This window comes from Scyliorhinus torazame, chromosome 2 (genome assembly GCF_047496885.1).
Source record: "Scyliorhinus torazame isolate Kashiwa2021f chromosome 2, sScyTor2.1, whole genome shotgun sequence".
Taxonomy (NCBI): Eukaryota; Metazoa; Chordata; class Chondrichthyes; order Carcharhiniformes; family Scyliorhinidae; genus Scyliorhinus; species Scyliorhinus torazame.
Genome location: NC_092708.1, coordinates 50852080 through 50924168, shown reverse-complemented (window position 1 = coordinate 50924168; position 72089 = coordinate 50852080). Strand labels below are relative to the sequence as shown.

At 50.5% G+C, this 72089-nt stretch overlaps 1 long non-coding RNA gene across 1 annotated transcript; it reads left to right on the top strand.

Annotated features, from left to right (window-relative positions):
- The first annotated feature begins 12885 nt into the window (after window positions 1–12885).
- LOC140407770 (uncharacterized) lies at window positions 12886–26743 on the top strand. The gene is made up of 3 exons (XR_011939790.1): window positions 12886–13066; window positions 23915–24065; window positions 26406–26743. It is a non-coding gene; the product is annotated as an uncharacterized lncRNA (long non-coding RNA).
- The last annotated feature ends 45346 nt before the right edge of the window (window positions 26744–72089 follow it).

The window sequence follows — 72089 nt, the reverse complement described above, 5'->3', positions numbered from 1 at the left end:
TCCTCCTAAGCAGGAGAGGTCATTCATATTGTATCTTTCACAGCATCACAATAAACAATGGAATGGGAATAAAATACGAGGAGGTGTAGGGGTGGTTTAGCTCAGTGGGCTAGACAGCTGGTTTGTGATGCAGAACAAGGCCAGCAGGTTCCATTCCCATACCAGCTTACCCGAACAGGTGCTGGGGGGGAGATTTGTTAGTGCTCTTTGGGGGGGTTTAAACTAATGCAGCAGGGGCATGGGAACCTGGATTGTAGTTTTAGGGTAAGGGAGAATGAGAGTATAGAGGTCAGGAGCACAGATTTGACGTCGCAGGAGGGGGCCAGTGTTCAGGTAGGTGGTTTGAAGTGTGTCTACTTCAATGCCAGGAGTATACGAAACAAGGTAGGGGAACTGGCAGCATGGGTTGGTACCTGGGACTTCGATGTTGTGGCCATTTCGGAGACATGGATAGAGCAGGGACAGGAATGGATGTTGCAGGTTCCGGGGTTTAGGTGTTTTAGTAAGCTCAGAGAAGGAAGCAAAAGAGGGGGAGGTGTGGCGCTGCTAGTCAAGAGCAGTATTACGGTGGCGGAGAGGATGCTAGATGGGGACTCATCTTCCGAGGTAGTATGGGCTGAGGTTAGAAACATGAAAGGAGAGGTCACACTGTTGGGAGTCTTCTATAGGCCTCCAAATAGTTCTAGGGATGTAGAGGAAAGGATGGCGAGGATGATCCTGGATAAGAGCGAAAGTAACAGGGTAGTTATTATGGGAGACTTTAACTTTCCAAATATTGACTGGAAAAGATATAGTTCGAGTACATTAGATGGGTCGTTTTTTGTACAGTGTGTGCAGGAGGGTTTCCTGACACAATATGTTGACAGGCCAACAAGAGGCGAGGCCACGTTGGATTTGGTTTTGGGTAATGAACCAGGCCAGGTGTTGGATTTTGAGGTAGGAGAGCACTTTGGGGACAGTGACCACAATTCGGTGACGTTTACGTTAATGATGGAAAGGGATAAGTATACACCGCAGGGCAAGAGTTATAGCTGGGGGAAGGGCAATTATGATGCCATTAGACGTGACTTGGGGGGGATAAGGTGGAGAAGGCTGCAAGTGTTGGGCACACTGGATAAGTGGAGCTTGTTCAAGGATCAGCTACTGCGTGTTCTTGATAAGTATGTACCGGTCAAGCAGGGAGGAAGGCGTCGAGCGAGGGAACCGTGGTTTACCAAAGAAGTGGAATCTCTTGTTAAGAGGAAGAAGGAGGCCTATGTGAAGATGAGGTGAGAAGTTTCAGTTGGGGCGATGGATAGTTACAAGGTAGCGAGGAAGGATCTAAAGAGAGAGCTAAGACGAGCAAGGAGGGGACATGAGAAGTATTTGGCAGGTAGGATCAAGGAAAACCCAAAAGCTTTCTATAGGTATGTCAGGAATAAGCGAATGACGAGGGAAAGAGTAGGACCAGTCAAGGACAGGGATGGGAAGTTGAGTGTGGAGTCTGAAGAGATAGGCGAGATACTAAATGAATATTTTTCGTCAGTATTCACTCAGGAAAAAGATAATGTTGTGGAGGAGAATGCTGAGACCCAGGCTAATAGAATAGATGGCATTGAGGTACGTAGGGAAGAGGTGTTGGCAATTCTGGACATGCTGAAAATAGATAAGTCCCCGGATCCTGATGGGATTTATCCTCGGATTCTCTGGGAGGCCAGGGAAGAGATTGCTGGACCTTTGGCGTTGATTTGTATGTCATCATTGGCTACAGGAATAGTGCCAGAGGACTGGAGGACAGCAAATGTGGTCCCTTTGTTCAAAAAGGGGAGCAGAGACAACCCCGGCAACTATAGACCGGAGAGCCTCACGTCTGTAGTGGGTAAAGTCTTGGAGGGGATTATAAGAGACAAGATTTATAATCATCTAGATAGGAATAATATGATCAGGGATAGTCAGCATGGCTTTGTGAAGGGTAGGTCATGCCTCACAAACCTTATCGAGTTCTTTGAGAAGGTGACTGAACAGGTAGACGAGGGTAGAGCAGTTGATGTGGTGTATATGGATTTCAGCAAAGCGTTTGATAAGGTTCCCGACGGTAGGCTATTGCAGAAAATATGGAGGCTGGGGATTGAGGGTGATTTAGAGATGTGGATCAGAAATTGGCTAGCTGAAAGAAGACAGAGGGTGGTGGTTGATGGGAAATGTTCAGAATGGAGTTCAGTTACAAGTGGAGTACCACAAGGATCTGTTCTGGGGCTGTTGCTGTTTGTCGTTTTTATCAATGACCTAGAGGAAGGCGCAGAAGGGTGGGTGAGTAAATTTGCAGACGATACTAAAGTCGGTGGTGTTGTCGATAGTGTGGAAGGATGTATCAGGTTACAGAGGGATATAGATAAGCTGCAGAGCTGGGCTGAGAGGTGGCAAATGGAGTTTAATGTAGAGAAGTGTGAGGTGATTCACTTTGGAAGGAATAACAGGAATGCGGAATATTTGGCTAATGGTAAAGTTCTTGGAAGTGTGGATGAGCAGAGGGATCTAGGTGTCCATGTACATAGATCCCTGAAAGTTGCCACCCAGGTTGATAGGGTTGTGAAGAAGGCCTATGGAGTTTTGGCCTTTATTGGTAGAGGGATTGAGTTCCGGAGTCAGGAGGTCATGTTGCAGCTGTACAGAACTCTGGTACGGCCGCATTTGGAGTATTGCGTACAGTTCTGGTCACCGCATTATAGGAAGGACGTGGAGGCTTTGGAGCGGGTGCAGAGGAGATTTACCAGGATGTTGCCTGGTATGGAGGGAAAATCTTATGAGGAAAGGCTGATGGACTTGAGGTTGTTTTCGTTGGAGAGAAGAAGGTTAAGAGGAGACTTAATAGAGGCATACAAAATGATCATGGGGTTAGATAGGGTGGACAGTGAGAGCCTTCTCCCGCGGATGGAAATGGCTGGCACGAGGGGACATAGCTTTAAACTGAGGGGTAATAGATATAGGACAGAGGTCAGAGGTAGGTTCTTTATGCAAAGAGTAGTGAGGCCGTGGAATGCCCTACCTGCTACAGTAGTGAACTCGCCAACATTGAGGGCATTTAAAAGTTTATTGGATAAACATATGGATGATAATGGCATAGTGTAGGTTAGATGGCTTTTGTTTCGGTGCAACATCGTGGGCCGAAGGGCCTGTCCTGTGCTGTATCGTTCTATGTTCTATGTTCTATGTTCTATGAATGTGGTGACAAGGGCTTTTCACAGTAACTTCATAGTTTTGACAATAAACAGCTATTATTGTTGTTATGAACACAGTGTGGAGGATGCTGAGGAACATGCAACATAACTTCATGGAGGTCAGTTATCAGAAGGTTCTTCCTTGACAATTGCAAGGGAAATAATTGGACTGGATTGGTTTATTGTCACGTGTACCGAGGTACAGTGAAAAGTATTTTTCTGTGAGCAACTCAAACAGATCATTTAGTACATGGAAAGAAAAGAAAAAGAAAATACATAATAGGGCAACACAAGGTACACAATGTAAATACGTAGACACCGGCATTGGGTGAAGCATACAGGAGTGTAGTATTAATCAAGTCAGTCCATGAGAGGGTCGTTTCGGAGTCTGCTAACAACGGGGAAGAAACTGTTTTTGAATCTGTTGGTGCGTGTCCTGCCTGATAGAAGGAGTTGAAAGAATGAGTAAGCCATGTGGGAGGGGTCTTTGATTATGCTGTCCGCTTTCCCAAGGCAGTGGGAGGTGTAGATAGAGTCGGTGGATGGGAGGCGGGTTCATGTGATGAACTGGGCTGTGTTCACGAGTCTCTGAAGTTTCTTGTGGTCTTGGGCCGAGCAGTTGCCATCCCCGGCTACTTTCTATGGTGCACCTGTAAAAGTTGGTAAGAGTCAGTGTGGACATGCCGAAATTCCTTAATTGCCTGAGGAACCAGAGTCACTACTGTGCTATACATATAAATAAGGAGATAAATTAATCATAGTTTCACATTTGATTCAAGTAGTCACCTTGGAAACTTTCCATCACTGCATCTCTTCAGGACTTTTATCGATCCAAGCTTCTTATTCTTAAGTATCTGACTTTCTGACCCCTACCCTCACAATCAGCAAATATGCCAAGTCATTGCATCCAGAACTGACGATACCTCAGCTTCTCTTCAAGCAAGAGAGATAAATCAAAGTGAAACTTCATATTTGTTTAAAACTAAGTGATCAAACCTACTCCTCATTGTGCTTTACCTGAGTGTCTAGACCTAATCTGATGCTACGTCGAGGTCCCACTTGAGCACCAGTGTCATGGGAGGCATTTGGTTGCTTTATTGATCCAAGAGGTTTGTAGATCTTTCCTCGTGACAGTTGAGTCGTGGAAATGGTTCACGACAGACTCCATCTTGTGCAGCTACCTGGGAGGCTGACACTACATCCTTTATGCTCTTTCCGTAATTCTCTGAGAGGCTAGAAAGGTGACCTGGCCACACTCTTGATCAGATGATTCCAGTTGTCCCATATCAAAGTAAAACCTCATGTTTTTTTTAATGCTCGGTAATCAAACATACTTTAGATCATTGCTGTCTGAGAAGACATCTGTATTACCCAATCTGGTGCTGCATCTAGGGACTTGATTCAAGATGGCGATTGGCCAAATCAAATGATCTTGAAAGCCCCAGTACAGTTTTTCTGGAAACTAGACTAAAAAGCCAGAAAACATGACTCTCTCAAGCCTGTGCCCCTCAAATCTCATGGGATTCAAGAGCCTTTTGGCTCTGCTAACCATTGTCCTAAGATGGACCAGTCATAGAGTGTATCTCCAAATTCAAACAATGGTAATCGGCAGCTGCTATTGAAATCTTTAGTTCCGTGAGAGCCATTTGTAATCAGGAATCTACTGGGATCAATTCTGTTCATATTAGGTCACCTTCAAGCCTCACCTTCTAAAATCAAACAAGTCGAACGTCCCTAAATGTTCCTTAAAATTCAAATTTTTGATCCTGGAATCACTTCGAGGGCGGCACGGTAGCACAGTGGTTAGCACAGTTTCTTCACAGCTCCAGGGTCCCAGATTCGATTCCCGGCTTGTGTGAAGTTTGCACGTTCTCCCCGTGTCTGCGTGGGTTTCCTCCGGCTGCTCGGCTCTCCTCCCACAAGTCCAAAGATGTGCAGGTTAAATGGATGGCCATGCTAAATTGCCCTTAGTGTCCAAAAAAGGTTAGGTGGGGTTACTGGGTTATGGGGATAGGGTGGAGGTAGGGCTTTGGTAGAGTGCCCTTTCCAAAAGCCGGTGCAGAATCGATGGGCCGAATGGCCTCCTTCTGCACTGTAAATTCTATGACTCTATGATTTGTCACCTCTATGCAACTCTATGTGACCAATGATTTGGTGGCCAGAGCTTTATGCAGCGCTGTACATGAGGCACGTTTTAAAGCCACAGTGTAAACTAATTTGATTTGTAATCTATCCCTCTGCTATTGCACTCGTCTTACTAAATTCTGAAAGCTGAAAAATTATATTGGAACATTTTAAAATTACAGAAAGTTCAATCTGATGCAGTTCAAACTGTTCCCCAGATGCTATCACAGTGAAGCTTTCAGCACATTTTGTTCCTGGCTGATGAAGAAACTGAGCTTGCCTGAAAAATTCAGCATGAAAACAAGCCTGTTTTATGAAACAGATTTCAATGGGTTTTTCACCATCTGTGATCCGACCCAACTGGATAATTGCATTCATTTGGGGCAGAGAAAAAAAATGCTAAACCATTTAAGCTGCAGTGACATAACTAAATTTTGAACTATGTCTGATTTAATTCAGGGAAGAAAGTAATGTGGGATTCTCAAGTTGTAAGAATATCAATGGGCAAAGTATTACAACTGGTAACATATAATTGGAAAATGAAACAGCATGGGCGGCGCAGTAGCACAGTGGTTAGCTCTGTTGCTTCACAGCTCCAGGGTCCCAGGTTCGATTCCCGGCTTGGGTCACTGTCTGTGCGGAGTCTGCACATCCTCCCCGTGTGTGCATGGGTTTCCTCTAGGTGCCCCGGTTTCCTCCCACAAGTCCCGAAAGACGTGCTGTTAGATAATTCGGACATTCTGAATTCTCCCTCTGTGCTCCCTCTGTGTACCCGAACGCGCACCGAAATATGGTGATTAGGGGCTTTTCACAGTAACTTCAATGCAGTGTTAATGTAAGCCTACTTGTGACAATAAAGATTATTATTATTCATTAAAAATACCTTTGCTTCCCACCTTACTTACCCCCTTGCGTTTCTGTCCTATGAAAATCATAAACAGGCTGACCATTACACTGCCGAAACTCACCTTTTAAACTCATTCCCTTTTGTGAGACCATGGGCGTCATTCTCCGCCGGCGGGAGTCTCCGTTTTGCCGGCGCCCGGGGGTTTCCCGACGGCGTGGGGCTGCCCCACAATGGGAAACCCCATTGACCGGCCGGTGTTACGGAGACTCCCGCCGGCCGGTCGGGGCAGAAATGTGGCGGGGCGGGTAGGAGAATTTTGCCCCATGTCTGTCCTTCTCACCATCTCAAGATTTTGACATATTCAATGCATGTTCTTTCCTATTTCAAACAACAAGTTAATTCTGGAAATCTACCTGTGAAGACAGGATCCAGTTCAGGCATGCTCCTGACCCTAGACACCCAGCATTGCTACTGTTCCCAATCAAACTCTCATCTTGTCTAATCCCACCCCTGACATCTATTATCCCAACTCTCCAGCTTTTGGTCTGTCTCTCCTTCCGCATCCATACCCAACATCCTGCCCTCCAAATTACTAGCAATAAATGAGGAACAAATTGACAGGTAACACTTTTGAGATGCAGCCTGTCTCGATAGTTCATATTAACTTTCACAACGTTATTAGGAGCTCAAACCTCATTTTGAAATATTACCATGGACAGTCTTCTGAAATCCTCTCCCCTCTGAAGAGCTTGAGCAAGAGAAACAAATGAAGTGGAATCATCAAGGGAGGTCTCCTGCATCCGGGATGCATTACTCTGACATGTCACTCACCAAATATCTAGGACCTTAGACCACAGCTTCCTAGGCACATCTCCTCTGCCCCACCTTTCTCCAGGTTATGTTTTGTGTTGTGAAATTGTCATGTTCGTCACATCCCAAGGCTGACTTAATGAATCCATGGTTTCATCATGGAGCCTTGTTTACCCGGTCTATCACAGGCCAGAAATTTGGGAGAGATCCAGCCAAGCCCTGATCACCGCAGATATCCCTGCCCACTCATCGCCCCTGGTCCACCTTCAGCGCTGCCATTCCTGGTCCCAAAGCAACTCCTGATCTTAGTCTCTCCCATCACCGAACCCCATTTTCCCATCCTTGTCACATAACATGCTGGCACCTGCCCTGCGTTTTCCCACCCCCTACCCCTACAATCACTGTCCCTAGCATGTCTCTCCTGACTCCCCCTTCCCACACCCCCTCCCGAAACCCCCAACCACCAACCCACATCTCTGCCTCAACTTCCCAATACCTGGAAGTTGGGCAAGTGGCATGTAACACCTTTTGGCATTCATACCTTGTGCCATTTGGTTTTTACCCGGCCATGTTCATCAAAGTCCTACAAAATTACAGCAGCGTGCAGCCTGGCCATTACTAGTTACCAGCATGGTTTTCTGCAGTGCTATGGGAAAGGTGCTCTGGTTGTCAAACAGGACAGGTTGCCTCACACCCATTTCATCTCATATATATGCACTACTTACCTTTGAAATTATAGAGAAATTACAGCACAGAAACAGGTTATTGAGCCCAACTATCCAATGCCGGCGCTTAATGCTCCACATAAGCAGCCTCTCACCCTCCATTATCGAACCATATTGGCATTTTAATGTCATACATTGCTAATATGGGACAGGGATTTGCTCGCTGAACTCCTCAGTTATTGTCAGATAGCATGTTAAATGTTTCTTTAATTTCATTTTCGGTCTAAAATTTCATTTTTCTTCTCTTGCTTCAGCCATGGCATAATGAGCCAAAGAGCTGAAATGTGTTATGAGCCTTTGCAAAGGCTTTACAAATCTTTGCTTCCCTCCAAGTCACTGCTTATCTTTAATTGGCCTCCTCTGTTTAAATGTCATCTAACCAGTGATTTTTCTGATCCTGCCAATGAGAACAGCTCCTTGCACAATGCCAAGACTGCACAGGCAGCTCAGAATAATTATGCAACTAGTCTGACCCTACAAATTGCGAGCAGTTAGTTCAAGACACAGCCAGCTGGCTTTGTGCGAACAGATAAGCCTTCAAGCCGGAACTTAGTCAGATGGTAAAAGTGGCCTTAAGGGATACAGAAATTATTTCTTCATTGTGAGAAAGGAAATAAGGTTGCAAGAAAGAGACCTACATAATGAATAAAACAATGCGAGAGCGATGAGTTTTCTAATTTGTAAACATACGGCCACGTGAAGCAGGAACGGAGGTTGAATCTCATGAGGTAGCTCTTTTCCCAAGGAATAGTGGCCGATGAGATAGGTTGCCAACTTATTTGGTGAATGCTGATTCACTTAATTCAACTGTTCTAGCTGAGATAAACATAAACTTGTCCGAGAGGTAGATCCTGTTTGATGTTAATCAAGACCACAGAATCAGCAAATTGTTCGAGGACAGGAGGAGGCTATTTGACCCACCGTACCTGCACTGGCTCCCCGAATGGGCAATTCAGCGAGTGCTATTCCCCCACCTTGTCCACACAGGAATGCAAATTCTTCCTTTTCAGATCACGATCCAATTTCCTCTTGAATGCCTCGGTTGAAGATGCCTCAAGCACACTCTCAGGCGACTCATTTCAGATCCCAACCACTCACTGCATGAAAGCGTCTTTCTTCTTATGTCACCGTTGATTCTTCAGCCAATTACCTTAAATCTGTGCCCTCCTATTCTTGATTCTTCCCTGTGTGGTAAAGGTTTTTCTCCATCTTCCCTGTCCAGCCCCTCATGATTTTGGATACCTCAATCAAGTCTTCCCTCAGCCTTCTCTCCTCCAAGGAAAACAGTCCAAAATTCTCTAATATATATGCATAGCTGAAGTAAGTAAGTAAATAAATAAGACCAGAATGGCCTCCTGGACTAGAGTTGATCACCCAAGGAGCCAGAAATGAATATTTCTGATCTCTCCCTCGCAGACACCCCCCCGGACCTGAACCCCCCCCCGCCCCAAACCCCCTCCCCCGCACCCCACCCTCCCTCCCCGCCCCCACCTGCCTATGCCCACCCCCGGCACCACTCCAATTGGCCATGTCCTAAACTGGGAATTTTAAAACATTTTATATTGGTTTTAATATAATGGTAGGACCTTAGGGAGTATCATGGAACAGAGGGTCCTTGGAATTCAGGTTCTCTAAAGGTGAAGTCACAGGTAGATAGGCAGTGAAGAAGGCTTTTGGCATGCTGACCTTCATCAGTCAGAGCATTGAGTATAGAAGTTGGGAAGATACGTTGCAGTCGTACAAGACGCCACACCTGGAGTATTTTGTTCAGTTTTGGTCACCTTGCTATAGGAAAGATGGAGAGAATGCAGAAGAGTTTTACAAGGATGTTGCCAGGACTCAAGCGACTGAGTTATAGGGAGAGTTTGGACAGGCTGGGACTTTTTTCTTTGGAACGTAGGAGACTGAGGGGTGATCTTATGGAGGTGTATAAGATCATGAGAGGTATGGATAGGGTGAATGCACTCAGTCTTTTTCCCAGAGTTGGGAAATCAAGAACTAGACGGCATAGGTTTAAGTTAAGAGGGGAAAGAATTAAAGGGAAACTGAGGAGCAACTTTTTTACACAGAGGGGGTACGTATGTGGAATGAGCTGCCGGAGAAGTGGTTGAGACAGGGACATTGACAACATTTAAAAGGCACTTGGATAGATACATGGAGAGGAAAGGTTTCGAGGGATATGGGCCAAATGCAAGCAAATGGGTTTAGTTTAGATTTGCCGAAGGGCCTGTCTCCATGCCGTAGATTCTATGTTCTATGATTTACGAAGAGGCCCATCTCGGAAGTCTGGGGAAACGCACTCTGGCATTGGGTAAGCAAATAGGAGAGGAGTGAGAATCCAACAATGATTCCCACTCCTCAGAAGATTCGTCACAACATATTTTTAACATCTTGCTACTCAGATCACCCATTGAAATCTTCGTGGGAGTGGATGATGTAAAGACTGGACATATCTAAATGTACATTTATTTTAAAGAGCAACAAATCAGAGCAAAGCAAGTCTCCATTTGTTTTGTTAGGAAATGCTGAAATCAAGAAGATACTTGTACAAAACTGTGCATTATGAATTTGTCTGAAGAAAGCATTGATGTAAACATTACATAATACATTAAGCATTCTCTTATCATTGATTGTTTTTGGCTATCCCCAGTTGTGGGTTTTCATAATTTGCTTCTTTGTAGCCAGGAGAGCTATGAAATTATACAAATTAGCTGAATTTAGCTCTTTGTGATGCAGCTATCCACAGGGTCCAAGCAACAGTTTACTTTTATAGCCCACGCATATAACAATGATAGCTGACAAATCTTTACATTTAAAAAAGGCAAGAAACAAAGCAGCATCACACTTATTCCACTTTAGTGTATACCCTACGATCAATAAATGTCAATTAATCTAAAACAGAAGGTTTTTTTGTGTAATTTTAATCTGAAATGTTATCCTTGTCCCTCCTTGTTGAGGCCTTACCGGACTGTGATTCAACAAGTAACATCTGGCTCCTTGCCCAAGCATCCATTAGTCAGGGGTGAGCCTTGGCAATGAGCTTGGCAATGATTCTAGTCTTTCGTGAGGCTGAACCTGAATATTCAGGGCGTTGGTTATGAGGAAAGATTGGAAAGCCAGTCGTCTTCTGCCTTAAATGGAGGACTCTGAGTTCAGGTATTAAAGCAAGTGGCGGGAATGGAGAAGTAAATTCAGAATACTACATTATATTATACTGTGAGGACATGGCCAAGGGCCACAGGCTCAAACTAGTAAAATGGACTGTTGCAGCATCGAATCATAGGATGGTTATAGCGTGAAAGGAGGCCATTTGACCCATCAGGCGGGATTCTCCGATTGCCGATGGCGGAATCGCATTCACCGATTGGGCGGAGAATCCCTTTTGACGCCAAAATCGGGGGCGGTGCCTGGTTTCAGATGCTCCGGCCCCTCCAAAACGGCGCCATCAGTGAGTACGCTGCATGCCTTTGGGACCGCCTCAGGACGTCACCTGAAGGCCCTCCCCCGATGCTCCGACTTCCCGACGGTGTGGACCACTTGTGGTCTGAGGTTTCCTCAATCTTGCGTGGCGGCTGCGGACTGTGTCCAGCGTTGCCACAGTCGGGGGGGGCGGGGGGGCGAGAGCCGTTCCGCTGGCCGGGGTGGCTTCGGCGGGGGTTGGGGGGACCGCTGGGGGGTGGTCCGGGGATGCCCTGTTGTATGGCGCGACCACTGCAGGTCACCGTTGTGTGCACGCTCGGTCACGGACCCAGCAATTATCCGGCAGTTTCTGTCGGGAGCGCCGGGGGTTTTTACGTGGCATGGCTGCTAGCCCTCACCGGGCGGAGCATCAATGTGGGGGCGGCACCAACTGTTTCATCGTAAGACTAGACACATGCTCCAGACATAGCCTCAAAATCGGAGAATCCAGCCCATCATGTCTGTGCTGGCTCTCTTCAAGAACAACTCACCTGGTCCCATTCCCCCACTTTATCCCTGTCACCCTGCATTTTCTTTTCAGATAATTATCCATTTATCTTTTGAAAGCCATGGTTGAATCTGGCTGCACCCCATCCTTGGGCAGTGCATTCCAGATTCCAGCTTGGAAAACCTCTTCCTCAGGTCGTTGTTGCTTCATTTGCGAATCACCTTGGGCACGATTAATCCATCTCCTAGTACTGCCAGGCATCTCTTGGTAGATGCCAGGAGATCCATCTTCCGGGATCTATCCGGCTCTCCGCGCCTCGCAAGATCGAATGGGACCTCGCGAGATGTCGCAATATGAATCCCACCCATTGTGGGTGGGATCAGTATTTGGTAAATCTGCATATTAGAGTGAGACAGCTAGTCTCACTTTAATAAACGCTCGCCTGATCTACCAAAACCCTGGGGCCTAACCCCTCCGCCTTGGAGGCCTCAGGCGAGCACCATTCAGTGCTGGTTCCCACAAACGTGGAACAAGATGGAATGGCACTTGGGGGGTCTCACTGGAGAATGGAGGACCCCAGGTGGTTGCTCTCTGGGCAGGGTGGCAGTCTGGCACAGCTTGTACAATCGAGGCACTTCCAGCCTGGCAGTGCCACCTGGGTGCCAACCTGACACTGTGAAGGTTCCCAGGTGGCAGGGCCACTTTCAGGGTGCCAGGCTGGCATTTCTCCTGTGCTGAGGATTGGGCCTGGGGGTGCACTGCCCATGTGAGGTGGGGGGCCCGAGAACCTCCTTATAGGCGAGTTGGGGCTTAGTGGAGAGTCCGTGGGTTGCGTCGGGGGGGGTCAAGAGGATGAGACGCCAGTGCAGGAAACGTGACTAAGTGCAGCCTTGGCAGGGCATTCGCCACTGAGGCCCCGATTGCAACAAAGTCCCATTAGATCGCGTGGTGTTTCTAGGCACTGCAGCGCCGAGAAACACCCGATGAAACACGCTTGAAACCGGACTCTGTTGCTATTCGATCAGGCCCCTTATATCAGTTTCCTCGAGTTCTCAATTATTTCGTCAATGGGAAAGGTTTCTCCTTATCTATTCTGTCCTCCAGATCCCTGGGGCGGGATTCTCCAATAAAGGGGCTGAGCGTTGACGCGGTCGTAAACACCGGAACTTTTTCCGACGCTTCACGCAGCGCCAGCTGCTGATACGGGCCGCAGCACGGCTGGTGCGGGTCTGCGCATGGGCGTGGTTTGCTGTCTCCGCGCCGGCCCCCACGTAACATGGCGGAGACCTACAGGGGCCTGGCACGGAGGAACATAGGCCCCCCCCCCCCGGAATTAGCCTGCCCGCCGAGCGGTAGCCCCGAGCGCGGGTCTGGCAACTGTGGAGGCCCCGCCAGGAGTCGGATCCCCCCCCCCACCAGGATGGCCCCCGCAGTCAGAACGGCGAGGTGCTACCAGGTAGGACCACACGCGAATGACGCCGGCGGGATTCGACCGAACTCGGCGGGCACTCGGCCCGTCGAACACAGAGAATCGCCGGGGAGGGGGGGGGGGCATTCCGCAGCCCCCGACTGGCGCCGCAGTGACCATGCCGGCGCCATTGCCGCCGATTCTCCAGTCGCTGGACCACCTGCAGAATTGCTTCATGTTGCAGCAAAACATTTGGCAGCTCTTACACTTTTAAAAATGGATTGTTAGTGCCATGGCCCTGACATTCTATAAGAGCCCCACGTCAGTGCCTTCTATCTGTTCTCCTGGTATTATAATTATTGTACTTTCCTGGTTAGATTTTCCCCCATTGCAGACTTTGGGAAGTCCAGGTCATGTTGAAGTCCGGGCCTCTTTAGGATTCAACGAGCAAGCTGCACGCAGAAAATGAACGCCGTGGCATCTTGTCAACTCTTGGCCCCACAATGCCAGGCAGTTCTGGCTAGTTTTGTGAAGCCTGCAGGAGCCCTTATATATTTTTCATCTAAAATGTACCCTGGGATTCTTTTCAACCAGAACACCAGCTGATAATGCACAGCACACACTCCATCAAACATTATTCTAAAATGGGAATCATAGGGTGGCAATGCACATTACAGCACATATTACAAAGGCCTAATGTGTAGCTCAGGCTGACAGTTGGTCACCTAGATGTAGGCCTGGGGAAGAATGAGGTGGTCACAGTGACGGTAGGAACATTATAGTAAGTAATATTTTGGCACATCACATTTCATTTCAGGCACGAGCCCCTAAAATCTTTATTTGAGTTACTATGACTCCAGTATAGTATGCCATCGAATTAAGTGTAAAGTTGGAATAGAGTTTCGATAATGCACAGAAGGGCGCATATGAGCCCCACAGATGGGATTCAGGCCAGGTAGATGCCTAGCTAATTCCAACATCATGGATGGGATTCTGCGACCCTGCCCCATTGGAGAATCCCCGGGGGGATGGCGCGAATCCTGCCCCGCCGCCCCGACGCCAGCTTCCCTATTCTCTGGCGCATTTTCTGGGCGGCCATGGGATTCCCGCCGCACAGCTCGGGGACCGTTGACAGCGACCCCCACCCCCCGGCGATTCTCCGGGCCCCAATGGGTCGAGTGGCCGACGAGTTTGGCCTAGTCCCACCGGCGTGGATTACTCACCTCCCACACGGCGGGACCCGGAAGGTATGAGTGTGGGGGTCGTCCTGGAAGGGAGGCGGGGGGGAACCGACCGCGGGGAGGGCCCCCACGGTGCCTGGCCCGCGATCGGGGCCTACTGATCGGCGGGCGGGCTGGTTCCGTAGTGGCCTACTTTACTCCGCGCCGGGCCCCTGAAGGGCTCCGCCGTATTGCCCGGGGGCCGGCGTGGAGAAGGGAACGGTGGCGCATCTGCGGAAATATGCCAGCAGTTCCGCGCATGCGCGAACTCACGCGGGCCGTTCGCCGTCGGCTTGAGCTGCGGGAACCACTCCGGCAGCAACCTAGCCCCCTAGAAAGGGGAGAATTCCTCACTTTTGGGGGGCGTTGAAGCCGGAGTGGTTGGCGCCGGGTTTTCACACCGGCATGGGGACATAGCTCCATTATTGGAGAAACCCGCCCATGTCAGAGTTTGCTACTGAATTTGATGGCTGTGTTCATGTTTCATCCACTGCTGTACTGACAAAATTCTGCAGGAACAGAGCTGTTGAGTGACATTCTCAGTCGACCGCACCAAAATTGTGAAAGGCGATTGGGCGGAGAATTGGTCGCGAGGCCAAAACTTTGGTCGGCTAGAATGCTATTCTCCAGTGCCAAGACAGCAGCGTCAATGCGTTCTACTCCACTGTCCATATATAATTAGCTGGCCTGACCCGGTATTCTCCGGGGTCTCCGTGGTGTTCCGCCTCCACCGGGAGGAATTACTGACACTGGGTTTCACTTGTGGTTTCGAAAATTGAAAAACAGGCGCCGTGGCTTTGCACAAGTGAAGGAGACACATCCTAAGTGAGTGAGACACATCCAGAGTGGGAATTGGAACTTGGAAATTTGGTGCAATGAGGAAATTCGGTGCAGAGTGGGAGAAGGTGCTTTTTCCTTACCATTTTGTTCTCTTTCTTCTGGCCTGTAACTGTTAATCTGTAGGGAGAGAACCAGAGAGCATCCTGGGAAGGCAAGTGATTTTTATTTTTATTACCTTTTCAAATTGCGTGGGGGGGGGGAAACTTAAGTGACATCACAGTAAAGCTGTGACCTGATTGGCTGGTTGGGAATCTGTTAAGTTTGAAAAAAAAATTGCAAAACAAATCTAATTGATTAACTAGATAGTGGAGTAACTAAACCTGAGGGCAGTGATCGGTATTTAGCATTTAATTTTGCAGTAAATATCATCTAGCATCAGGGCAATATAGTTAATTGTAACTCAATCAAACAATAATTCAAGTGTTTATTTGAAATTAATTAATTAGTGCTTAAATGTCACTCAGCGGGGTGCAGTGCTCCAACTGTGAGATGTGGCAGATCTGTGATGCTTCCAGCATTCCGGTTGACTACATCTGCAGCAAGTGTAACCAATGGCAGGTCCTCACAGACCACGTGGTTCGGTGGGAGCAGCAATTGGATGCACTTAGGAGCATGCAGGTGGCGGAAAGTGTCAGAGATAGGAGTTATACAGATGTGGTCACACTCAAGGTGCAAGCTGAGAGATGGGTGACCACCAGAAGGGTCAGGCAGTCAGTGCAGGATTACCCTATAGTTGTCCCCCTCTCAAACAGGTATCCCGCTTTGGATACTGTTGGGGGGGAATAGCCTATCAGGGGATAACAGCAGTAGCCAGAGCAGTGGCCCCACAGCTGGCACTAATGTTCAGCAGGGAGGGTCAAAGTGCAGAAGGGCAATAGTCATAGGAGACTCTATAGTCAGGGGCACAGATAGGTGCTTCTGTGGATGTGAAAGAGACTCCAGGATAGTATGTTGCCTTCCTGGTGCCAGGGTCCAGGATGTCTCTGAACGGGTAGCGGGCATCCTGAAGGGGGAGGGCAAACAGGCAGAGGTCGCTGTACATATTGGTACTAACGACATTGGCAGGAAGGGGCATGAGGTCCTGCAGCAGGAGTTCAGGGAGCTAGGCAGAAAGTTAAAAGACAGGGCCTCTCGGGTTGTAATCTCGGGATTACTCCCTGTGCCTCTTGCCAGTGAGGCTAGAAATAGGAAGATAGAGCAGCTAAACACGTGGCTAAACAGCTGGTGTAGGAGGGAGGGTTTCCGTTATCTGGACCACGGGGAGCTCTTCCAGGGCAGGTGTCACCTGTATAAGAAGGACGGGTTGCATCTAAACTGGAGAGGCATAAATATCCTGGCCGTGAGGTTTGCTAGTGTCACACGGGAGGGTTTAAACTAGTATGGCAGGGGGGTGGGAACCGGAGCAATAGGTCAGAAGGTGAAAACATTGAGGGAGAACTAGGGAATAGGGCCAGTATGGCTCTGAGGAAGAGCAGACAGGGAGATGTTGCTGAAAACAGCGGGTCTGGTGGCCTGAAGTGCAGATGTTTTAATGCAAGAAGTATAACAGGTAAGGCAGATGAATTTAGAGCTTGGATTAGTACTTGGAACTATGGTATTGTTGCTATTACAGAGACCTGGTTGAGGGAAGAACAGGATTGGCAGCTAAACGTTCCAGGCTTTAGATGTTTCAGGCGGGATAGAGGGGATGTAAAAGGGGTGGCAGAGTTGTGCTACTGGTTAGGGAGAATATCACAGCTGTACTACGGGAGGACACCTCAGAGGGCAGCGAGGCCAGATAGGTAGAGATCAGGAATAAGAAGGGTGCAGTCACAATGTTCGGGGATTACTACAAGCCTCCCAACAACCAGCGGGAGATAGAGGAGCAGATAGGTAGACAGATATTGGAAAGGAGAAAAGCAACAGGGTTGTTGTGATGGGAGACTTCAACTTCCCCAATATTGACTGGGACTCACTTAGTGCTAGGGGCTTGGACGGGGCAGAATTTGAAAGGAGCATCCAGGAGGGCTTCTTAAAACAATATGTAGATAGCCCAACTAGGGAAGGGGCAGTACTGGACCTGGTATTGGGGAATGAGCACGGCCAGGTGGTAGAAGTTTCAGTAGGGGAGCATTTTGGATACAGTGACCACAATTCAGTAAGTTTTAAAGTGCTGGTGGACAAGGATAAGAGTGGTCTTAGGGAGAATGTGCTAAATTGGGGGAAGGCTAATTATAACAATGTTAGGGAATATTAGGGAACTGAAGAACCTAGATTGGGGGCGGATGTTTGAGGGTAAATCAACATCTGACATGTGGGGGGCTTTCAAATGTCAGTTGAAAGGAATTCAGGACTGGCATGTTCCTGTGCGGGAGAAGGATAAATACGGCAAATTTTGGGAACCTCGGATAACGAGAGATATTGTAGGCCGCGTCAAAAAGAAAAAGGAGGCATTTGTCAGGGCTAGAAGACTGGGAACAGACGAAGCCTGTGTGGAATATAAGGAAAGTAGGAAGGTACTTAAGCAAGGAGTCAGGAGGTCTAAAAGGGGTCACGGAAATTCATAAGGTTAAGGAAAATCCCAAGGCTTTTTACATAAAAAGCAAGAGGATAGCCAGGGCAAGGGTTGGCCCACTGAAGGATAGGCAAGGGAATCTATGTGTGGAGCCAGAGGAAATGGGCGAGGTACTAAATGAATACTTTGCATCAGTATTCACCAAAGAGAAGGAATTGGTGGATGTTGAGTCTGGAGAAGGGTGTGTCGATAGCCTGGGTCACATTGAGATCAAAAAAGACGAGGTGTTGGGCATCTTGAAAAATATTAAGGTAGATAAGTCCCCAGGGCCTGATGGGATCTACCCCAGAATACTGAAGGAGGCGAGAGAAGAAATTGCTGAGGCCTTGGCAGAATTCTTTGGATCCTCACTGTCTTCAGGTGATGTCCCGGAGCTCTGGAGAATAGCCAATGTTGTTCCTTTGTTTAAGAAGTGCAGCAAGGATAATCCAGGGAACTACAGGCTGGTGAGCCTCACGTCAGTGGTAGGGAAATTACTGTAGAGAATTCTTCGAGACAGGATCTACTCCCATTTGGAAGCAAATGGACGTATTAGTGAGAGGCAGCACGGTTTTGTGAAGGGGAGATCGTGTCTCACTAACTTGATAGAGTTTTTCGAAGAGGTAACAAAGATGATCGATGCAGATAGTGCAGTGGATGTTGACTATATGGACTTCAGTAAGGCCTTTGACAAGGTCCCTCATGGCAGACTGGTACAAAAGGTGAAGACACACGGGATCAGGGGTGAGCTGGTAAGATGGATACAGAACTGGCTTGGTCACAGAAGGCAGAGAGTAGCAATGGAAGCCTGCTTTTCTGATTGGAGGGCTGTGACTAGTGGTGTTCCGCAGTGATCAGTGCTGGGACCTTTGCTGTTTGTAGTATATATAAATGATTTGGAGGAAAATGTAACTGGTCTGATTAGTAAGTTTGCAGACGACACAAAGGTTGGTGGAATTGCGGATAGCAATGTGGACTGTCAGAGGATACAACAGGATTTAGATCATTTGGAGACTTGGGCGGAGAGGTGGCAGATGGAAATTAATCCAGACAAATGTGAGGTAATGCATTTTGGAAGGTCTAATGCAGGTAGGGAATATACAGTGAATGGTAGAACCCTCAAGAGTATTGAAAGTCAGAGAGATCTAGGTATACAGGTCCACAGGTCACTGAAAGGGGCAACACAGGTAGAGAAGGTAGTCAAGACGGCAATCGGCATGCTTGCCTTCATTGGCCGGGGCATTGAGTATAAGTATTGGCATATCATGTTGCAGCTGTATAGAATCTTAGTTAGGCCACACTTGGAGTACAGTGTTCAATTCTGGTCGCCACACTACCAGAAGGATGTGGAGGCTTTAGAGAGGGTGCAGAAGACATTTACCAGGATGTTGCCTGGTATCGAGGGCATTAGCTATGAGGAACGGTTGAATAAACTTGGTTTGTTCTCACTGGAACGACGGAGGTTGAGGGGCGACCTGATAGAGGTCTACAAAATTATAAGTGGCATAGACAGAGTGGACAGTCAGAGGCATTTTCCCAGGGTAGAGGGGTCAATTACTAGGGGGCATAGGTTTAAGGTGCGAGGGGCAAGGTTTAGAGGAAATGTACGAGGCAAGTTTTTTACACAGAGGGTAGTGGGTGCCTGGAACTCGCTGCCGGAGGAGGTGGTGGAAGCAGGGACGATAGTGACATTTAAGGGGCATTTTGACAAATACATGAATAGGATGGGAATAGAGGGATACGGACCCAGGAAGTGGAAAAGAATTTAGTTTAGACGGGCAGCATGGTCGGCACAGGTTTGGAGGGCCGAAGGGCCTGTTCCTGTGCTGTACTTTTCTTTGTTCTTTGGCCGATGAGGAGAGCGAGGAGATAGAACATGCAGAGGTGTGACCATGTGCTGACAGACCTGCCACTGGCAGGGCTGGCTGCGATGGGAGGGGGGAGATACATCTGCCAGGCTCAGGACTTGCAGAAGGGGGTGGCTGGGGTGATCAGGGTGTGGAAGGGTGCAGCGGGCAGCGGTTGACTGGAGTGACCAGGGGATTGGCCGTGGGGACGGGGTGCCCACCCTACTGGACGGGGGCACCAGGCATGGATCGACATTGACATGGGCTGCAAGGCAACCATCTTGCTGTGTGCCCCACTGACTGCTGTAGTGGCCCATGGATGTGCAGAATGACACCGGCTGTATGGGTGCACCACCTCACCATCTCCACATTCCACCTCTCATGCTCCTCCCATCAACTCTCCCCCCTCCCCCAACCAGCGGCAGGGCAACACACGGTCCACCCAAGGCAACACCTACAGTAGTCTTTGCAGGAGGGCGCTGGTTGGGGGCCGCGCAGCGTAGCGCTGGCATGGGTAGCACCACCCAACAGTACCCCTGGCAGACGGGACGGTGCCAGGGTCAGGGGCCGCCAAGATGCCGGGCACCAACACGGCCAGGGGTGCGGAGGACAGAGTGCTGGCGGAATGTCTGGGGGTGGATGTGGGAACGAGGACATGCGGGAGCAGGATCTGCAGTGCAGATTGGAAATGGGTGGGCATGGGGTTAGCTCCATGCAAACATGTCTGCCTTTCACCCCCTGCAGCCAATGGACTTCAGAATCCAACCAGGAATGATGTCCTTCATCCTAGTCGCCACAGCCCTGGGGAATGCACCGAGGCTGTACGGGCAGGAGTTCCTTGGGGAGGTCCCAGCAGCAGTGGAGCTTACCCCAGAGGAACAGGAGGCAGCTGGTGAGGATGGAGAGCAAGCCACCCAACAGGCCGAGGAGGAGGTGGGAAGGAGGCATTGCACGAGGCTTTGTGTGTATCAGCAACACCTGTCATTCGAGGACCTGCTGGACAGAGCATGCCATCAAAAACTTCAGCTGAGCAGAGGGACAATGCAACATATCTGCCGGATCATGGTGCACCTGGCACCATGGGGGTGGCAGTGCCACCACCTTCTGAGTCTGTGCCACATCACCCTGTGACTGTGCCACTTCCCTCTGGGTCTGTGCCACATCGCCCTGTGACTGTGCCTCTTCCCTCTGGGTCTGTGCCACATCGGCCAGTGACTGTGCCACCTCCCTCGTGCCTGGCTCAGGTCAGCCAGTGCCTGGGGGTAGGTTGCAGAGCGGGTGGGTAGCTGACGGACAGTATGGCATGTCGGTCACCCTCCAAGGGGGATGTGGGGAGGTGGGGAGGGCTACAGGTGTGTGGGATGGGGGTTAGTGCCAGGGGCACAGTGCTGCCGACTCACCCTGGCTGCCCTGAGGAGGTTGTGCAGTTTTTCCTGCACTGCTGGCCGATCATGGCGGTGAGGTCCACGGGTCTCATGACCTTTGCCACCTGCGCTGAGGCCCAGTGCACGGCGGCGGGTGGCAACCTTCTTCCCACCCTGGGTTTACCGGGTGGCCCACCTCTCCTCCAAGCCGTCCATCAGGGTCTCGTGTTCAGCATAATTCCTGCTGCCATCTTGTTGACTGGGATGAGTGTGTGTGGGGAGTGGAGTGCTGAGTGTGTGTGTGGGGAGTGGAGTGCTGAGTGTGTGTGTGGGGAGTGGAGTGCTGAGTGTGTGTGTGGGGAGTGGAGTGCTGAGTGTGTGTGTGGGGAGTGGAGTGCTGAGTGTGTGTGTGGGGAGTGGAGTGCTGAGTGTGTGTGTGGGGAGTGGAGTGCTGAGTGTGTGTGTGGGGAGTGGAGTGCTGAGTGTGTGTGTGGGGAGTGGAGTGCTGAGTGTGTGTGTGGGGAGTGGAGTGCTGAGTGTGTGTGTGGGGAGTGGAGTGCTGAGTGTGTGTGTGGGGAGTGGAGTGCTGAGTGTGTGTGTGGGGAGTGGAGTGCTGAGTGTGTGTGTGGGGAGTGGAGTGGCAAAAATGTGGCTGCACCTTGTCAGCCTCTCAAGTGTGAATCCCGACTCCAGTGAAAGCAACACCGTTTCTCATTGGAATCACTCGTGTTCCACGTGACGCCGGTGCTAATCCATTAACGGTTGTTGAATTGCTCCAGGAGCAGCGTCAATTTTGCTGTTGTCCACCGATTCTGTCCCGGCATCAGCACTTTAGTCTCTGAAACGGAGAATCCCGCCCACTGTCTTTCAGATGTGAGGCTAGACCAAAATCCTGTGTCAGGCAAATGTAAAAGATTCCATGGCAATATTTCAAGGAGAAGAAATGACCTCTAATCCTTCAATCAACATCATTAAATCTGGTCAGTTTATCTTTACGAAAGTAACCATTGCAAATAAGTAAGCTATGTCTGATTAATTCAATAGCTAACTCTTTGTTTGTGTGCCCTTGTTGTGCACTAATTATTGTGCTACTACGTTGCCTAGACTACAACAGTGACTGTACTTCAAAAGTGCCTCATTGACTATTATTTTCCAAGCATTGTACTCTCTCTGGGCAGGATTCTCCTAACGGGAGTCTAAGTGCCGACGCCGGAGTAAAAACCAGAGTGTTTTACTCCGGCGTCAGCGCCCGTTCCCAGACCTCTCGTCTCACTCCTCCATGGGGCTAGCAGGTGCGTCGCGCGATTTACGGAGGCGGGACCTCGGCGCGGCGTCAGAGACCTCGGGGACCCGCGCATGCGCAGTTGGGCCGGCGCCAATTAGCGCATGCTCAGTGGCGTACCCCCCAGGCTGCCCCACACAAACATGGCGGATGGATCCAGGCATGCCGGCGGAAGAAAGGAGGCCCGCCGACAGAGAGGCCGGCCCGCCGATCAGTTGGTCCCGATCGCGTACCAGGCCACTCCGGAAGCCCCCCCCCGGGAACGGAACGCCCACCCCACAGGCCGCCCCCCCAAGCCTTCACGACGAGTACCTGCCGGCAGCGACCAGGCGTGGACGGCGCCAGCGGCACTAGGCTGTTTACGCGCGGCCGCTCGGCCCATCCGGGCCGGAGAAGCGCCGCTCGCTGTTTGCGGCGATTCTCCGAGCGGCCTGGCGCGATTCGCGCGGCACTGGTTTCGGGGCGGTGGGAGAATCGCGTGCGGGGCCGGGGCGGCATGGCCCGATTCGGGCGGTGCCCCGGTGATTCTCCCACCCGGCGGGGCGGGGGGAGAATACCGCCCTGTATCTTGCTATGTCATATTTGTTTGGTACATTATTTTACCCAAATAAAAGTAAATGGTTTCACCCTGTAAAATGGGTCAGACAGTAATATTTCCACCTTTTGATGGATGCCCCACTCACCTTGGACACTCGAAGAATGTAAAAATTAATTTTCAAAAACAGATTAGTTGCCTTGTTCACAGGAGTAACAGTGGAAATAGTGTAGGCATTGGACAGGCAAGGTGCCAGAGATCCACATGAAGTGGCACTCATGCCACTTGCCAATGCTAATGAGATGACCATTGGATGTCACCATAAAATACAAAAAAACTACTTCTGATTGTTGAACCATTGGAAAATATGTGGTGATGGTAAGATGTAAAGGACACATCCATGACAATCAGAGGGCGGTGGATCTGTGGAACTCTTTGTCGGAGAAGGCTTTGGAGACCTAATCACTGGGTGTCTTTAAGACAGAGATAGATAGGTTCTTGATTAATCAGGGGTTATGGGGAGAAGGCAGAAAAATGGAGATGAGAAAAATATCAGCCATGATTTAATGGAGGTGCAGGCTCAATTAGGCCGAGTGGCCTAATTCTGCTCCTATGTCTTGTGGTCTTATTCAGCATTCATGAAGCTCAACACCACCCAGGACAAAGCAGCCCACTTGATTAGCACCCCATCCATCACCTTAAACCTTCACTCCCCACACCACAGTAGCAGCCGTGTGTGCAATCTACAAGAAGCACGGCAGCAACTCTTCAAGACTCCTTTGACATCACCTTCCAAGCGTGCAACATCTAACACTAGAAAGGCCAGGGCAGCAGATACATGGGAACACCACCACTTGCAAAGTCCCCTCCAAGCCACACACCACCCTGAATAGGAACTAAATTACCGATCAGTCACTGTCACTGGGTAAAAGTCCTGGGAATCCTTCCCGAACAGCATGGTGGATAGCCCTCCAGGCCATGCACAAGGTCAGTTAGGGATGAGTAGAAAATGCCAGCCTAGCCCACAACACCGCAACCTGTAAAATAATTGTTAAAATGTATTACTGGATATGGTCAGTTATATTTATTGACTAATATTGCCACAAATACTACCCAGCCTTCAGAACAGCGACCACGACACCACACATGGCAATCTCTGCAAGACGTGTCAGATCATCGACATGGGTGCCCCATTACACATAAGAACACCACCCACCAGGTACGCGGTACATGCTCGTGCGACTCGGCCAACCTTGTCTACCTCTTACGCTACAGGAAAGGATATCCCGAGGCATGGTACATTGGCGGGACCATGCAGACGCGACAACGGATGAATGGACATCGAGCGACAATCGCCAGGCAGGAATGTTCCCTTCCAGTCGGGGAACACTTCAGCAGTCAAGGGCATTCAGCCTCTGATCTTCGGGTAAGCGTTCTCAAGGCGGCAATGCAGAATCGCCGAGCAGAAACTTATAGCCAAGTTCCACACACATGAGTCCAGCCTCAACCGGGACCCTGGATTCATGTCGCATTACATTCATCCCCCACCATCTGGCCTGGGCTTGCAAAATCCTACCAACTGTCCTGGTTTGAGACAATTCACACCTCTTTAACCTGTGATTATCCCTCTCTCTGGATCTGTAAAGTCTTAATTACCTGCAAATGCTCGCATTCAAAGTGTCGTCTTGCATCTTTGACTTTGTCTGTATATTTCTTTCTGGAACTTACCTCTTCATTCACCTGAGGAAGGAGCAGTGCCCCAAAAGTTAGTGATTTGAAACAAACCTGTTGGCCTTTAACCTGGTGTTGTAAGACTGTGCTCACCCCAGTCCAATGCCGGCAACTCCACATCATTGCCACAAATGCAATGGGTTTCTCTTGGGAAAGAAACCAACCTTTTTAAGTAGATTAAACTTTTCCTTTTTAAATACTCAGGATAAGATATTGGAATTTCATTATTTATCATCCGTCATCACGCTGAGATACTTTACATATCATGCTGGAGTGTAATCACAGTGAATGTTATTCAGTAAAAGTATTTCTTCAGCTGTTGCAGAGGCAAGACTTCCTACTGTAGCGTTGAAAACATCAGAATTTCTGATAAGCTATTTGCTTAAAGAAAAGTATTTGTTGGAAAACCATCATGTTCTGATACCTTGTCTGAAGGTGAATAATCAATTTTTGTACTATCCTGTTTGAGACCAATCCATTCATGGGGCGTCATTCTCCGCCGGTGGGAGTCTCCGTTTTGCCGGCGCCCGGGGGTTTCCCGACGGCGTGGGGCTGCCCCACAATGGGAAACCCCATTGACCGGCCGGTATAACGGAGCATCCCGCCGGCGGGTCGGGGCAGAAATGTGGCGGGGCGGGATGGAGAATTTCGCCCAATATTGTCTTTGTCAGTATCTGACATAAGGAAACTAAATTTTTATTTCAAGCACATATCAGAGATCTCGTGTGACTGGGTAAATTACAAGGACATAAAGATTACATTTTTAAAAAGCCTGCTCTGATTTATTACAATACCGTTTTCTTTTTAATACATTCTTTGGAGGTGGATGTCATTAGCAAGGCCAGGATTTACTGCCCATCCGAAGTTGCCCTTGACAAGGTGAAGGTTTGCCTTCTTAAATAGCTGCAATCCACGTATTGACAGTGCTCCCACGGCTTTGTTAGGTAGAGTTCCAGTACTTTGGCCCAACAAAATATCAAGAACATATGTGCAAAACATTCTGGAAATATTCACCCAGTAAGGCAACATCTGTTGGGAGCAAAGCAGAAATATTGAGCTGGATTTTGTGGTCAGCGATGAAACAATGACATTGGACACTGATGTGGATGGAAGCTGTCTGCAAAGATCAAGCAATTGGCAGCACGGTAGCATAGTGGTTAGCACAGTTGGTTCACAGCTGTTCAATTCCCGGCTTGGGTCACTGTCTGTGCGGAGTCTGCACATTCTCCCCGTGTCTGCGTGGGTTTCCTCCAGGTGCTCCGGTTTCCTCCCACAGTCCAAAGATGTGCGGGTTCAGTGAATTGGCCATGCTAAATAGCCCTTTGTGTCCAAAAAGGTTAAGTGGGGTTAGGGTAGATACGGGGGATAGGGTAGAGACATGGTTATGAGTAGGGTGCTCTTTGTAAGGGCCGGTGCTGACTTGATGGGCCGAATGGCCTCCTTCTGCACTGTAAATTCTATCAATCTCTATGGCATTGTTTGCTGCTTTTCAAATGGCAATTTAAATCTGCTGCCATGTCAAGGGGATCTCCAGGCATCCAGCAACAGTGACATCATCAAACAGGATAAGCAACCAAACATGTTGAAGTATTCTCATAGACAGCAAACCAGGAAGAGGATCATATCCTCATCTTTAGTTGTCATGAATGCTGAACTTTACAAGATATATATGTTTTAGAATGTCCCTTTAAATTAAAGAGAACATTCTGAACAAGGTTTGGTGAATCTCTTATAAACACATATTTCTCATAGAAATTCCCATGTGATGCACTTACCATGGGGAGGGATAGAAACTCACTGAAGCGTCCAGTGGCAGTTTTAGCACCTTTCACAGTATCTCACAGAATAGAACAAGCGCTGCTGAGACGCAGACAGGAGAAGCATTGGGACGCTCCCAGGAACAGGTCTTCACTGTTCTGTAAGAAGTGATGGCGAGCAGGCATAAAGTATTGTACTGATGAAACAATTTTACCCAGTGTTGGCTAATCTATTTAAGTGGTCCGACGGAGAAATTCCTTGGAATTCTGAATTATAGGACTGTTATGACCTGAGGAAGAGTGGGATTCACTGAGGTTTGCCTTACTGATATTTGTACCTGGGAAAACCTGAATGGAGTGGAACGATTTTCGAAGGACAACCAAAATTTCAACCGGGTATGGCGGAGAAAGGTGAACATCCCCTGGAGAACTGGAAGTGACTTTAATGCTATATATCTTCCAGAAGTGTGACGTAAAGTTAAAACATTTTGTAAGACTCATTTCAGTTGTGTTCCTTAGTTAATGCAAAACTTACAATTTCTTTAGTTTGATGTATCAGTTGCTGGTTAATTACTTTGTTTGTAACATTAAAAGTTAAAAAACTGTGAAATATTAACCATTGTTTTTTTTCCATTGGTCATTTGAGAAATTAATCTCTATTAAAAGATTTTCAGTCTCTCCAAGGATCATAAGAAGTTAGAATTTTCAGATAGGAAAACAAAAAATTTGGACTGAATTTGGATAAAAGTAAAATATTAATATATACACACTTTAAAAATATATATTATTTTAATAATATAATGATAATCTTTATTGTCACAAGTAGGCTTACATTAACACTGCAATGAAGTTACTGTGAAAAGCCCCCATTCACCACATTCCGGCGCCTGTTCAGGTACACGGAGGGAGAATTCAGAATGTCCAAATTACCTAACAGCATGTCTTTTGGGACTTGTGGGAGGAAACCGGAGCACCCGTAGGAAACCCACGCAGACACGGGGAGAACGTGCAGACTCCGCACAGACAGTGACCCAAGCCGAGAATCGAACCTGGGACCCTGGCGCTGTGAAGCAACAGTGCTAAACCCTGTGCCACCATGCTACTGTGTGAATCTTTTTGATGACAATGGAGAAATTTGAAATTTCACAAACATAAAATCAGCTTTTCAGGGCCAGTGAGGCTGTTCATCAATAATGATGAAGTTAGTAAGCTCTGCAGTTTATAGATTTGCAATTGATTGCAATCTGAGGTAGTTTCAATAATGCACCTTCTGAAGGAATACAGAATCACTGACAGCAGCGTTTGGATTTCCACATTAATATGTGCATGTGCAGACTCTCAAAGTTGCTGTGAATGCTGACAGTTTTGTCATTATCACCATCATAAAATCAGGGCCAATATATCAGTTTGGTGCCTATTTCTCTCTCCACAATTGTCAACTGACCTGCAGAGTATTTCCAGCATTTTCTGCTTATTTATTTTCCGATTTCCAGCATCCACACAAAGAGTTTTTCTTTAAATTACAGGGTATTCAAAATAACGTCCAAAATAAATTGAAGCTTTGGAAATGATGGGTGAAATTATCCCTTCCCCCAGCCATGTGTCTCTCGGCAGCCCGCTGTTCGCTGGAGGTGGGATTCTCTATTCCCACTGTTTGTCAGTGGGATTTCCCATTGAAGCCACCCTACGATGTCGGCAAACCCATGGGCAGGGGTGTGCTCCCAGTGGGAACAGAGGGATGGATTCTCCAATCCCGCGGCAGAGTGTCCATGCCATCGTAAACGCTGTCGCATTTTACGACGGCGTGAACGGGCCGCTCCCACGTCTAATACTAACCCCTACAGGGGCCCAGCACGGCGCTGGAGCGGTTCGCGCCGCTCCAGCTGCAGATCCTGGCCCGAACTGGGCACCGCGTGATCCGCGCATGTGCAGTTGCGCCGGCGCCAACGAGGACATGTTGGCGCCGGCGCCAATGCGCGCATGCGCAGTGGCTTCCTTCAACGCTCCAGCCCTGATGCAACATGGCGCAGGACTACAGGCGCCGGCGCATAGGAAAGGAGACCCCCAGTCACAGAGGCCGGCCCGCCGATCGGTGGGTCCCGATCGCGGACCACGCCACATCAGAGGCCCAACCGGGGTTGTACCCCCCTCCCCCCCCACAAGCGGCCACCCTACCCTTACACGCCGAGGTCCCGCCGGCTCAGAGCAGGTTAGAACGGCGCCAGCGGGACTCGGCTCTTTTCCTGCGGCCGGTCGGCCCATCCGGGCCAGAGAATCGGCTGGCCGGCCACGTAGAGTGGCCCGCGACCGGAGCCGCGTCAACCACGCCGGCGCCAATGGCGCTGATTCTCCGCAGTGTGCCGGCGTCGGGGCGGCGTGGCCCATTCGCGGGGATTCTCCGGCCCGGCGCAGGGATGGGAGAATTCCGCCCAGAGACTCCCAACAGCAGGAGAATTCCGGCCAATATTTAGTTGCACGTATGATGACAAAAAAAATCATGTTCATTAATTGCAAAGACCTGAATGTAAGCAATTCTTTACTTTTCTACAACTTGATCCTCTTTAACCACATTGCTTTGACTAGAATTATAAAAAATATGCAAATCTGTTCCTGAACAATCTCAGTTTCAGCTAGTTTAATCATCACGCCTTGCAAAGCAGAAATAACTGGTTGCATAGTATTTTGATCATTTCAGTTTTATTTAATAATCACAGAACTTCATCCTTGCAATTTCCTGGCACACACCTTGGGTACTACATCTTTAGCTTTCAAAGAGCTATCCCTTAATCTTCAGACAGCATGACTAATAATGTGTTTTGTTTTCTCAATGCTTCAAATAAGGTTGTGAAGGACATCACAGAGCTTGTGCTGGTACTAATAAACTCATCTATTTCTTGCTCCTTTATATTTATAGGATGTTCCTACATCATCCTCTATTAATACACGCTTGAACGGAGATCAAGTAATCTTACTATTCCATATGGATTAAGTTGGTACACTGATTATCCATTCTCCATGATGTTGTTAAACAGCCACATACAGGACTGCATACCAGTATTACTGAGTCATGATTGGGAATTATAAGAGACTCCAGAAATACTTCAAAGCATACAGCTCAGATATGATTGGTGGTGACAGGCGAACAATGAATCTTGGAATATATTTAGTGATTTCAGTAAACCATAAATTCTATCTTTGGACAGAGCTTTTCCATTGATCCACACTTTCAACAATTTGATCACTGCTGGTCATACTCTGAAGTATTTGCTCTTGATTGATCTTTCATTCAACGCTAAACCCCTGGGTTCCATCAGGATTCTCTGGATCGCCTTAAAATGTCTACTGACACACTTTCGCTACGTTTGCAGCTAAATTTTTGATTTTCGTAGAATCATAGAATTTACAGTGCAGAAGGAAGCCATTTGGCCCATTGAGTCTGCACCGGCCCTTACAAAGAGCACCCTCCTGAAGCCCACATATCTACCCTATCCCCGTAACCCAGTAACCCCCACTTAACATTTTTTTGACTCTAAGGGCAATTTAGCATGGCCAATCCACCTAACCCGCACATCTTTGGACTGTGGGAGGAAACCGGAGCTCCCGGAAGAAACCCACGCAGACACGGGGAGAACGTGCAGACTCCGCACAGACAGTGTCCCAGCCGGGAATCGAACTGGGACCCTGGAGCTGTGCAGTAACTGTGCTAACCACTATGCTACCGCGCTGCCCGGTTGTCACGAAGGGAGAGGGGAACAGCCCTGTGGAAACCTTGACCTAAAACTAACTTCATTACATAACAAGTTTCAAAACGTGCAATATGCCAAAATGTAAGATTTGCCCTAGCCAGTGCGGCAAAATAGGCAAGAGCCCATTGGCAGCCTCTTTTACATTCCACCTGATATCCTGTTCATAGAATCATAGAATGTACAGTGTAGAAGTAGGCCATTTGGCTCATTGAGGCTGCACCGGCCCTTAGAAAGAGCACTCCATTTAAGCCCACTCCTCCACTCTATCCCATAACCCAGTAACACCACTTTTTGGACACTAAGGGGTAATTCAGCATGGCCAGTCCAGCGAACCTGCACACCTTTGAACTGTGGGAGGAAACAGAAGCACCCGGAGGAAACCCATGCAGACACGGGCAGAACAAAGAACAAAGAACAAAGAAATGTACAACACAGGAACAGGCCCTTCGGCCCTCCAAGCCCGTGCCGACCATGCTGCCCGACTAAACTACAATCTTCTACACTTCCTGGGTCCGTATCCCTCTATTCCCATCCTATTCATATATTTGTCAAGATGCCCCTTAAATGTCCCTATCGTCCCTGCTTCCACTACCTCCTCCGGTAGCGAGTTCCAGGCACCCACTACCCTCTGCGTAAAGAACGTACAAACTCCACACAGACAGTCACCCAAGGCCGGAATTAAACCCGGGACCCTGGAGCTGTGAGGCGGCAGTGCTAACCACTGTGCCGCCGTGCCGCCCTTTGTTGCATTGATAAATTCCACCTGTGTGTAGTTTATATGAAATGAGAATGAATTTCTACTGGCCTTTGACTAATATCAATCAATTCAGTACCCATATATGTCAATTTAGAAAACCAGTAAAACCTGACCAATAATTTCAAAAAAAGATGAAACTGCTCCAAAATATTTGCAACTCAAGATAGACTAATGTGAAAATAAATAGTTATGCATTTTGTAAGTCAAGCAATATATATGTACAGCAGTTCTTCATTGGTACAAAGGATCAGAAATAGCCCATTAAGCCTCCCAGGCATGTTCAGCTATTTAAATAAATCATGGCCGGCAATATTTTAACACCATTAATTTCCATAACCATTAGTACACCTGCCTAATATACTTGCCTAAACAAGAATCTATCATCTCAGTTATGAAAATGTTAATTGTTGTCCAGCTTCAACAGATTTTGGGGGAAGGAGAGTTCCAGATTGCTACTAGCATTTGTGCAAGGAAGTGCTTCCAAATATCATCACTGAGCAACCCAGCTCGATTTTTAAGATTGTCCTGGCTTGATCTGACTCTTTCACCAGAGGAAATTGTTTCCATCTAGTCTTTAATCAGCTTAAACACTTCAATTAAATCAGCTTTTAATCTTTTATATTCAAGGGAATATGATCCTACTCTTGCAACTTATCATTTTCATTTAACCATTTTAGCCTAGCATCATTCTGCAAAATCAGTGCTGTACCGCCTCAAAAGCCAAGATATCCTTCCTGAGGTTCTGTGCCGAGAAACAAATAGTGCAATTTTAAAAATTATTTTATGAGATGTGAGCATCGCTGGCAGGTCTGTTGTTCATCCTTAACTGCCCTTGAGAATGTGGAGGTAAGCAGCCTTCTCAAACCATTGCATTACCTCTGGTGTTAGAAAAGGTGTTCCAGGTTTTTGACCGTGTAACAGTGAAGGGACAGTGATATAGTATCAGGTCTGGATGGTGGGTAGCTTGGATGGGAACTTGCAGGTAGTGGCATTCCCATGCTCCTGCTGCCCTTGGTCTTCTTGATGACAGAGGTTGAGGCTTTGTAAGGTGCAATGCATCTTGCACATGGTACACACCACAATCACGGTGTGTCAGTGAAGGGAGTGCATGTTTAAAGTAGTTCATGGGATTCCAATGAAACAGACTGGTTTGTGCTGGTTATGACCCCAACCAGCTGCAGAGCTTTCCCCGATTCTCATCTTTAGTTTTGTTAGGGTTTCTTGATGCCATACTCGGTCAAATGCTGCCTTGATGTCAACGGCAGTCACTCTCACCTCACCTCTTGAGTTCAGCTCTTTTGTCCATATTTGGACTGTAATAACCCCAAGGAAACTGTCAGAAACATAACTGGATTCATTTACATGTATAAAATTTACAAATTACCTTGTACCTCACTCCCAGCATAGACCCTACTGGGAGGATAGATCTGACAAGGTGCTGACTGGGGCCTGCTTTTATCCTATAGCCTGACGAGCCCCAGGTGGTGGGTCATGGCCCCCTTCTTGGGAGATCATATTCAATAAACCCCATTGGAAGATCAGGCTTTGTTGTCTCATGACCCTCATGGGGGTTGTAACATGGACCGAAGGGGTCCATTTGATTGCCGTCCAATCCACCATTTTAAAGTTTCACTCCGTCCATCACTGACATATTATGGCAGAAGTTTTTTGCCATCTACAGGATGCAATGAATAAATTTGCCAAGGCTCCTTCAAGAGCACTTTGAAAAAAACCATGACCTTTACCACCTGGAAGGACAAAAGGAGCAGGTGCATGGAAACACCGCCTCCTGCAAGTTCCCCTTTAAGCTGCACACCATCCTGATTTGGAACTTTATTGCTGTCAATGAGCCAATGAAACAATTTGTTAAGGATCTAGTTGGCTGAAAAGTGGCATCTGTGATACTGGGGAACTCAGAAGGAAGCCGAGATGGATCATTCACTCAGCGCCCCACCTCGTCTTTAATATGTTGGACTCCTACATCATTGAAGATGAGGATATTTGATAAGCCTCTTCCTGTTAGTTATTTAATTGTCTACCACATAGGGGCTGTTTAGCACAGGGCTATGTTGCTGGCTTTGAAAGCAGACCAGCAGCACGGTTCAATTCCTGTAACAGCCTCCCCGAACAGGTGCCGGAATGTGGCGACTAGGGGCTTCTCACAGTAACTTCATTTGAAGTCTACTTGTGGCAATAAGCGATTTTCATTTCATTTCATTTCATCCACCTCTGCAGAGCTTAAAACTGATCCGTTGGGTGTGGGTTACTTAGCTCTGTATGTCGGATGCTTCTTCCACTGTTGTGCATGCACATAGTCCTGTGATGTAGTTTCACTATCTTGGAACCTCATTTTGAGGTATTCCTGCTGCTGTTCCTGGCATGCTATCCTGTTCTCCTCATCTACTGGTTTGATATCAATGGTAAGAGTGAAGGTAAGCCAGTCCATACGGTTATCGATTGCAGTTGTATACAATCCTGCTGCTGCAGATGATCCATGGTGCCCCATGGAGTTTTGGATTGGTTGATCTGTTGTTAATTAAACCATTCAGCACAGTGGTGATGCACTGAAGAGAAAATACATGAATAGTTAAAATATCTGAGGGGAAATCCAAATGTTGAAGACATAAAATTGGCAAAAGAAAAAAAGAACTTTCGTTGTTTCTCACATGTTTCACAATCCCAGAAACATTCCAAGTATTTCAAAGCCAGCAAAATGCTTTTGAAGTATCAACCTTTTAGAAACAAGTGGCACCTGCTCACCAAAATCTGCTCTTCACATCCATTCAGACTTGGCTAGAAGCAATCATCACTAACCTCATCACATTCCTGATCCAGCAATAGACACAAGAACTGAATGCTAAAGGAGAGATGAAAGTTTCTCTGTCTGACAGAGGAGTAGGGGATGATTTTGAGCCCTCCCTCTCCGTCCGTGAGAAAGTCAGCACCGGCTCGAAATCCAGAGACAAGCGAAAAACGTGATTCTCTCCGCTGATTGGCTTTTGGAAGCTTACTATCTCCCTCCCCCAGCTTGTGGAGTAGTGTGAATTGTGCAGCGTGAGCCCAGGAACCTCATTTTAGTACATTAGCATGTCATCAGCGAGCATTCTCTCCAAACCTTCACCTCTCACGAAGTCCTGACCCTGCACTGACGCAACATCACGCCAGTGTCATTTACACCAAGTCTGGCCAGGCGTGAGGCAGTCTGGGAGCGCAGAGGTAAGTATAGCCCTGGGTGGGGATGGGTAGATGGAAATGCCTGGGCAGTGGCACTGCCCCCTGGCCAGGTTGGCACTGCCACGTGCCCAGGTGGGGATGGGGCGGGGGGAACTGCCAGCGATGCCTGTTGTGGGGGAGAGCCCCAATTCCTCCGAAATGTGGTCTGGGTGCCATTTTCCTGCACCGTTGGTTGGGGGCCTTTGAGAGTTGCCACCCTGATGTGTTTGAAGCTAATTTCTGGCTGTAAGAGTCCCCGCCTCGCCAGAGTGACGCCATTAATGACACCCACTCACTTTTTATCCTACGAGGCTCACGATTCCATGAGAAATCCTGCAGGTCACTCCTTTTTTCTCACCGAGACTGAAACATTGCCATTTTTTTTTAAGCTTCCGCCCGTAGTGTTCAACCCAAATGTAGCACTAAAGAGCCCAAACAAAATTGCGATCAATGGGGTCCAAGAGTGAAATTCCTTTTGTGGCTGTAGTTATAACCTAACACAAAGGAAGTTCTGATGAAAGGGGAAGTGTCTGCCTCTCTCTCTCTCTGTCTGGATGGAATTACTGCCTTCCCTCTTTGGTTTTAATAGCCCGCCTCCCTTTGTACATCCAATTGCCTCTCTTCTCCCTTGCTCTGATGTGAAGATGCCGGCGTTGGACTGGGGTGAGCACAGTAAGAAGTTTTACAACAGCAGGTTAAAGTCCAACAGGTATGTTTCGAATCACTAGCTTTCGGAGCGCTGCTCCTTCCTCAGGTGAATGAGGAAGGAGTGGCGCTCTGAAAGCTAGTGATTCGAAACAAACCTGTTGGACTTTAACCTGGTGTTGTAAGACTTCTTACCCTTACTCTGTGTTTAAATGGCTCCCTTTTCTGGATGCAACGTATCCCCTATCCACCTTCTAGATGCACGCGACCTCCTCCTCCAATATTGATTCTGAAGGAAGACGGTCATGGTTGTTGCTGGTTAATCGCTCCATTTCCTGAGCATCACTGTTGCCGGTCCTCAGCAGAGCAGTGGTCCAATCAATTAAAGCTGTTTTATCAATTGCTTCGCTGTTTCATAAGGTGGGGCTAGGGCTGTTCTCTGTTGAAAATACATTGTTCCATTCCATTCACAACGCCTGCTACATTGGAATGGTTTATGTCATCATGCAATAGGACCTGGACAACACCCAGAATTGACACTCATTATTAATATTTTTCTTTTGGGGGGGGTCTCCATTAAGCAGAAGCTTAACTAGATCAGCCATTTCAACAACACTGCAGCTATAAAAACAGGTCAGAGGCTGGATACTCTGCAATGACTGGCTCACACCCTGGCCCTTTAATGGTTCTGAACTAACTGCAAGGAACAGAGAAAATTGCCATTCAGTCTGATGGGCACAAAAGAAATATCCCTGGCCTCAAGACAGGATAGTGAAATCCATTTAATTGGTGAACCAGCCATTGTGCAGCATCACTACCCCATCCCATACCAATGTGACAAGTTTGCCTTAACAAGCCCTCCAAGACTTACAAACTCTACCGCTAAGGGTAGGCGTAGCCTGTTAATGCAATACTCCTCAGAGATATCCAGGAAACTGACAGTTAGTCTGTAGACCCTGTGGGCTGGATAAGACCTTCTATGATCCACATCTCACTTCCTAACCAGCTGACTCATTGGCTATGGTTGCTGCGGCGGCCACTGTTGCTCTGTTCATTCTGTCGCCCAAAGCGATGAAGCAAAAATACTGCAAGAGCTTAAACAGAATCAAATAATTGTGTTCATGAGGCACCCACCTACTTCTGACAACCTAAATACATTCAGGAGTTAAAGGGACAGTCAACTGAAAAGGGGCAATGGATCAAATCGTCTATTTTAATAGTCCTTGGCCCCACTTCCACTTGGTTGATGAGGTTACAATTAACCCAAAATTGTTTTTGAGCCTGACAACTGTGAAAGCCTGAAAAATGATTAATGGGAATAAAATCTTGAAGCAATTCTTTTTGACCCCTGGATGAGGAGGTTGCCCAGTAGTGAGAGGCCAGTTAAATTGGGATTATATTCTCCGGAGTTTCGAGGGATGAGAGGCGAAAAAGTTCTGACGGGGCTTGATAGGGTGGCTGCTGAGGAAATTTCTCCATCGATTGGGGAATCCAAAACACGGGCGCACAAACTCAGGATAAGGGGCCGATCATTTAGGCCAACGGCTGGAATTCTCTGCCAATTCACTGGTGGCGGGATTCTCTGGTCCCGCCGGCAATACACCCCCTCCCACGGGTTTCCCGGTGGCATGGGGTGGCTTCAATGGGAATTCCAACTGACAGTGGAGGGAGCAGAGAATCCCACCGCCAGCGAATGGCGCGCAGCCTCCCCCTGTTGAAAAACAGGTGGGCGGGGGGGTGGGGAGACTCCGGAGAATCCAGCCTGTGGAGAAATTCATTCATTCAAAGGGTTGTGAATCTTCTGAGTTCTCTGCTCCAGAGGGTTGTGGATGCCCCGCCATTGAATACATTTAAGGCTGCAATAGACAGATCTTTGAGCTCTCAGGGAATCAAGGGATATGGGGAATGGGCGGGAAAATGGAGGTCAAGCTCAAGACCAGTCATGATCATATTGAATGGAAGAGCAGGCTCGATGGGCCATGTGATCTTCTCGGGCTCCTATTTCTTTTGTTCTTCTGAGCTGAGACATGCTTCTGACTGACCACAAGTGTGCATAAACCCACCCACCAAGACAATTTAAATAGGAAAAGATTAACTAAAGTTTGTGTTGCAGAGAATGTGCCTGCAGAATTAAAATTGAAGAGCAATAAAATGATGGAGGTGTTGAACAGTCATTATGTGTCTGACCGCACTGTGGAAGATGCTGGGAAAAATCTTGAACCCGTACTCGCCGCCCGCAGGATCGATGGCGAGGAGGGAAAAACTTGCGCGAATCGGGAAATGTGATTCCCGCTGGAGAGATCGCGTTTCCTGATTTTCCCCACCCCCTACCAGTGAAGTCATGAGATTAACACCCACAAAAGGCATCAGCCTCATGTTTAAAAATGTTAATACACAGCGGAGGGGTAGAGAGACATGCTTGGGAAATGCCTTGGCACCTCCCCAGGCACAGGTTGGCTCTGCCGGGTTGAACTGGTAATGCCAACCTGCGCCAGGAGGACGTGCCAGGATGAACCCAAGTGGGAACTCCATGGAGGGAGGGGGTGCAGTGATGTTTGGTGGGCAGGAAGAGTAGAGGCTTAGTCAGGGATTTGCCAGCAATGAACATCAGGATCCGGAGTGGTTGCCAGTGATGAATGTTAGGGGGGGGGGGGGGGGGAGATGCTCCCGAGTCCTCCATGATGTGGGCTGGGGGCCGTTCAGCTGCAGCATTGGTCAGAGTGCCCTTGAAAGATGGCACCCCAACCAGTTTGGAGCCTGTTCCTGGCTCTAAGAGGCCCCTGCTCATCAAAGCGATGGTACAAATCACACCCACTCATCTTGATCAATTAGGCCAGTGGGCCGACGAATGGCAGATGGAGTTTAATTTAGATAAATGTGAGGTGATGCATTTTGGCAGATCGAATCAGGCCAGGACCTACTCAGTTAATGGTATGGCGTTGGGGAGAGTTATAGAACAAAGAGATCTAGGAGTACAGGTTCATAGCTCCTTGAAGGTGGAGTCGCAGGTGGACAGGGTGGTGAAGAAGGCATTCGGCATGCTTGGTTTCATTGGTCAGAACATTGAATATAGGAGTTGGGACGTCTTGTTGAAGTTGTACAAGACATTGGTACGGCCACACTTGGAATACTGTGTGCAGTTCTGGTCACCCTATTATAGAAAGGATATTATTAAACTAGAAAGAGTGCAGAAAAGAATTACTAGGATGTTGCCGGGACTTGATGGTTTGTGTTATAAGGAGAGGCTGGATAGACTGGGACTTTTTTCCCTGGAGCGTAGGAGGCTTAGGGGTGATCTTATAGAGGTCTATAAAATAATGAGGGGCATAGATAAGGTAGATAGTCAACATCTTTTCCCAAAGGTAGGGGAGTCTAAAACTAGAGGGCATAGGTTTAAGGTGAGAGGGGAGAGATTCAGAAGGGCCCAGAGGGGCAATTTCTTCACTCAGAGGGTAGTGAGTGTCTGGAATGGGCTGCCAGAGGTAGTAGTAGAAGCGGGTACAATTGTGTCTTTCAAAAAACATTTAGATGGTTACATGGGTAAGATGGGTATAGAGGGTTATGGGCCAAGTGCGGGCAACTGGGACTAGCTTAATGGTAAAAAACTGGGCGGCATGGACTGGTTGGGCCGAAGGGCCTGTTTCCATGCTGTAAACTTCTATGATTCTATGATTCTATAAGAGGATCAAGATCCCGTGAGAAATCTTATCTGTGCAATTGGAGAATTACAAGCCAGTTTTCCGACACTTTGCAAATTCTGATAAGATTCAACCCACAATAAACCTCCCAAAGATACATGAAAACCAGCTGTGAAAGGGTGAGAGGAACTTGAAATAATCACCATCACCAGGGACAAGGTGCTCGGAAAACTATTAGATCTAAACATTGACAAGTCTCCAGGGCCAGGTGGCCTGTTTCTCAGGGTCTTAAAATACGTGGTTGCAGAGATAGTTGAGGCATTGGTTATAATCTTTCAAAATCCCTTTGACTCTGGAAGGGTCTCAACATATTGGAAAATAGCAAATGTAATAACTTTATTCAAGAAATGAGGGAAGCAGAAAGCAAAAACCAGTTAGGTCAACATCTGTTACAGGAAAATTGCTGGAATTCATTATTTAAAGATAGGGCAGTATGCTTAGAAAATCAAATGGGATCAGGCAGAGTCAACGTGGTTGTGTGAAAGGGAAATTGCCTTTAGCTAATTTATGGGCGATTTTTGAGGAAGCAACAAACAAGGGAACCTCTAGGTGTTGTGCACTTGGATTTCCAAAAGGCATTTGATAAGGTACCACATCAAGTGTCACTACAAAATCTAAGAGTCCATGGTGTGGGGAGTGATGTATTAACATGGATAAAGAATTGATTAGCTAGCAGGAAACAAAGCAGTGATAAATGGTGTCAGGTTGGCAGGCTGCAACTAGTGGATTGCCACAGAGATCAGTGGTGGGGCCTCAACTATTTACAATCTCCATCAATGCCTTGGATGGACCAAATGTACAGTAACTAAATTTTCGGAAGGTATCGAGAAGGTAGGAAAGTATGTGATGAGGAAGGAAAATGGAATGTTGACATTTATAGCAATTGGAATGTAATTTACAAGTAGGGGAGTTTTACATCAGCTGTATGGGGCTTTGGTGAGACCACATCTGGAGGACTGTGTATAGTTTTCATCTGCTTATTTGAAAAAGGATACCATTGCATTAGAAAAAGTTCAGGGAAGGTTGATTTGACTCATTCCTGGGGTGAGGGGCTTAACCTATGATGAAAAGTTGAACGGGCTGGGCTTATAGCCATTGGAGTTTAGAAGAATGCGAGGTGATTTTATTGAAACATGTAAGATCCTGAGAGGACTTGATAAGGTGGATACCAGAGGGATGTTTCCTCTTATTGGGGAGACTAGAACTAGGGGACCCAGTTTAAGAGTAAGAGGCTTCCCTTTTAAGACAGCTGAGGAGAAATGTTTTCCCTCAGAGGGTCATTCGTCGGTGGAATTCTCTGCCCCATACAGCTATGGAGGCTGGATCATCGGAATTATGCAAGACTGAGTTGGATATGTTAGAAACAAGAGAGTCAAGCGTTATGGGGTGCAGAGAGGAAAGTGGATTTGAGACCACAATCAGGTCAGCTATGATCTTATCGATTCTAAGTCCTAAGTTCCTCTGTCCTGTATTCCTAGGAGACATTTTGGCAACAATCTCCTCTCTCCACCACCACCTTCCCACCGTGACGGCTTCTCAAGAATCGGCATGGCAACCCGTTATGTGCATATCTTAACATGTCATTACGTGGAGGAGGTGAAATATGAGAGGGCAGAGGAAAGGGGAGAGAGAGGGAGAGAGAAAAAATTGCATTTAGTAAGCACCTTCATGACCTCCGCCCTCCCAAAGTACTTTACAGCCAATCAAGTGCCTTGAAGTGTAATCACTGTTGTGAAGTGAAGAAATCAATATGATAATGGTCAGATAATCTGGGTAAATACCTCATAGAGTCATAGAATTTACAGTGCAGAAGGAGGCCATTCGGCCCATTGAGTCTGCACCGGCCCTTGAAAAGAGCACCCGACCCAAGCCCACACCTCCACCCTATCCCCATAAACCAGTAATCCCACCCAACCTTTTTGGACACTAAGGGCAATTGAGCATGGTCAATCCACCTAACCTGCATAAGATTGATGTGCGCCACCAGATATAAACACACAAAGATTTAATACGAAGGAGATGTGTATTCGAAGAACCCATTTCATCAAGATTAAGAGGTAGTATGTGCCACCTATAGTACGAAGAACTGCAGCTGTGGTTCTCTGCCTGCAATGCTCTGTGTGTGGCTTTGAAGCCAGTTCATCAGGGATGTACTGCAGGGATGCAGGGATGTACTTCTGAAGCTTTATAAAGCATTAGTTAGGCCCCATTTAGAATACTGTGAGACATTTTGGGCCCCACACCTCAGGAAGGACATACTGGCACTGGAGCGGGTCCAGCGGAGATTCACACGGATGATCCCAGGAATGGTAGGCCTAACATACGATGAACGTCTGAGGATCCTGGGATTATATTCATTGGAGTTTAGGAGGTTGAGGGGAGATCTAATAGAAACTTACAAGATAATGAATGGCTTAGATAGGGTGGACGTAGGGAAGTTGTTTCCATTAGCAGGGGAGACTAGGACCCGGGGGCACAGCCTTAGAATAAATGGGAGTCACTTTATAACAGAGATGAGGAGAAATTTCTTCAGCCAAAGAGTGGTGGGTTTGTGGAATTCATTGCCACAGGGGGCGGTGGAGGCCGGGACGTTGAGTGTCTTTGAGACAGAAGTTGATAAATTCTTGATTTCTCGAGGAATTAAGAGCAATGGAGAGAGAGCGGTTAAATGGAGTTGAAATCAACCATGATTGAATGGTGGAGTGGACTCGATGGGCCGAATGGCCTTACTTCCGCTCCTATGTCTTATGGTCTTATGGTCTTATCACAGTCAGCCCTGCAACAAGTGGACCTCTGTCATTTCAATAAAATTTGCAGTTGGGGAATTTATTCATTAGATGACTGACATACATTACAGGAGAGCAGAGAAATAATTCAAGTTTCCCTTAAGAGCAGGGCAGCAGTGAGATCAGGCATATGAACATAGGAATTCGGAGCGGGGGTAGGGCTATCGTCCCCTCAAACCTGCTGCACCGATCATGACTGACCTGCACAATTCCACCTACCCCCAATAACCTTTCAGCCCCCTTTTTTAAAATCAAGAATCTATCTACCACAACTGTAAAAATATTCAAAGAGTCTGCTTCCACTGCCTTTTGAGGAACAGAGTTACAAGACTTGTGATGCTCTGAAAGAAAAAAAATCCCCTCATCTCTTTTAAATGGGCAACCTTATATTATAAAAGAGTAATCCCTAATTTTGGATTTTCCCACAAAAAGAAACATCCCTCCCCCATCCAGTTTATATAGCTACTGGCTTTCCTACAAATCAAGGTTCAGTCAAAGACACCCAAATTCCTTTGTGACCTCTCTTACACTCAACTCCCCGAACCATCCTCAGCAACATATTCCCTCGGTAGCTCCATATTATCATGGACAGCATTTAAGTATTTCCTTTTTGTCCATGATAAAAGTGTTGTTAAGTGTGAGGTTTATGTGTTTTCTTACCTGGAGAGATTTGTCTCAATTTAAATGATACAGCAGCAGCAAGCATTTGTGATTTTAAAAATAAAGATGATTTATCACCAAGCACATGTTCCAGAGTTTAAACCACAACATTCCACACATGCACAATTACACTTACAAAGATAAGATACAGATGAAGAAGAAAAACAATCTGCAATTATAGATTTCATAGATTTCATAGAATTTACAGTGCAGAAGGAGGCCATTCAGCCCATCGAGTCTGCACCGGCTCTTGAAAAGAGCACCCTACCCAAGATCCACACCTCCACCCTATCCCCATAACCCAGTAACCCCACCCAACACTAAGGGCAATTTTGGACACTAAGGGCAATTTATCATGGCCAATCCACCTAACCTACACATCATTGGACTGTGGGAGGAAACCGGAGCACCCGGAGAAAACCCACGCACACACGGGGAGGATGTGCAGACTCCGCACAGACAGTGACCCAAGCCGGAATCGAACCTGGGACCTTGGAGCTGTTAAGCAATTGTGCTATCCACAATGCTACCGTGCTGCCCTTACTTCAGTCTCTTTCATTGTAGACTTGTAGCTTCTTTAGATGAATTAATGCTTTAGCTGGAGTGGAGGTCTTGGAAAAGCAGAGGATTTTCAGTCAGCTGCGAAGCTTCTGGAGGTTGAATTGCCAAGCAGTTGGATTTCAGGTGAACTTGAAGTTGGAACAGGTTTAGGGGGTGACCACCAACTTTCAAGGTACAGCTGTTTTACTTTGGTTGCATAGTTGTTTTTGAAGCTGGTTCAATGGCTTTTCAGATGTTGGTTCCTGACCCAGAACAGCTTCTGCTGTTATTTTTAAAAGCAGGTATCAAACATGGCTGCCTTACCCGTATGACCTGTTCCAAGTCCAAAGTCCAATGTTAAAAAGTTACAACATAGGGGCCAGGATTCTCTGAGCCCGCGCTGGGTTGGAGAATCGCCGGTGACGCGGGAAGTCCCACCATGCGCTCCGACGGCAGGACACGATTCTCCGGCGACCGGAGAATCGGCGCCAATCGCACCCGTGCGGTCAACACGCCGCTGGTCGGGGGCCACTGAAAGAGGCCCACGCGGCGATTCTCTGTGGTCGACCGGCCAAATTCCCGCCGAGTTCCGCTGAGTCCCACCGGCGTGGTTCCAACCTGGTACCACCTGGTGGGATCTCGGACCCGCGGCCGCAGTGGCTGTCCTGGTGGGGAGGGCGAGGGATCAGACTCCGGGGGGGGCCTCCACGGCATCCAGGCCCGTGACGATCGACGGGTGCTAGCGATCTACCTCCTTCCACACGGATCCGCTGTAGGGCTCTGCCATGTTGCGCTGAGGCGGTGCGGAAACAGCCACCACGTGCATGCGTCGGTGCAGAGACGGCCGTCGCGCGCATGCACTGGCGTGGAGACAGCCGTCACGCGCATGAGGTGGTGCAGAGACGGCCACCGCGCGCATACGCAGACCCACGCCAGCAGTGCAGGGCTGCGTATTGTCACCGGAGCAGCATACAGCACTCCGGCACCGTGCTGGCCCCCTGAGGGCCGCTGAATCGCTGGGCCAGAAGGCCCGTTGATGCCGGTGTGCACCACTCCAGTGTTTCCGCCTGCGTCAACACTTGGCCGGGATTTCGGAGAATCCTGGCCAGGGTGTTTCCTGGTCTAACTCGTCACATTATTTGGAAAAGGACTGAGTCCGCAACCGCCACACCGAGTTCCCGATGGGCGAGACCATGAGAGACCCACGCCGTCGGGAACTCGGCCGGTCGGGGGCGGAGCATCGGGAGACAGGCCTCAGGCAACGTCCTGAGGCCGTTGATACGTGGCACAGCATTCTCCTGGAGTGCTCCGCTTTGGAGGGGGCGGAGCATCGCGAAAGCGGCACCGCCCCCAATTTGAACGGAAACTTGGATTCTCCGGCCAGTCGCCGAATGCGATTTCGCCGTCGGCAACTGGAGAATCCAGCTCCCTGTGTTTGGAATGAGAAGCCATCACAATACAACAACCACGAGTCCAATTTAACATTCCACTGACACCCACTGAGTTTCGATGTCCGCATTGTCCAAGGTGAAGCAGAAAGACAAGTCAGCTGGCATGTTATGATCCTTTCCATTAATGTTGCATCCATAACAAAGGGATTTGGGAATTTCACAAGCGATAATAGTTGTCAGTATTTAATTAGGCATTTGCTTGAGTTTCAGCACTGTCTGGAGCTGAATATTACTGTAGTACCCTCAATAACGACGCAAGAGAGTAGAACGGTGAAGAAGGCTTTAATAAGCTGAGAACTAGCTTGATGCCGAGACAGGTGCTTACTGGGTGCCGCCTACAGAGCGGCGCCTTATATACGACTCCCTGGTGGGCGGAGCCAGAGGCGGAGTTCCCCAGGGTTCCAAGTCCGGTCTTAAAGGGGACATCACCTCACACGATGATAAGGGTACAGTAACACAGCAACCATTCATCACATTCACCCCCTGTTTAAAAAAAGTGCAAAGTCCGGCGGGGGTGAAGTGGAATCACAAGTCTATTCGTTTCGGCGGCCTGATCATCCTCGTTGACCTCCTCAGCTCGGGCGGTGGTGCGGCGGACACGGACGTCTTAGGTGAGGGTACATCCGGGAGCACGGTGGTCGGAGCTTTGGTTCGGGTCGGGGTAGGGAGCCGGGGTGCAGGGGGGATAGCTGGGGCTGAGGGTAGTGGTGCCGGCACCGGCTGGGAGTGTGGAGGGGGGGGCGCTAGGGGGCGGCGCAGTCGGTGTCCACCGACAGAGAGAGGAACCGGGTGCCTGTGGGTGCCAGGTCCTGGAGGGAAACCGTGCCTTGCCTGACGCTGCTTACTCAACGTAGGTGTATCGGGGGTTCGCATGAAGTAGTCGGACCCTTTCGACCAGGGGGTCTGTTTTATGGCTCCTCGCGTGCCTCCGGAGAAGAACAGGTCCCAGAGTCGTCAGCCAAGGTGGAAGCGAGACCCCGGAGGTGGATTTCCTGGGGAAGACAAACAAGCGGTTGTGAGGGGTCTCATTCGTGGCCGTGATGAGGAGCGACCTAATGGAGTGTAGGGCATCGGGTAGGACTCCTGCCAGCAAGGGGTCCGGAGACTTCTCGACCGTAGGGCCAGGAGGACAGCTTTCTAAACTGTCGCGTTCTCCCTCTCCACCTGCCCGTTTCCCTGCGGGTTATAACTGGTCGATCTGCTCGAGGCGATGCCCTTGCTGAGCAGATACTGATGCAGCTCATCACTCATGAACGATGTACCCCGGTCGCTGTGGATATAAGCGGGGAAACCAAACAGGGTGAAGATGCTGTGCAGTGCCTTAATCACGGTGGCCGAGGTCATGTCGGGACAGGGGACGGCGAATGGGAAGCGGGGGAACTCGCCGATGACGGTTAGGAAGCAGATATTGCGGTTGGTGGACGGGAGGGGACCTTTGAAGTCCACGCTTAGAAGCTCAAAGGGCCCCGAGGCCTTTACGAGGCGAGCCTTATCTGGCCGGTAGAAGTGCGGTTTCCACTCCGCGCAGATCTGGCAAGCCCTGGTCATGGCCTTGACCTCCTTGGTGGAGTAAGGTAGGTTGCGGGACTTGATAAAGTGGGCGAGCCGGGTAACCCCCGGGTGACAGGGGTCATTGTGGATGGCCCGCAGGCGATCCTCCTGCGCGTTGGCGTACGTGCCGTGGGACAGGGCATCTGGGAGTTCGTTGAGCTCCCCTGGACGATACTTGATATCGTACTTGATACTTGATATCATAGGTGGAGATTTCGATCCTCCACCTCAAGATTTTATCATTTAAAATGTTGCCCCATTGTGCGTTATCAAACATGAAGGCTACCGACCACGGGGTGAACCTCATTACGGCTAGGTCGTGCCTCCAGTGCCGCACGGCCTCCACAATGGCTTGTGCCTCCTTTTCGACTGCAGAGTGCCGAATCTCGGAGACGGTGAGGGTCCGGGAGAAGAAAGCTACCTGGTTGAGGGTAGCAGCCAGGGCGATGTCTGACACATCGCTCTCTACCTGGAAAGGATGATTTCGTCCACAGCGTGCATAGCGGCCTTGATGATGTTGGCCTTGATACGGCTGAAGGCTGACCGGGCCTCAGCCGTCAGGGGAATTGCCGTGGTCTTTATGAGTGGGCGGGCTTTGTCCGCATATTTGTGGACCCACTGGGCGTAATAGAGAAAAGCCCCAAGCACCATTTGGGGGCCTTGAGGCTATGGGGGAGGGGAAATTCCTTAAGGGGGCACATGCAGTCGGGGTCGGGACCTAGGACCTCGCTTTCCATGATGTAGCCGAGGATGGCTAGTCGGGTTGTGTGGAAAACGCATTTTTCCTTGTTATAGGTCAGGTTGAGGGCTCGGGCGGTCTGGAGGAACTTTTCAAGGTTCGCGTCATGGTCCTGCTGATCAAGGCCGCAGATGGTGACATTGTCCAAGTACGGGTATGTAGCCCGCAAACCGTACTGGTCCACCATTTGGTCCATCGCCCTCTGGAAGATGGAGACCCCATTTGTGACGCCGAAGGGGACCCTGAGGAAGTGGAAGAGCCGGCCGACTTCTTCGAAAATAGTATGTCTTACGGTCGTATAGGGAGCTAGTGGTAGGCGGACTTGAGATCGACAGTGGAAAATACCCGGTATTGAGCGATCCGATTGACCATTTCTGCTATGCGAGGAAGGGGGTACGCACCGAGCTGCGTGAAGCGGTTTATGGTTTGGCTATGGTCCACGACCATCCGTTTCTTTTCCCCGGACAGTACTACCACCACTTGTGCTCTCCAGGGGCTGTTGCAAGCATTGATGACCCCCTCTCCCAGTAAACGCTGGACCTCTGACTTGATAAAAGTCATATCTTGGGCACTGTACCGCCGGCTCCTGGTGGCGACGGGCTTACAGTCATAGATTATCATAAAATTTACAGTGCAGAAGGAGGCCACTCAGCCCATCGAGTCCGCACCGGCCCCTGGAAAGAGCACCCCACCCAAGGTCAACACCTCCACCCTATCCCCACAACCCAGCAACCCCACACAACACGAAGGGCAATTTTGGACACTAAGGACTATTTATCGGGAGTGAACATAGAAAACATAGAACATAGAACAATACAGCGCATTACAGGCCCTTCGGCCCACGATGTTGCACCGAAACAAAAGCCATCTAACTTACACTATGCCATTATCATCCATATGTTTATCCAATAAACTTTTAAATGCCCTCAATGTTGGCGAGTTCACTACTGTAGCAGGTAGGGCATTCCACGGCCTCACTACTCTTTGCGTTAAGAACCTACCTCTGACCTCTGTCCTATATCTATTACCCCTCAGTTTAAAGTTATGTCCCCTCGTGCCAGCCATATCCATCCGCGGGAGAAGGCTCTCACTGTCCACCCTATCCAACCCCCTGATCATTTTGTATGCCTCTATTAAGTCTCCTCTTAACCATCTTCTCTACAAACGAAAACAACCTCAAGTCCATCAGCCTTTCCTCATAAGATTTTCCCTCCATACCAGGCAACATCCTGGTAAATCTCCTCTGCACCCGCTCCAAAGCCTCCACGTCCTTCCTATAATGCGGTAACCAGAACTGTACGCAATACTCCAAATGCGGCCGTACCAGAGTTCTGTACAGCTGCAACATGACCTCCTGACTCCGGAACTCAATCCCTCTACCAATAAAGGCCAACACTCCATAGGCCTTCTTCACAACCCTATCAACCTGGGTGGCAACTTTCAGGGATCTATGTACATGGACACCTAGATCCTTTTGCTCATCCACACTTTCAAGAACTTTACCATTAGCCAAATATTCCGCATTCCTGTTATTCCTTCCAAAGTGAATCACCTCACACTTCTCTACATTAAACTCCATTTGCCACCTCTCAGCCCAGCTCTGCAGCTTATCTATATCCCTCTGTAACCTGCTACATCCTTCCACACTATCGACAACACCACTGACTTTAGTATCGTCTGCAAATTTACAAACCCACCCTTCTGCGCCTTCCTCTAGGTCATTGATAAAAATGACAAACAGCAACGGCCCCAGAACAGATCCTTGTGGAACTCCACTTGTGACTGAACTCCATTCTGAACATTTCCCATCAACCACCACCCTCTGTCTTCTTTCAGCTAGCCAATTTCTGATCCACATCTCTAAATCACCCTCAATCCCCAGCCTCCGTATTTTCTGCAATAGCCTACCGTGGGGAACCTTATCAAACGCTTTGCTGAAATCCATATACACCACATCAACTGCTCTACCCTCGTCTACCTGTTCAGTCACCTTCTCAAAGAACTCGATAAGGTTTGCGAGGCATGACCTACCCTTCACAAAGCCATGCTGACTATCCCTGATCATATTATTCCTATCTAGATGATTATAAATCTTATCTCTTATAATCCCCTCCAAGACTTTACCCACTACAGACGTGAGGCTCACCGGTCTATAGTTGCCGGGGTTGTCTCTGCTCCCCTTTTTGAACAAAGGAACCACATTTGCTATCCTCCAGTCCTCTGGCACTATTCCTGTAGCCAATGATGACATAAAAATCAAAGCCAATGGTCCAGCAATCTCTTCCCTGGCCTCCCAGAGAATCCTAGGATAAATCCCATCAGGTCCCGGGGACTTACCTATTTTCAGCCTGTCCAGAATTGCCAACACCTCTTCCCTACGTACCTCAATGCCATCTAATCTATTTACCTGGAGCTCAGCATTCTCCTCCACAACATTATCTTTTTCCTGAGTGACTACTGACGAAAAATATTCATTTAGTATCTCGCCTATCACTTCAGACTCTACACACAACTTCCCATCCCTGTCCTTGACTGGTCCTACTCTTTCCTGACATACCTATAGAAAGCTTTTGGGTTTTCCTTGATCCTTCCTGCCAAATACTTCTCATGTCCCCTCCTTGCTCGTCTTAGCTCTCTCTTTAGATCCTTCCTCGCTACCTTGTAACTATCCATCGCCCCAACTGAAACTTCACACCTCATCTTCACATCGGCCTCCTTCTTCCTCTTAACAAGAGATTCCACTTCTTTGGTAAACCACGGTTCCCTCGCTCGACGCCTTCCTCCCTGCCTGACTGGTACATACTTATCAAGAACACGCAGTATCTGATCCTTGAACAAGCTCCACTTATCCAGTGTGCCCAACACTTGCAGCCTACTTCTCCACCTTATCCCCCCCAAGTCACGTCTAATGGCATCATAATTTCCCTTCCCCCAGCTATAACTCTTGCCCTGCGGTGTATACTTATCCCTTTCCATCCTTAACGTAAACGTCACCGAATTGTGGTCACTGTCCCCAAAGTGCTCACCTACCTCCAAATCCAACACCTGGCCTGGTTCATTACCCAAAACCAAATCCAATGTGGCCTCGCCTCTTGTTGGCCTGTCAACAAGCTGTGTCAGGAAACCCTCCTGCACACACTGTACAAAAAACGACCCATCTAATGTACTCAAACTATATCGTTTCCAGTCAATATTTGGAAAGTTAAAGTCTCCCATAATAACTACCCTGTTACTTTCGCTCTTATCCAGGATCATTCTCGCCATCCTTTCCTCTACATCCCTAGAACTATTTGGAGGCCTATAGAAGACTCCCAACAGTGTGACCTCTCCTTTCATGTTTTTAACCTCAGCCCATACTACCTCGGAAGATGAGTCCCCATCTAGCATCCTCTCCGCCACCGTAATACTGCTCTTGACTAGCAGCGCCACACCTCCCCCTCTTTTGCCTCCTTCTCTGAGCTTACTAAAACACCTAAACCCCGGAACCTGCAACATCCATTCCTGTCCCTGCTCTATCCATGTCTCCGAAATGGCCACAACATCGAAGTCCCAGGTACCAACCCATGCTGCCAGTTCCCCTACCTTATTTCGTATACTCCTGGCATTGAAGTAGACACACTTCAAACCACCTACCTGAACACTGGCCCCCTCCTGCGACGTCAAATCTGAGCTCCTGACCTCTATACTCTCATTCTTCCTTACCCTAAACTACAATCCAGGTTCCCATGCCCCTGCTGCATTAGTTTAAACCCCCCCAAAGAGCATTAACAAATCTCCCCCCAGGATATTTGTGCCCCTCAGGTTCAGATGTAGACCATCCTGTCTGTAGAGGTCCCACCTTCCCCAGAAAGAGCCCCAGTTATCCAGAAATCTGAATCCCTCCCGCCTGCACCATCCCTGTAGCCACGTGTTTAATTGCTCTCTCTCCCTATTCCTCATCTCACTATCACGTGGCACGGGCAACAACCCAGAGATAACAACTCTGTTTGTTCTAGTTCTGAGCTTCCATCCTAGCTCCCTGAAAGCCTGCCTGACATCCTTATCCCCTTTCCTACCTATGTCGTTAGTGCCAATGTGGACCACGACTTGGGGCTGCTCCCCCTCCCCCTTAAGGACCCGGAAAACACGATCCGAGACATCACGTACCCTTGCACCTGGGAGGCAACATACCAAACGTGAGTCTCTCACGCTCCCACAAAATCTCCTATCTGTGCCCCTGACTATCGAGTCCCCAATTACTAATGCTCTGCTCCTCTCCCCCCTTCCCTTCTGAGCAACAGGGACAGACTCCGTGCCAGAGGCCCGTACCCCATGGCTTACCCCTGGTAAGTCCCCCCCACAAGTATCCAAAGCGGTATACTTGTTTCTCAGGGGAACGACCGCAGGGGATCCCTGCACTGACTGCTTTTTCCCAGTCCCTCTTACAGTTACCCATCTATCTCCAATCTTTGGTGTAACTAATTCCCTGAAGCTGCTATCTATGACCCCCTCTGCCTCCCGAATGATCCGAAGTTCTTCCAACTCCAGCTCCAGTTCCCTAACTCGGTCTTGGAGGAGCTGGAGATGGCAGCACTTCCTGCAGGTAAAATCAGCAGGGATACTAATGGCATACCTCACCTCAAACATCCTGCAGGAGGAACATTGCACTCCCTTCCCTGCCATCCCTCTAACTTTCAACCAAGATCTGGCTAACAACTAAATTAAATTTTTTATTTAAAAAAATATATATATTAATAACAATAATAAAATATGGTACTTACCTCACACCAAGGGGTTTTATTATTAGGTTAGAGGAGGAGGGCGGGTGGGAGACACTACACGTGTAGTGTCTCGGGTTTCCTCTCCACCAGAATTTATTGGTGAGGGTCTTCCCAGAAGTCCGCGGGTCGACTTCCTGTTCCCACCTTAAACACTAAAATGAAGTTCGCGAATAGAGAGTGGGGTGCGACTTTCAGTGTTGCAAGGCTGCATACCATGAGGTGGGGCAAGGGACCGCCGAACTTCAACGTCAGGCTTCAGTGGCTGCATTGGAAATCCAGCTCGAGCAGCAGGGGGGGGGGGCGCAGAGGTGAGGGAGGATATAAAGTTTGAAATGAGCGTATTCGGCGCCCTGGATCGAGAGGTCCGCAATACCCCTTGATTTGGACTGAGTGGGACCTGGAGGCGAGGGCTATGGTTTGGGACACGGGATGGGTGTGCAAGGAGCTGCGCCTTACCGTTTCTGGGTGGATAAAGCTCTCTGTGCTCCTGGAGTCGAAGAGGCAGGGAGTGTCGCGCCCGTTGACCTGGACCTGCATCATGGAATTCTGCAGGTGCTTTGGCCGCGTATGGTCAAGGGTGATCGCTCCAAGTTGCGGGTAGTCTGAGTCCTCAGCTGAGTGGGATTCACAAAATGGCCGCCACCATCGGTAGCACGTGTCGGGTCGAGAAGATGGCCGCCGCCAAGATGGCCGCCCCCATGATTCGCACGAGGCAGATGACGCGTCAAAAGGGGGCATGTCCGGTCGGTGCAGAGCCGCGTTGCGAGGCATGTGGGCCTGTGAGCCTGATTTTCGGGCCTGATGATCTTTTTGTTTCTGGGCCTTGGGCCTGGCCAGGCAGACCCTCGCGAAATGCCCCTTCCTCCCACAGCCGCTGCAGATGGCGGAGCGGGCTGGGCAGCGTGGACGTGGGTGCTGGCCCTGCCCACAGAAATAGCATGGTGTGCCCCTGGTCTGGGCGGATCGCCACGCGGCTCAGGCCCGTAGCGTGGCCGAGTCTGGGGAAGTCCGAGGGAGCTCGCAGGGTCCGCGGGGTATGTGCCTAGAGTGTGGAGGGCCACTTCCAGCGAGGTGGCGAGCGTTACCGTGTCCTGGAGGTCTTTTGCTCCATTTTCGAGGAGTCGCTGTTGGATATAGTTCGAACGGATGCCGGACACGAAAGCGTCTCGGGTGTGCAGGTTCATATGGACTTCCCCCGTCACATCCTGATGATTGCAGTTCCTGGCGAACGCGGTGAGCTTTTCCACAAATTCGCCTAGCGTTTCCCCTGAGCGCTGCCGGCAGGTAGAGAGCAGATGCTGGGCATGTACCTCGTTTATGGGTTTGACAAACCGCTTGCGTAGGATCTCAACCACCTCGTCGTAAGTAGTAGCCTTCTCGATCGTGGCGGAGATTCTGTGACTCACCCGGGCATGGAGTAAGCGCAGCTTGCGTGGCCCGAGGATGTGAGTCTCCGAGGAGTCCAGGTCGGCCTCGAAGCAGCGGAGCCAGTACTTAAAAATTTATTTTGCCACCGGTGTCTGTGCTTCCAGGTTGTGCTTCTCTGGCTTGAGACCTGCGTCCATCCTAACGTAGTTCAGCTTATTAAATTGTAGTACCCTCAATAACGACGCAAGAGAGTAGAACGGTAAAGAAGGCTTTAATAAGCTGAGAACTGGCTTGATGCTGAGACGAGTGCTCACTGGGTGCCGCCCACAGAGCGGCCCCTTATATACGACTCCCTGGTGGGCGGAGCCGGAGCCGGAGTCCCCCAGGGTTCCAAGCCCAGTCTTAAAGGGGACATCACCTTACATGATGATAAGTGTACAGTAACACAGTAACCATTCATCACAATTACCAAGTCACATGATATGCTACAGCCATTTTAAACCGCTTTTGATGCCCACCTTTTGAAGATATAGCTTTAAAATGTGTAGTATCTTTATGTCTGTCCTGGGCAGGTCAACATGCTTTTCTTTTCCCTATTCTAGTGCTTCCCCAGGTACAACAGTGGTAATTCTGCATTGGGCGATCGTATAAGACAGGCGATTTCATATCATCCAACCATTATATACCTTTACTGATTCTCAGTGTCCAGAGAGGCACATAATGGGTGGTATAATTGATGTGCCCATGATGCACTATGGCACAAAGTCAATATTAACCCTATCGAGGGCCAGTTACGGGAGAGGAAGGTGAGTGCTATTACGCTACAAATGACTTATGGAACTGAGGTAGTCCCGCTCGCATCATTGTTTGTTCCTTGCTGCTGGTTTTACTTCTGCAGCTTGTGCCTAGAAAAGTAGTATAAGTGAAGACCAAACTTAAAACAAAACAAAGCTAGCCTGCCTTCTGAAAAAAAATGATGACAGCTGAGAAGCTAAACATAACCAGCCCTAAAATTCAGTTGGGGTTTTCTCCCAGTTTCCCACTGAATTTCTGTTTCTCTGACGCGAGTGTGTTTACCCCAGGGGGTTCGACTGGCCTGACCAGAGTTCTAGCAAGACAGCACAAGAAACCCTGTGGAATTTCATGCCCAGCTTCACTGCCACATGAAGACTAGGGATGCGACTAAAACTGAATCATAACAGAGACCTGTCATAAACCTAAGTTGCTGCTTGTCTAGCATCCTGTCACATCTATTGTAGGGAAAAGCCTCAAGTGTTTGAAATGTAAAATATTTTAGTTGGCACCAGTGTAAATGTATAAATGACTGCAGGGGCATATCCGAGCCAAAAACATTTGGGTTTCTTTTCAGTCAGGGCCTGGGTACTGCCCCAGCCCTCTGGGAGTGTTTTGAATCCTGACATTTTATTTGGTGCATTTGGAGGGTTTTCAAGCCGAAGTAATTTCTACTAAAATGTTTGGAGATATTTTAAACAAAATCAAATTACACGGAATGGCTTAGTTAAGCTTTTTCGGGATCCAGACCCTTTCATTGAGAATCAAACCTCAATATCACTGTCAATTTATTTTTTAAAGCCTGCTGCGTGCACAGAAGGACATTTTAGTGGTGCAATGGATACTTGAAATAACCATAGAAAAGGCATCATATCTGTCACCTGCACCCTTTACCAGCTCAGATACACACATCTCGGTGGGATTAAAAAGGAGGCAGGATTCTGGGTCAACCTCTGCTGAGCACCTCACAGCTGAGGATCCACAGCCGCTGGAGGCAGGGATGTCCCAGGGATCAGACACTCGGAGGGATGCCGGAGCCCAGCACACTGCTGAGCCCCTGACCAATGATAGGACCTTGGATCCGGTCATCCCAGAGCTGATGGAACTGCAGAGGCAGAGTCACGATAATCAAAGGGATGGCAGCATCTCCCCTTGGAGCTCAAGGCCAACTGGAGGAGTCTAAGCACCTTCTGTCTGAGGAGATCATAGAATCATAGAATCATAGAGGTTTACAGCATGGAAACAGGCCCTTCGGCCCAACCAGTCCATGCCGCCCAGTTTTTACCATTAAGCTAGTCCCAGTTGCCCGCACTTGGCCCATAACCCTCTATAACCATCTTACCCATGTAACTATCTAAATGCTTTTTAAAAGACACAATTGTACCCGCCTCTACTACTACCTCTGGCAGCACATTCCAGACACTCACTACCCTCTGAGTGAAGAAATTGCCCCTCTGGGCCCTTCTGAATCTCTCCCCTCTCACCTTAAACCTATGCCCTCTAGTTTTAGACTCCCCTACCTTTGGGAAAAGATGTTGAATATCTACCTTATCTATGCCCCTCATTATTTTGTAGACCTCTATAAGATCACCCCTAAGCCTCCTACGCTCCAGGGAAAAAAGTCCCAGTCTATCCAGCCTCTCCTTATAACTCGAACCATCAAGTCCCGGTAACATCCTAGTAAATATTTTCTGCACTCTTTCTAGTTTAATAATATCCTTTCTATAATAGAGTGACCAGAACTGCACACAGTATTCTAAGTGTGGCCGTACCAATGTCTTGTACAACTTCAACAAGACGTCCCAACTCCTGTATTCAATGTTTTGACCAATGAAACCAAGCATGCCGAATGCCTTCTTCACCACCCTGTCCACCTTCGACTCCACCTTCAAGGAGCTATGAACCTGTACTCCTAGATCTCTTTGTTCTATAACTCTCCCCAACGCCATACCATTAACTGAGTAGGTCCTGGCCTGATTCGATCTGCCAAAATGCATCACCTCACATTTATCTAAATTAAACTCCATCTGCCATTCGTCGGCCCACTGGCCTAATTGATCAAGATCCCGTTGCAATCCTAGATAACCTTCTTCACTATCCACTGTGCCACCAATCTTGGTGTCATCTGCAAACTTACTAACCATGCCTCCTAAATTCTCATCCAAATCATTAATATAAATCACAAATAACAGTGGACCCAGCACCGATCCCTAAGGCACACCACTGGTCACAGGCCTCCAGTTTGAAAAACAACCCTCTACAACCACCCTCTCTGTCTTCTGTCGTCCAGCCAATTTTGAATCCAATTGGCAACCTCACCCCGGATCCCGTGAGCTTTAACCTTCTGCAACAACCTACCATGCGGTACCTTGTCAAAGGCTTTGCTAAAGTCCATGTAGACAACGTCTACTGCACTGCCCTCATCTACCTTCTTGGTCACCCCCTCAAAAAACTCAATCAAATTTGTGAGACATGATTTTCCACGCACAAAGCCATGCTGACTGCCCCGAATCAGTCCTTGCCTCTCTAAATGCTTGTAGATCCTGTCTCTCAGAATACCTTCTAGCAACGTACCTACTACAGACGTTAGGCTCACCGGTCTGTAGTTCCCAGGCTTTTCCCTGCTGCCCTTCTTAAACAAGGGCACAACATTTGCCACTCTCCAATCTTCAGGCACCTCACCTGTGGCTGCCGATGATTCAAACATCTCTGTTAGGGGACCCGCAATTTCCTCCCTAGCCTCCCACAACATCCTGGGATACATTTCATCAGGTCCCGGGGATTTATCTACCTTGATGCGCTTTAAGACTTCCAGCACCTCCTCCTCTGTAATATGCACACTTCTCAAGACATCACTATTTATTTCCCTTAGTTTCCTAACATCCATGCCTTTCTCCACCGTGAATACCGATGAGAAATATTCATTCAGGATCTCACCCAACTCTTGTGGCTCTGCACATAGATGTCCTTGTTGATCCTTAAGAGGCCCTACTCTGTTCCTAGTTACTCTTTTTCCCTTTATGTATCTGTAGAAGCTCTTTGGATTCTCCTTTGCATTATTTGCCAAAGCAATTTCATGTCCCCTTTTTGCCCTCCTGATTTCCCTCTTAACTCTATTTCAACAATCTCTATACTCTTCAAGGGATCCACTTGATCCCAGTTGTTTATGTACGTAATATGCCTCCTTCTTCTTTTTGACCAGAGTCTCAATATCTCGAGTCATCCAGGGTTCCCTATTTCTACCAGCCTTGCCCTTCACTCTAAAGGGAATGTGCTTACCCTGAACCCTGGTTAACACATTTTTAAAAGCCTCCCATTTACCAGCCGTCCCTTTGCCTGCCAACAGTCTCCCCCAATCTACCTCTGAAAGTTCCTGTCTGATACCATCAAAATTTGCCTTGCCCCAATTAAGAATTTTAACTCTTGGGCCAGACCTATCATTCTCCATAGCTATCTTAAAACTAATGGAGTTATGGTCACTTGTCCCAAAGTGATCCCTCACTAACACTTCTGTCACTTGCCCTTCCTTATTTCCCAAGACGAGGTCAAGTTTTGCCCGCTCTCTAGTCGGTCCATTCACATACTGAATGAGAAATTCCTCCTGAATACACTCAACAGATTTCCCTCCATCCAAGCCCCTAATGCTATGGCTGTCCCAGTCAATGTTGGGAAAGTTAAAGTCCCCTACTATTACCACCCTATTATTCTTGCAGCTATCTGTAATCTCCTTACATATTTGCTCCGCAATTTCCCGCTGACTATTTCGGGGCCTGTAGTACAGTCCTAACAAGGTGATCTCTCCCTTCTTATTTTTCAGTTCCACCCATATAGACTCAGTGGGCGAACCCTCGGATATATCCCCTCTAAGTACTGCCGTGATGTTCTCCCTAATCAAAAACGCCACTCCCCCTCCTCTCTTCCCTCCTGTTCTATCCTTTCTATAGCATCTGTACCCCGGAACATTGAGCTGCCAATCCTGCCCCTCCCTTAGCCATGTTTCAGTCATAGCTATAATATCCCAGTCCCATGTGCCCATCCATGCCCTGAGTTCATCCGCTTTGCCCGTCAGGCCCCTTGCATTGAAATAAATGCAGTTTAATGTAGACTTTCCTTGCTCTCTGCCCTGCTTTCTCTGGTCATGCTTTACACACTCTCCCTTCCTGCCTTTTGTTTCCGTCCCCACTGACTTCCTACATCGGTTCCCATCCCCCTGCCACATTAGTTTAAACCCTCCCCAACTGCACTAGCAAACACACCCCAGAGAACATTGGTTCCGGTCCCACCCAGATGCAGACCGTCCGATTTGTACAGGTCCCACCTCCCGCAGAACCGGTCCCAATGTCCCAGGAATTTGAAACCCTCCCTCTTGCACCATCTCTCAAGCCACGTATTCATCCTAGCTATCCTGTCATTCCTACTCTGACTATCACGTGGCACTGGTAGCCATCCTGAGGTGGTGGCGTAATTCCAATGCAACGAGGCCAACACTGTGAGGGTGGCATACACAGTGGAGACCTTGGCACACACAGGACCTTCACTCCATGGTTGGGGATGTCCGCTTTCTGGCTCAACTCACAATCTCCATGGCTGAGGGTATGAGTTTAAACAACATAACGGGCTACAAAGTAAAGCCGAGTAGAATCTCCAGCAGCAGTGCACCCCTCCCCCGATGAACTCAATGCACTCTATGTTTGTTTCAAGCAGGAAACCAACAAACCATTGTCACCTTCCCCAACAGCCTCGGACACACCCATACCTACTGTCACAGCTTCCAAAGTCAGATCGGCCTTCTTGAAAGTGAACCCTCAGAAAGCAATGGGTCCTGACGGAGTCCCTGGTCATGCACTCAGACTCTGTGTGGACCAACTGGTGGGCGTGTTCGCGGACATCTTCAACCCCATCCTACTCCATTCTGAGGTTCCCACCCGACTTCAAGAAGACCACCATCATACCGGTGCCAAAAAAGAACCAGGCAACGTGCCTCAACTACCGTCTGGTGGCCTTGATATCATTATGACGTGCTTCAAGAGGTTGGTCAAGAGACACATCAACTCCATACTCCATGCAGAATGCTTTGATCCACTGCAATTTGCCACAATCGGTCCACAGCAGATGCCATCCCACTGGCCCTGCACTCATCCCTGGAGCACCTCAACAACAACAATAATAATAATGATGACTCCTTTGTCAGAATCCTTTTCATTGACTACAGCTCCGCCTTCAACACCTTAACCCCAGCCACCCTCATATCAAAACTCCAATACCTAGGACTTGCCTCCTCCCTATGCAACTGGATCCTCGACTTCCTGATGCATAGACCACAATCAGTAAGGATAAACAACAACATCTCCTCCACGATAGTCCTCAATACCGGGGCCCCGCAAGGCTGTGTACTTATTCCTCTACTATACTGTTATGGGTCAGGGTTTAGAGAGCCCCAAAGTGTATCATGGAGTTCACCTGACCCACAACTTTTAATAGACTGTGGTATGGGGAGCACAGGGGCCCCTCTACAAGTGTGGTACAGCAGAAATGGAAAAGTTCTTTTTAAAAGTAAAACAATGTTTATTCTATGAACTCAAGTTAACCTTTCTAAAACAAACAGTGAACATCTTAGCAACGAGTAAATCAAATACACCCCCCAAAGAATGCAACACTAAGTAACCTGTATGCTGTCCTTTTAACATCCAAAAGACTTAACAAACCTTTAAACAGAAGCACATCAGGGTTTACATTCAATACTGAAAATATTTAAATTTCTGAATTCATCAAATGATCAAGAGATAGTCCTTCATGGCAGAGAGATCAACAATACAGCTGCTTTGGCTGACTTCAGCTGCAACAGACTGAAAAACGAAACCAAAAAGACAGACACACCCAAGCTTTTCTCAAAGTGAAACAAAAAGCAGAACCAGAGCTCAGCTCCACCCACACTCTATGACATCACTGCAGTAACATGAGCAGCCAAACATTTCTTAAAGGTATCTTTCTTAAACACCCATTTCTTAAAGGTACTCTCACATGACAATACGAGGGGCGGAAGTCTCCCCCCCCCACTCTGGGTGGGAGAATCGGCGGGGTGCTGCGCTTGTCCCTCCACGCCGCCCCGACATCCGCACGCAATTCTCCCACCCCCCCCCAAAGCGGTACGGCGAGAATCACGACTGGCCGCTCGGAGAATCGGCGCTCGCCGGTTGCAACGGGCGAACGGCGATTATCCGGCCCGGATGGGCCGTGCGGCCTGTCCAACACGACAGGTTCCCGCCGGCGCCGTCCACACTGGGAACACTGGGGGGGGGGGGGGGGGAGGCGACCTGTGGGGGGGGTTCCTGCACCGGGGGGGGCCTCAATTGGTGTCTGGCCCGTGATCGGTGCCCACCGATCGGTGGGCTGGCCTCTCTGAAGGAGGACCTCCTTTCCTCCACCGCCCCGCAAGATCCATCCGACATCTTCTTGCGGGGCGGCCTCGGGGAATATGGCAATTGCGCATGCACGGGTGACGTCATTTACGCGGTGCCGCTTTTACGCGGCGCCAAGGCCCGGCATGTGGAAATGACGCGACGCCGCTCCTAGCCCCCGGGGGCGGGAGAATAGGGGGCTGGGAGCGGACTCCGACGCTGGAGTGAAACACTCCGGTTTTCACTCCAGCGTCGGCACTTAGACTCCCGATGCGAAAATTGCGCCCTACATTCTCTATACACAGACAACTGTATGGCAAAATGAGATTCCAACTCCATCTACAAGGTTGCTGATGACATAACCATAGTGAGTCGGATTTTGAACAACAATGAGTCAGAGTACAGGAGGGAGAGAGAGAATCTTTAATTTTTCATAATCTTTATTGTCAAAAGGAGGCTTACATTAACACTGCAATGACGTTACTGTGAAAATACTGTGAATGTAGTGGTGTTGTGTAACTACAACAATCTGTTCTTCAACGCCAGCAAAACTAAGGAAGCAAAGCACATAGATACATAGAAGATCGGAGCAGGAGGAGGCCTTTTGGCCCTCCGAGCCTCTTCCGCCATTTATCACGATCAGGTATAGGCTATTGAGTTGGATGATCAGCCATGATCGTGATGAATGGCGGAGCAGGCTCGAAGGGCCAAAAGGCCTCCTCCTGCTCCTATCTTCGATGTATCTATGTATGTTCCGAACATACACGGACATTCAACATCCTGGGGGTTACCATTGATCAGAAAGAGAACTGGACTAGCCATATTAATACTGTGGCTACCAGGGTAGGTCAAAGGCCAGGAATCCTATGGTGAGTAACTCACCTCCTGACCCCCCACAAAGTCTGTCCACCATCTACAAGGCACAAGTCAAGAGTGTAATGAAATTCTCTCCACTTGCCTGGATGAGTGCAGCTCCAACAATACTCAAGAAGCCTGACACCATCCAGGACAAAGCAGTCCGCTTGATTGCTCCCCCTTCCACAAACATTCAAGCCCTCCACCACCGACGCACAGTGGCAGCCGTGTGTACCATCTATTGCACTGCAGTAACTCACCAAGGTTCCTTATACAGCATTTTCCAAACCCACGACCACTACCATCTAGAAGGACAAGAGCAGCAGATGCCTGGGAACCCCACCACCTGGAGGTCCCTCTCCAAGTCACTCACCACCCTGACTTGGAAATATATCGCTGTTCATTCACTGTCACTGGGGAAACATCCTGGATCTCCCTCCCCAACAGCACAGTGGGTGTACCTACACGTCAAGGACTGCAGCGGTTCAATAAGACAACTCACCACCACCTTCTAAAGGATAACTAGGGATGGGCAATAAATTCTGGCCTAACCCGCGTTGCCCACATCCCGTAAATGAATAAAAAGAAAAAACAATTCCCACAACAATAAACTGAAGTGCAATGCATACCACTGGCCTCCCTGTCTGTGCTTTCCAGAGCTCGTTTATATTTTATAACCTTGAAAGCTATTTTCAGTTTGTTTATGCTTTCATGGTATTGGCCCCTTTGTTACTGTGCAGTAACCAGGGCAACAGTCCATATCGCTCATATTAAAGTGGGTAATACTGACAGGAAAACATGAGGAGTGATAGTAAGAATTAATCAGGGTTAGATGGTAAATCTTGGACTGGAGGTTGCCAGTCAATGCAAAAGTCAGCCCCCTACACCAGTCCCTGAACTATGGGCAGAGGTTCCCTTGCAGGGATGGGAAACAGGGAACCAGACTGATTTTGGTGGGAGTACCACCTTAATTGACCTGCAGGCAGGTTTGCCGTCCAATTAAGGATGGTGGGCAGCCACTTGAAGCTGGAGGGCCAATCCAATGTTTTCCAGCTTGAAAGGAGCAGCAGGCTGAGGAGACAGTGGCATCATTCTAATGTCACAGGGCCAGTAATCCAGAGGCCCATGTTAATATTCTCGGGACCAGGGTTCAAACCCCCCCCCCCCCCCCCAGATGAGAAGTGGTGCAATTTAATTACCAAAATCTGAAATTAAAGGGGCTAGTCTCAGGAATAGTCACAATGAAGCCATTGGTGATTTTTGCAGCAAAAACCCATCCGATTCACTAATGCTCTTGAGGGAAGGAAACTTGTTAATCTCCCCTGATCTAGCCTGGTGACTCCAGACCCACAGCAACTTGGTTGACTCTTAACTGCCTTCTGAATGGTGCGGCAAGCCTCTCAGTTCAAGGACAATTCGGGGTGGGCGGCAAATTATCCGAATAGGAGCCGGAATGTGGCGACTAGGGGCTTTTCACAGTAACTTCATACTTGTGTCAATAAAACATTATTATTAATTAAACATTGGCCGATGCCCACATCCTATGAAATAATTTTTTTAAAAGCTTGCAATGGAAAGTGTTTCAAGATGGAAGTCTCCTTTTTTCACAGAATTGTTAAAGCGCAGAAAGGGCCATTCGGCCCATCGTGTCTACACCAGCTCTCCAAAGGGTGGCACTGTTGTACTTTATCGTTGTGCCAGTTGTTCAATGGCTTTATGTATGCCTGGCCACTAGGAGTAGCTGCGTGTTGGCATCGTCATCTTTGTCTGCCCTGGGGGGTCCCCTGGCTGGAAGAGCAAAGACGTCTCGAGATCCCATAAAATCTCACCATCCTCGCAGGTCAACTCATCCTGACGGATAAAGTAGGCCTTAATTGCTCAGATTTCTCTGATGTGACCCTGATTACATTGGGAACACTCAAATTCCTGAACATGGCAAGTCTCTTGGGGATCCCCACCACAACAATAGTAGTTCACCCCTCCCTTAGGTTGATGCTCTGTTCATTTCCTGGTCTGTTGACTCCCGTCCGGTCCTGAGGACCATGTCAGGTTCTCTGTTGATCCCGTCATGCATCTCGCAGCCATTCCATCCCATACTTGATTGATCTCCCCTTTGGCCATGCTTTGGAACTCAGCATCTTCCTGGGCACACTCGGTCGCCTGAGGTATCGTGATTGCTTTTTCCAATATTATGGTGGCTTCAGCCAGGATTTTCTTCTGAATATTGCGCTTATGGATTCCACAAACCAGCCAGTCAGGGGGAGTCCAAAATCAGGAGATGCACCGGAGCCGATCGATTTCCAATCTAATCGGCACCCTCCCATTGGCAAGTTCCGGTCCCACCGCAGCACAACGAGAAAACATTACTCACCAATTAAGGGCAATCTCCATTCCATTAACACGAGGGACCCCCTAACTAATGGCCTCCCGTGATCTAACTCCAGCAAGTGGTCACGCGGTCGCCCATTAGCATACCGATTTAAAAATGTGAAGCGAGCACAATGGCTGCTATGGGGATCGGCTGCTATGGGGATCGGAGGAGTTGAGTAGCCATCTTGGAAAATGGGCAGTCAGGCGGGGGCACCTAGGTTGCTGCCCCAGTTCTCGTGGGGAGATGCGAGTGCTCCTGGGAGGGTGGGGGGGGGGAGACTCAGGGGGAGAGGGGGGGGGGCTCGCGGGTGACCCTTGGGCCTTGGGCTGGGGGGACCAGGGGCTCAGCGCCCACAGGTCTGACATGCCACCACCCAGATCGTATATACCTATATCAGGGGCAACTTCAGCTTCTGCCGATCCATTCCTCCGAACACCTCCAGGATAGAGCCCCGTCCGTGGTAATATTGTGAAGATCATTTTAAACCCCACTGAGCGTGCCGGCCTGTGGCCACACAGCTGAAGGCTGTCGCTAATAGGGAATTGGCAATGTTAGCAATTAGAGCACTTCACAGCTCTCAAGTGGATTTCAGCAGGTAGACTTGCCCTGTCGCAGACGGGCTCTGCTGCCTAGCATCCCAATAAGACTGTGAGGCCTGGACACTTTGCCTGAACACTGGAAGCTTCAACACCACAGAGGCAGCAGCCAATAATCAAACACCCGAGAGCTGGGCCGCAGCACTGGGGGTTACCCCCGCGACCAGAGGATGGCTGTGTGGACCGGGAGGGGAGGGTGGTGTGTGGGCACCAGGGGCGTCATTCTCCGACCCCCCACCGGGTCGGAGAATGGCCGTTGGCCGCCATGAATCCCGCCCCCGCCCCTGCCGAAGTCTCCGGTACCGGATATTGGGCAGGGGCGGGAATCGGGCCGCGCCGGTTGGCGGGACCCCCCGCTGGATTCTCCGGCCCAGATGGGCAGAAGTCCCGCCCAGAAATTGCCTGTCGCGCCGGCGTAAATCAAACCTGGTATTTACCGGCGGGACCAGGCGGCGTGGGCGGGCTCCGGGGTCCTGGGGAGGGCGCGGGGCGATCTGACCCCGGGGGGTGCCCCCACGGTGGCCTGGCCCGCGATCGGGGCCCACCGATCCGCGGGCAGGCCTGTGCCGTGGGGGCACTCTTTCCCTTCCGCCTCCGCTACGGCCTCCACCAAGGCGGAGGCGGAAGAGACTCTCCCCACTGCGCATGCGCGGGAAACTGACAGCGGCCGCTGACGCTCCCGCGCATGCGCCAGGAAACTGTCAGCGGCCGCTAATGCTCCCGCGCATGCGCCGCATTTCCGCGCCAGCTGGCGGGGCAACAAACGCCATTTCCGCCAGCTGGCGGGGCGGAAATCCCTCCGGCATCGGCCTAGCCCCTCAATGTTGGGGCTAGGCCACCAAAGATGCGGAGCATTCCGCACCTTTGGGCCGGCGCGATGCCCGTCTGATTGACGCCGTGTTTGGCGCCAGTCGGCGGACATCGCGCCGTTGGGGGAGAATTTCGCCCCAGATATAGGACCGCCGTACCCAGCATTTATTGTCCATCGCTGAGGGCATTTAAAATTCAACCACATTGCTGTGGATCTGGACTCACATGTTGGCGGCCAGACCAAGTAAGGACGACAATTTCCTGGACATTATGAACCAGATGGGTTTTTACGACAATCTCCATGGTAATCTCTAGACTTTTAATTCCAGATTTTTTTATTGAATTCAAATTTCACCATCTGCCATGGTGGGATTGAAAACCGGGTCCCAAAGCACGACTCTGGGTCTCTGGATTACGAGTCCAGTGACAATACCAGTATGCCACGTGTTCCGCCGCTACTGTGGTAGTCACCACTAACTGTATTAGATGTATATTAGATGTAGTACGTATGGTAAGACTCCTGTACTAGAGGTACATGGGTAAATCCCTGCCGGCTGGCTCCGCCCAGTAGGTGGTGTATAAATGTGTGTGCTCGCCGGTGCTGCAGCCATTCTGGTTCCAGCTACAGGGGGCACAACATCTTTGCTCAATAAAGCCTCGATTATTCACTACTCTCGTCTTTGTAGTAATTGATAGTGCATCAATTTATTGAGCAAAGATTTTAAAACAATGGAACTTCGCATCAAGCCTGATCGCCTACAGCTGAGCCCTAAAGCAGCCAACGCTACGTCCGCTTTTGACCACTGGCTAGCCTGCTTCGAAAGCTACCTCTGAACATCGGCTGAAGAACCCTCGGACGCACAGAAGCTCCAGGTCCTTTATTCACGGGTGAGCCCTGACATTTTTCCTCTCATCCGGGATGCGCCCACTTACGCTGAGGCAATGGAGCTCCTGAAAGGACATTACGTTCGGCCGGTCAACAAACTATACGACAGGCACCTCCTGTCCAAGAGACAGCAACTCCCCGGTGATTTCTGGCGTGCCCTGCACATCCTGGCGAGGAACTGTGACTGCCAGGCAGTTTCGGCAGTCGAGCATACAGAACTTTTAATCAGAGACACTTTTGTGATGGGCATGGGGTTGGCGTACATCCGCCAGCGTCTATTGGAAGGGGGTACGCTTGATCTTGCGGGAACCAGGCGGCTCGCAAACCCGTTAACAGTGGCCTCCCGTAACATCCAGTCGTACGCCCCCGGCCGTACGGCACCCTCATGGGCAACGTGGGCCCCACCAGCTACCGACCCCAGCCCACCGCAAGCCTGCGCCGCGCGGCAGCCAGCTAACTCCAGGGGGCCCAAATGCTACTTCTGCGGGCAGAACAAACACCCCGGCAGTGCTGCCCGACGCAGAGCGCAACCTGCAACAGCTGCGGAAAGAAGGGACATTTTGCTGCTCTGTTCCAGGCCCGGTCGGTCGCCGCTGTTTCTAGGTCCAGCGTTCCTACACCCCCACATGCGGCCCATGGGTGCCATCGTCTTCTTCTCCGCAGCACATGTGCGGCCCATGGGCGCCGCCATCTTCTTCTCCGCAGGCCACGTGCGGCCCGTGGATGCCGCCATCTTTACTGCCGCCCGCCATGTGCGTCCCATGGGCACCGCCACCTTCTGGGCCATTTTGGACCCAGGTGAGTCTGCCCCCTTCCCCCTGGGCCATCTGGAAGCTCATCGCCTGCCACCACCGCTGACCAGCCCGGGGCCTCCCAGCATCAGCCGCAGCTCGCCTCGATCACCCTCGACCAGTCCCGGCCCCACAACCTCGCAACCGCAACGACAATGGTGAAAATCAATGGGCAGAAGATTTCCTGCCTTCTTGACTCCGGGAGCACGGAAAGCTTCATCCACCCCACTACGGTAAGGCACTGCTCCCTCGCGGGACACCCCGTAACCGAGAAAATCTCCCTGGCCTCCGGAACCCATTCCGTGGAAATCCGGGGATACTGCATCACGACCCTCACAGTCCAGGGCGTAGAGTTTAGCAACTTCCAGCTCTACGTCCTCCCCCACCTCTACGCTGCCCTGTTACTCGGCCTGGACTTCCAGTGCCACCTCCAAAGCTTAACCTTAAATTTCAGCGGATCCCAACCCCCCTCACCGTATCCCGCCTCATGACCCTTAAGGGCGATCCACCTTCCTTATTTGCAAATCTCACCCTGGATTGCAAACCCGTCGCCACCAGGAGCAGATGGTACAGTGCCCAGGACAGGACCTTCATCATGTCGGAAGTCCAGTGGCTTCTGCGGAAAGGCATCATTGAGGCCAGCAACAGCCCCTGGAGAGCCCAAGTGGTAGTAGTAAAGACTGGGGAGAAACACAGGATGGTCATTGACTACAGTCAGACCTTCAATGGGCACACGCACTCGATGGGTACCCCTCCCATGCATAATTGATATGGTCAATCAGATTGCACAGTACCGGGGGCGAAATTCTCCGGTATCGACGCGATGTCCGCCGACCGGCGCCCAAAACGGCGCAAATCCCACCTGCATCGCGTCGCCCCAAACGTCGCAAAGTCTCCGGCCTAGAATGGGCTAGCAGCGACGTGACGCTATCCGCGCTGGCTCACGTGGTTCACGGCGTGACGGCTCATAAGACGCGCTGCTCCCCCACCCGACCAGAAGACCCGACCGGATGGCCGCCCGCCGCTCAGCCCCGAGGTTCCAGTCCCGCCACATTGAAGCGCTCCTGGACGCAGTGGAGCAGAGGAGGGAGGCCCTGTATCCCAGACACGGCTGCAGAGTCGTCCCACGCAACAGGCGTCTGTGGAGGGAGGTGGCAGAGGCCGTCAGCGCTGTGGCCCTGACACCACGGACAGGCACCCAGTGCCACAAGAAGGTGAACGACCTCGTAAGAGCAGCCAGGGTGAGCCCCCCCCCGCCCAATATCCATATCCTCCATATCCCCCCTCCCCCATATCCCCCATTTCCCCCCTCCCCATATCCCCCATATCCCCCCTCCCCCATATCTCCCATATCCCCCCTCCACATATCCCCCCTCCCCCATATCCCCCTCCCCCATATCCCCCCTCCCCATATCCCCCATATCCCCCCTCCACATATCCCCCATATCCCCCTCCCCATATCACCCCTCCCCATATCCCCCATATCCCCATCCCCCATATCCCCCCTCCCCCATATCCCCTCTCCCCCACATCCCCCCTCCCCCATATCCCCCATATCCCCCTCCCCATATCCCCCATATCATCCCTCCCCCATATCCCCCTCCCCACATCCCCCTCACCCATATCCCCCCTCCCCATCCCCATATCCCCCTCCCCATATCCCTCCTCCCCCATATCCCCCTCATCCTCCATATTCCCCCTCCCATATCCCCCTTCCCCATATCCCCATGTCCCCCCTCCCCCATATCCCCCCTCCCCCATATCCCCCTCCCCATATCCCCCATATCCCCCTCCCCATATCCCCCCTCCCCATATCCTCCCTCCCCCATACCCCCCTCCCCCACATCCCCCCTCCCCCATATCCCCCATATCCCCCTCCCCATAATCCCCTCTCCCCATATCATTCCTCCCCCATATCCCCCATATCCCCCTCCCCATATCCCCCATATTCCCCCTCCCCGATATCCCCTCTCCCCCATATCCCCCATATCCCCCCTCCCCCATACCCCCCACCCCATATCACCTGATCACTGCCTGCATGTCTAACCATGCATGCTTCATTGTGTATCGCTGGAGCAAACGTCGAGGCACCCATCCCCGCAGATGCAGACCGCCCGCATGATGCCCCTCGGAGACCAGGGAGACGGAGAGACCCGGACCCTCTGGCATGCGACGCCCGCACGATGCCCCTCGGAGACCACGGAGACGGAGAGACCCGGACCCTCTGGCATGCGACGCCTGCACCATGCCCCTCGGAGACCACGGAGACGGAGAGACCCGGACCCTCTGGGATGCGACGCCCGCACGATGCCCCTTGGAGACCACGGGAGACGGAGAGACCTGGAGAAACAGGGAGACGGCGCCCCCATCTCATGCGGGTGCGGTGACGCAGGCGTGTGCCACCCAGCGACGAGAGGGGCAGCCACAGGCCCCCGTCACAGCCGAGCCACCAAACCACAACCCAGGTCACCCCTACCCAGGACACCCCTACCCAGGAAACTGAAATACCGGACAGTGACACAGATTAGATGGGTGGAGACGAACCGCCACCCCAAAGTGCCATGGACTCAGAGTCGGACGATGCGCATCACACAACGCCACTGCTGTCTCCAACACCCTCCACCATCGCAGGGACGCTCACCTCGGTTGGGCACTTGAGTGATGAGGCGTCTGGTACACTCACTGGTGCGCACAACACAGCTGTCCCGGTACAGCAGGTGGAGGTAGGAGCAGCAGAGGGGCCGGGTGGTCGGAGGGCAGCCCGGCGCATGCGAACTTCTGCCACCCAGATGGATCCCGGGTTCCTGGAGTTACCACACCCACCCATAGGTCCGATGCAACCACCGAACCTGGGACGAGCGAAGAGGGTGACCGCCAGCTTGCGGCGGCTGCAGTTGCAGGTGGAGGAGTCCACCCGCATCCAGGAGCTGGCAGTGGTGCCGGTCATGCCTGCCACCCAGGCCAACACCGCACGGGTGGCGTCCGCGGTGGAGGCAATGGGTGCAACGGTGTCAGACATGGGGAGCGGTTTGCGAGGCCTGGGGCTTTCCGTGCAGGCGGCGTCTGTGGCCCAGGACATGGCTGCCCTCTCACAGGAGGCCATGAGCCAGCGCCAGCGGCAGATGGCAGAGGGGCTCAACTCCGTGGCACAGTCTCTGAAGGCCATGGCCCAGTCTCTGAAGGCCATAGCCTAGTCTCAGCAATCCATAGCCCAGTCTCAGCAGGCCATAGCCCAGTCTCAGCAGTCCATAGCCCAGTCTCAGCAGGCAATGGCCCAATCCCTGCAGGCCATGGCCCAATCTCAGCAGGCCATCGCTGAGGGCATCGGCGCCATTGCCCATGTGCGAGCCAGCGTCGCACAGTCACAGACAGGGATTGCCAACCCCCTGAGCACCATGGCTGCAAACCTGCAGACCCCTGTCGATACCAGCACGGGCCTCCAGGACTGGCAGCGCTAGATGTCGGGGGGCGTCGGATGGCCAGTCCGTTCGCATCACCCACCCATGTAGAGGCCTGGGGTCCATCGGGCACCCCGAGGGAGGAGGAGGTGCTGGGGCCCGTTCCGGGTCCCATTGTATGGGAGGTCCCGGAACATCTCAACACCTCGGGCTCCCCCCCTTCCGTCCCAGGTGCAACGGGTGGGCAACGGGCAGGACAGGCTGGCAGCTCGCCATCCCAGTCGCCCGGGCCGCAGCCTGGCCCATCTAGGCCAGGACGCCCCAGGAAACGGCCGCCAAAGGGATCCCGTGTCAGAGGGCAGGAATCGCAGGAGTCCACCTCCAGTTCTGCTGTACCGTCTGGGGAACCACCTAGGCGTAGTCAAAGGGCCCGTAAGGCCAAACAATTAGACACTGAGTAAGTTGGCACGGGTACAGGGCACAGATGAGTTTTAGGGGCTAGGGCACGTGCATGAACTCCTTTCGTTATTAAAGTCAATGTGACACCTTCAGAAGCTGCCTTTGTGTTCTGTCCAAAGCGTGCGGCGGTGTCATGTCCGTTGCGCGCCAGTGTGTGTGTGAGGGGTGGTCTTACCTCAGCCCCAGGTGAGTCTGCCCCTTTCTCCCTGGGCCGCCATCAACATCCCCCCGGGCAGAGGACGAGACCGTGCGCTGCAGTGTCACAGCCGCATGCAGGGATGGTCCGGGTGGATGGTGGTACTGTGGCCATGGGTCAGACATCGTCCAACGACGTGGAGCCAGGAGCCCATCGCAGAGCGGGTTGTCATCATCCTCCATGGCCTGCAATAGACACGCGTCCACCGGCAACTGTGTGAGCCCGGCTGTTGTGCCGCAGGTGGATCGGCAATGGGGGGGTGGTGTGCATGCGGGTGGGGTGGGTGGGGTTGGGGAGTAAGGTGAGGGTGCTGGGTGGGTGGATGGGTGGGGGGTGTGGGTGGTCGGGTGTTGCCATGGTGTGTGGTCTGTGGCCATACTACCCGATTCCCACGCCCATCTAGTCAGTGAAGCGGGCGGCTATCAGCCTGTCCCGTACCCGCTGGCCCAGCCGGTAATGGTGGACAGCCACCCGCCTGTGTCTACCCCGTCTGCCCTGACCATTGCCCCCATCCCCCTTATCTGGGGAGGATTGCGCCTCTTCCTGCTGCTCCTCCACTCCGCCCTCCTCTGCCTGCGGCACATCGCCCCTCTGCTGGGCTATGTTGTGCAGGACGCAGCACACCACAATGATGCGGCCGACCCTATCTGACCGATACTGGAGGGCGCCCCCAGAGAGGTCCAGGCACCTGAAACGCATCTTCAGCACGCCAAAGCACCTCTCTATCACTCCCCTTGTCGCTACATGGGCATCATTGTAGCGGTTCTCCGCCTCATTGCATGGCCTCCGTATTGGCGTCATCAGCCACGATCGCAATGGGTAGCCCCTGTCGCCCAGCAACCAGCCCCTCAGCCGGTGATGGCGTCCCTCGTACATGCCGGGGATGTATGACCGCGACAACAAGTATGAGTCATGTACACTGCCCGGGTAATGGGTGCAGACGTGCAGGATCATCATGCGGTGGTCGCAGACCACCTGTATGTTCATCGAATAGGTTCCCTTCCTATTGGTGAACACGGCCCTGTTATCTGCAGGTGGCCGCACGGCGACGTGCATCCCATCAATCGCGCCCTGGACCATGGGGAACCCAGCCACGGCAGAGAAGCCCACGGCCCGGGCATCTAGGCTGGCCCGGTCCACAGGGAAGCGGATGTAGCGGTGCGCAATGGCATATAGGGCATCTGTCACTGCCCGCATGCACCGATGCACCGATGTCTGCGATATGCCGAACAGGTCCCACTCGGTGCCTGGAATGACCCCATTGCATAAAAGTTCAGGGCCACCGTAACCTTGACGGACACGGGGAGAGGGTGTCCCCCGCCAGTGCCACGCGGTGACAGGTGTGCCAGCAGGTGGCAGATGCGTGCCACGGTTTCCCGGCTCATCCGGAGTCTCCTCCTGCATTCCCGGTCCGTGAGGTCCTGGTATGACTGCCGGGGCTGGTACACACGGGGCGTCCTCGGGTGCCTCCGTTGCCGTGGGGCCGCGGCGTCCTCCTCCCCCTCCTCGTCCTGTCGGTCAGGTGTCCCTCCAGCCTGGTCGGCTGCCGCCTGCCCCTCTGCGGCAGCCTGCGCCGCCTCTCTGGCACGCTCCTCCTCCTCCTCCTCCTCCTCCTCCTCCTCCTCCTCCTCCTCCTCATCCAGGGCAACATGGACATTAGCGGCTGCCGCCACGGCGGCCAACATTGCTGGATGATCGGAAAACATGACGGCCTGGTGGGGGGGGGGGAAACGACGACATGTCATCATTGCCCATACCCCCTCCTCCCCCCAGCCAGGTGGCATGGACCACATGAGTCCGACTGTTGGAGGCTGGCACCTGGCCAGGTGGACCAACTCACTTGCCCCCGCATCCCCCCTCCCCGGCACGCACCTCCCCGTCCCCCTCCCCGGCACGCGCCTCCCCGTACCCCGCAATGGCACGCACCTCCCCATCCCCCTCCCCGGCACACACCTCCCAATCCCCCTCCCCGGCACGCACATCCCCATCCCCCTTCCCGGCACACACCTCCCCGTCCCCCTCCACGCCACGGACCTCCCCGTCCCCCTCCCCGTCACGGACCCCCCCCATCCCCCCGTCCCCCGTCCCCCACCCCGGCACGACCCGACCCCCCGTCCCCTTCCCCGGCACGAACCTCCCCGTCCCCCTCCCCGGCACGGACCCCCGTCCCCCGTCCCCCTCCCCGGCATGCACATCCCCGTCCACCTCCCCAGCACGCACCTCCCCGTCCCCATCCCCGGCACGCACCTCCCCGTCCCCCTCCACACCACGGACCCCCCTGTCCCGTCCCCCTCCCCGGCATGCACCTCCCCGGCACGCACTTCCCCATCCCCCTCCCCGCACGCACCTCCCCATCCCCCTCCCCGGCACGCACCTCCCCATCCCCCTCCCCGCCACGGACCCCCACCCTACCCCCACCCCGGCACGGACCCGGCCCCCCGTCCCCCTCCCCGGCACGCACCTCCCCGTCTACCACCCCGGCACGGACCCCCCCCC